The sequence below is a fragment of the Atractosteus spatula genome, chromosome 4, assembly GCF_055471065.1.
Source record: "Atractosteus spatula isolate fAtrSpa1 chromosome 4, fAtrSpa1.hap1, whole genome shotgun sequence".
NCBI classification, from domain to species: Eukaryota; Metazoa; Chordata; class Actinopteri; order Semionotiformes; family Lepisosteidae; genus Atractosteus; species Atractosteus spatula.
Genome location: NC_142709.1, coordinates 70,366,097 through 70,419,140, shown reverse-complemented (window position 1 = coordinate 70,419,140; position 53,044 = coordinate 70,366,097). Strand labels below are relative to the sequence as shown.

Below are 53,044 nucleotides of genomic sequence, written 5' to 3'. Positions count from 1 at the left end.
TCAATCGTTTTCTGCGGCTATAAAATTAATTTTCTAATAGAATTCAGAAGAACAATTTTTGTGTATACAGTATTAAATTAAGTTTATAATCTAAAATTTTGTTAAATGGTATTTATTGTATTTCAGTGCTGTATGACAAAGGAGGAGTTGGCTTTTCTTGTTTTAAAACTAAAATTAGATTTCTAAGGTTATTGTTGATTTTATATGCTGAATAATGAAAAGTATGAACATAAAAATTAATTACCAACATCCTTTCAGGGCGCACATGGATACAACCACCTCACACCAGGACCAATTTTCCTTTCACTTTTTTCCTCACACTTGAAGAAGGCTCCATAGAAGAAAAGTTGTGTTTCTTTTCTTTTCTGCATCTTTCAGCATGGAATGAACCTCACCCTGTTCCTGTGCAGGCTACACATGCTAATACAGCTCCCTGCTCGAACGTCTAAAATAGTCTTTACTTTTACCAGGGAATTTAAAGTGAAGCTCATTGCTTTCACCAAGGATGAACTTGATACACAGTGTGTTTAAAACATTTTCAAGAAAAGTCTGTGACCCAATAACATCAGTGGGCAGGTGCTGAGGTCATGTGTTGCGTAGCTTAGTACTATATTAATTATTTTTTCAAAATATTTCAGAATCAGCAGAAAGTACCCAAAATTTGGAAACTGGCAACAATTATTCAAGTTGCAAAACACAAATCCCCCAAGACATTAAAAGATTTCAGACCAGTGGCACTGACCACTTTAGTAATGAGGTCATTTGAGAAAATTGTTTAAAGGCATGAGCTCCACCAGGCTTAGTGCTACACCTAGTGGATCCCATGCCATGATTGTTTGCAAACTGACTGTAAGGTACTGAGTTGTACTAGTCAAGGTACCTCACCTGCCATTCCTCCACTCTGTAGAGTCGTCCTGACAATACAACAGTTCCCAGGCCAATACCCACAATGCAGCATGTATAAAAACATTCATTTTCAGCTCTGGAAAGTTAGGACCAACTTGATGTTAATCAAACCTTAACATTCATAGTTGGATTTGAGGCAAACATTGAATTCAGTTCTGCCTGCTGAAATCATAGTTGGCAGATTCTTGATTGAGCAACCAAACCGTGTTACTAACTACCAAATGGATTAGAAATCTCACTTGTAACCTCTCTTGTGTTCTTATTATTTTGTATGAATATACCTGCATATGGAGCTTCATACTGTTGCCATTTCAGTCTGTAATTGATACGCCGGGCCCGATAAAGTGTTGAAACGGGCTTGGCAAAAATTAGAGTCAATGAGCCAAGATATGCGGCTATCAAGATAATTTATTCGATGACAGCACTGAAGAGGACAAACAGAGCTGAAACTGAGGAAACAGCTGAGGCAGTAGCTGTGCAGCTGAAGCAGGCAGAGCAGAGGCTGAGGTCTGAGGTGATGAAGAGAAGATTAGTGGCAATGATGACTGAGGAACTGGAAACTGAGGATTAAGAAACACTTCTGAGAACCCGAAACCAAGACAAACTCAAAGCAGAGCTAGCAACTCAATGTCTGAGCCCTGAGGAATGGTTCCTCAGGGCTTAAATACTATGTGAGGTTCCCTAATTGGCCTGATAGGCCCGGCCTGGTTTCATTGAGGATGGCCCCAGTGAGTCTCTAGCATGTGTGGAATGCGCATTGGTAATTGGTGGAGCTAATGCGGTGGTGCTGAAGCTCGTCGGGGCGTAACTAATGTTCTGAGTTCTCCTTTTCATTTGATTTCTGGAATAACCTGAGTGTAGGAAAGGTTCTATAGTGGTTGTTAAGTAGTCATCTAGTGTTCTGATGCCATGATACTCCCTCAACTATACGTGATGGTCGCAATTGGTATCCTCTATTATACAGCAGTGTTTGGTTTAGAAGAATGTTCTTGGACAAATATGTTAAAAGTTGAATTCCAGCCATAATGAGGAAGTTTTGTGGCAAAAACCTGAAAAGGTTTTATAGTTAGGATTAGCCAAGTCAAAGTCTGGATCTTATCCCCATTGAAATTTTAAATCAGGACCTGAAGTGAAGTGAACTGATTTGAAATGTCACTGACTCAAGGCACTTCTATAGGAAAGATTGGGCCAACACACATAAATCTCAATGTGAGCAACTGCTAAACAGTTACAAGAAACATCTAGTTGAACTCAGTTCTGCACAAGGTGATACCACCAGTTACTGAATCTAACAGTTCACATACTTATTCACTTGAAGATTGTGAATCATTTACTGCAGGATCACTTTGTTAAATAATCCAAATTTAGCTTATGTTATTGTGTTATACACAATGACATATTATGGTGTCACCTTGATATCAGGTTATTGTAATCTTTTATTAAGGCTTGCATGAACACTGTGCTGGCCAACTTGCTCCAATCTCTACAGATATTGTAAATCAATCATTGTCCCAGTGCACAGTGCCAGACTGCTTCAAAGCTGTTATTGTTCCTGTTCCAAAAAAGGACAAAATAACCTACCTTAATGACTATAGACCCCTTGCACTAACGTCAGTGATAATGAAAACATTTGAACGTCTGATTCTCAACTACCTGACTGTTACTACAGTACTACTCGCCTTGATCCCCTGCAGTTTGCATATAAGGCCAATAGGTCAGTGGACAACGCTGTGAATATGGGCCTACACTTTGTCCTGCAACATCTGGACCTTAGAAGCACTTACACTAGAATCCTGTTTGTGGATTTTAGCTCAGCATTTAACACAATCATTCCTGATTTACTACTGAGCAAACTCTCAGATATGAATGTTAATCAGTCCATTTGCAAATGGATTCTCAATTTTTGACTTATCGGAAGCAGTATGTTTGAGTGGGCCCCTGTCTTTCACCCTGCTGAACTATTAGCACAGATGCACCCCAAGGTTGTGTGCTCTCTCCTCTACTTTATTCCTTGTACACCAATGACTGCACTTCCGGCAACTCCTTGGTTAAATAACTTTATTTAAGTTTGCAGATCAAACCACGGTTATAGGCCTCATCACAAACGGTGATGAGAGCCGGTACAGAAAGGAAGTGGATCAACTTACAACGTGGTGTACCACCAAAAACATGGATGATAATTGACTTCAGAAAGCACTCACGGCACCATCCCCCCCTGGTAATCAATGTGGTGGAATGTTGCAAATTCTTGGGGCCTCATCATCTCAATCACTCTCCACTGGGATGAAAACATCGCTTCCATTATAAAGAAAGCACAGCAGCGCATGTACTTTTTGAGACATCTCAAGAAGCTTGGCATTGCACAATCTATTCTCATACAGTTCTACAGAGCCATTATTGAAAGTGTGATTGCTTCCTCTATCATCATTTGGTTTGGATCCTCTACCGCACAGTCCAAAAACCAATTGCAGCGCATTATTAGGTGTGCTGAGAAAGTGATTGGCTGCAATCTTCCATCCCTGCCGTGCTTTACAAATCTAGAGCAGTGAATCAGGCCACCAAGATTGTTGCAGATCCTCCCACCCTGGTCATCATTATTTCAAAAGCTTCCCTCCGGAAAACATTTTTAAAGCAATCAAAACCAAAACCAAAACCAACAGACACCTTTCTTTCCCAATGCCATATCCTTGCTTAACCAGCATCCTCCCCCGACAACTCCCTGTTTTAGCTGAAAAAATATGCCTATGATGTCTATTGTTCATATATTTGCACTGTACTGTAAAATGTGAATGTGCCTGTGTCTTATATATACTGTAATGTCTACATGTTCCATACCATGAGCACATATTGTGACTGTGTTGTGACTCCCCCATCTTTTGTATATTGTCCAATGTAACTATGTCAGTAATGTTAATGCTCCTTTTGCACATGTGTGGGTTTTGTGTTGAGCAGGTTCCAAATGTACCAAGGCAAATTTCTGTACCTGACACGTACTGGCAAATAAAAGTGATTCTGATTCTGATGAAGAAATAATTACATTTTAGATCTAAAATATATTCGAATATAGATCAACCTAGATGTCACGGATGTCAAAAGGGACAAACCGTGGAGAGGCAGGAGAGCAGAAAAAGACCCATATGCGTAGCGGCGGAGCGGGGGATTAGCCCTGGTCTCAGCAGTCGTATAGAAACAAATGCCCTCAGGCAGCGGATGTGGGGCGACCTGGATGCTAGGCGGGTTTCAGGACATCCGAACGTCAATACTGAGCGAAGCAGAATAAGTGACCCGGAAATATATAGCACCAGAGAGAGAGGACACCGGAAGGAGAGCAAAGGATAGGAAACTAGGGACAGGACAGAGTAGGAGCGCCCTCTGGCTGCAGAGGGAGTGACACTAGGGCTTCTGGGTGAATCCCAAATTCATTGCTTTTTATAAGTTTAAGGTTAATGAAGGGGGAGAGTTTTTCTTGTCTAGCTTTTCTACATTTAGGATTAAAGCCCGATTGAGGCCTTCTGTACATTTACTAAAATACAGTAGATGTGGACAAGTGCTCTTGTTTTCAGCCAGGAACTTTATTGGCTGAGGAAAACTACATTCCCACAATCACTGTCTTTTTCCCTTAAAATTAATGCACTACTGTGCAAAGATTATGGGCATTTTGCATTGTTCTATTTATTTTCCTTTACTATTTTCCCTTATTTGCACAAAAACACAATTATGTGGCAAACTCACAAAGAAAGAGATGATAGGAGTAATAAGGAAAACTTGACAATGAGTCAATTAAGATTAGTAACTCTGATGGAATAGCAACGACAACACTTCATATTGACTGTTCATATGTAAATTACCTTGAATTGCTTTAATCACATTTTTGAAAGATTCTGATCAATGTGAATCAATGATCGCTAAATGTCAAGTTTAGTTTCTTCACACCCTACCTAAGCTTATTGTTAATACGTTATAGTTGTAATACTAGAAAACACTAGTGAAGGCCTTAGGTAAGTCATTAATGCTCTTAATATCCATAAATTCTAAGTACAGATTGTGTCTAGAATTTTGCGTGACAGTGTACTGTATGTATATGTTTTAAGAAAGTTAGTGACAGAATAATATTTGAGATACAAAGGTAAACCAAAGAAAATTACAATTACGGAAGTGATTCCATTGTCTTTTTTGGTGGCCTCATAGATAAACAAGAAATCAAGCTGTTTAGGATTTATGGACTGTTTCTTCCTAAGATCCTCAATGTCTACATTGCTCATCACTGTCAGTGTAGACATGTCATTCTTTTCAGATGTCAACTCAAGTCACTTACTGTATAAGAACATGAGAAAGGTTAAAATGGACAGGAGAACATTAGGTCCATCCATCTCATTTAGTAAAGTGATGCAGGAGTGCTGATAAAATATTATGAAGTACAAATAATAAAAAATGATTTCTGAATTGCCATAAAATAGAATCTGGTCACATCAAAAGAAGCCCCCCAGACAGAGTCACAGCCTGGCCCATTCTAGAAATATTTAGCTACTCTTTTCTAGTCCTTGCCAAGATGGAAGAATAAATGAATTGGTGAGAAGCCAACATTTTAACCTATTTTATCAGTTATTATCCACATTTATTTACAAAGAAATTATTTTCCATATATAAATAGATGTTTAATTTTATTCTGTGGTAAGATATCAGCAATGCTATTACCCATACCCCAATGAAACCCTCACACATTGCTCACCTGCCTAAAATAATGCCTCCGGGACAGGCATCCTCATCAATAGTGATCTTTAATTGTTTGTAAGGAGTTCAATATAAAGACACACAAGAGAAAAAGCATAAAGATTTTTTTAAAAGACTTTCCAAAATAACTGACACAAATAGAGCTTGTGTTTGATTCTTTCCTATATGTGGAGGTTAATTTTAATCTCATTGTACCTTGATTGTACTCTTGTCATGTTGTAACTTGCCTTGAGCCTGTCATCTGTCAGATTAGGACCTGTATTAGTGAGTAACTGCTATACATGGCCATTATTAAAGTATGAAAGGAAGACAAGTTTTTCTCATGGTGAATTTAATGCTACAATGGATTTGTCTTAAGTAAAAATGAAATATTTGTACAGAAAAGTAATTAAAGCAAGATGTCCATCCAAATACAAAACATCTGTTACTGTGGAATTACAGTATACATCCTCCTTCTGTTCATGAAAAGCATTCATGGTAAACAATTGGAAGCAAACCTACAGAAAATATTTAAGTATCCATACATGACATGTGAAACAAAAGAAGCAAATGTTTACGGTAAGGCAATACAATCCAAGACATGTTAAGTACAGATGTACCTGTTATTTTTTTAGAGGGATTTTGAGGATATTTTACCCATTACATTTCTTTTGGTATTTTTTTCAGGTTTCAGTAAAATAATATAACATTTTGGCATAAAAATACAAAACTGCAAACCAAAACTAGAAGCTAAAATAGCAAATATTTCCACAGCTACTGTGAACTTCCCAGGGGAGCTGATATAAGCTGGGATAAAGGTGATCCAGACAGCACAGAATATGAGCATGCTGAATGTAATGAATTTGGCTTCATTGAAGTTATCAGGCAGATTCCGAGCCAGGAATGCAAGCACAAAGCACGTGGCAGCGAGGAATCCTATATATCCTAACACAGCAAAATATGCTATTGTTGATCCTAAGTCACACTCCAAAATTATTTTTTCTCTATAGTAGCTCATGTTCTTGTTAGGAAAAGGAGGTGATTTTGTCAACCAAACAACACAAATAAAGATCTGTATGAGCGTGAAAAAAATAACACTTAAGCGCTGCTGTTTGGGCCCAAACCATTTCATAATGTTATTGCCTGGCAGTGTAGCCCTAAAGGCCATTAACACCACTATTGTTTTCCCCAGAACACAAGAGATGCACAGAACAAATGTGATCCCAAATGCTGTGTGGCGCAACATACAGGACCAGTCAGAGGGCTGGCCAATGAAAGTAAGTGAACAGAGGAAACACAGAGTCAATGAAAAGAGCAGAAGGAAACTCAGTTCAGAGTTATTGGCTCTTACAATTGGAGTAAATCTGTATCGGAAAAAAATTACAGCAATTGCTATGGTTAGGATACATCCTAAAACAGAAAACGTTACCAAAAGTATTCCCATTAATTCTCCAAAAAATAAAAACTCAATGTTTTTTAAGATGCATTGAGTTCTTTGCTCATTGGATCTGTATTCCAAATGACATTGTGAACACTCCACAGAATCTGGAAATATAAATCAAATTATAATTTAGTTATAAAATAGTTCGGCAACTGAAACAATCCAAAACAATTTGTATCTATTACGATTATCTGAAGATACAGTAAATACAAAAACTTATTGATATTTAAATTAGCTTAATATGTCTATAATGACAGTATTCCTGAAATATGTATATAGAAAAAAATTAAACATAGAAATAACATCCATAAGCAAACAAATATGTTTAAGGAACAAGTAATAGGTTTATTCCATGCTGAAAAAAAGAAGAGAGAAAAAACACAACGTTTCGGCCGTGGAGCCTTCTTCAGGAGTGACTTAAATATGTTTAAGTGTGTGCATTACAGAATAGAAGAAAATAAATAGAAATATGACCTTAATGAGCTTACCTGTAGTGTTGCTGAACTCTCCCTCTGCACAGGGGATGCAGACAAAGCAGCAGACTGGCTTCCCTTTCTCAATGGCCTTACGGGTCCCTGGTAGGCAGCTCTCACTGCAGACTGACTTTGGAGCCTAAAATCCAGATTAAATGCTCAAAATTATTTTGGAAATCAGTTACTATGAATACTTACATATACATTTGTAGAATAGTAGAAAAAAAATACCCTGTTCTTATTTCTGATGCTCAGACCCCAAAAAAGCTCAATGTCAGAACTGAACTAAGATTTGATGTTTTAGATCCCATTATTTTATAGCATCATATGGTTGCAGAAATAGAGGACACATACTGTAACTCTTCTCTGATTGAGTTGGATCACCAGGAAAAAAGAGGTATGCAAGATTTCTATCTTTGATGCATCTTTTCTGACTGTGGTCTTTGAATTAGCATGGAAAAGTCTTGTTTCACCCAAATGAAAAAGAGAGTGAATACATTACCTTATCTTGATCACCTGCCCACACAGGCCTGATGTCATTCATTATAAACTGCTGTCCTTCTGGTAAAGAGCCATCATATAGACCAATAGTCTGAAATATTGTAATTCCTTCCTCATTATTTTGCCAGTTTATTAGTGTGTACCGAGCTGCTGGATCCCCATTTTTATCAAAGTATATTTTCTCTCCATCCCTGGTGGTGAAGTTAACGTTTGTCAGGTAATGCAACACCTAGAAGAAAACAAGCAGTTATCAGTATGTTGCGTTTGGATCTCAATAATGTAGAGTATAATATACATTATGCTATTTACAGTATGGAGCATTCTGAATGGCTAGATCTGAAATCTCTTACCTGCCAAGGTTCTATATTGTGTTTGTTTGCGCATGTATTTCCATGGAATGGTCCCTGGCCATTTCCACACATGAAAAGGCTGTGTAATGCATGAGCTATAGCATACACTGCTTTATACACATTATATGTCCTTCTTCTTTCTGATACATCTGTATATTGGTTATTAATTCCCTCTAGGGTCTCTTTTCCTGTGCATGGCTTAATACTGGAGTCCTTGTGAGGAGTTAGACTACAGCTGAAAAAACTCTCCCAAAACTTATTCAAGCCAGTGTTTCCAGATGTGTTTGATGGACGAGTATTCAGAATAAATTGTTTCAGTCCTGGTATTTCTGCATTTGGAACCGCAAAGCCAATGGCTCCACTCAGGACTTTAGTGCCCTCCTCTGACGCAATGAGTCTCTCAGCAATCCAGGATTCACTGCCCACCCATTGGAACTCTGTGACATTCTGAATAAACAGTTCTTTTACCAGTATTTCCATATCTAAATAAGAAGTAAAAGCAACAATGACTCTTGAAGTTGACTTTTTCACAATGTTCACAACCTTGAGTAATTTCTCTCTCGGGTCACTTCTGAAAATGGCCTCTGAATATTCAATACAGATGCCCTCCTGCTGGGCAGCTTGTACAAAGGTAGCCATCCCACTGTTGCCATAATCACTGTCACTTCTAATGGCCCCAACCCAGGTCCATCCAAAGTGCTTCACAAGCTTTGCCATTGCTTTGCTTTGGTAATAATCACTAGGAATTGTTCTGAAGAAGGTGGGGAAATCTTTTCTATTACTGAGACAGGCACAGGAAGCAAAGTGACTTACCTGAAGCAAAACAAAAAATGTAGTAAAAGGAAAGGCAATTCATTTCAAATTAATTTGCCATTTACCAGTTTTTAAGAATATGAATTAAGAAAAAAAACTAAATTGCTTTCAAAGAATGAAATGAAACATTGCAGACAATTATGGTGATTAAGAGTTTTTGTCTCATTATCAGTATTTGTTGCTTCAAATTTACAAGAACATTTTATGTTCATTCCCTGTACAATAAGTATAGACATTTTTGTCAATTACTTTATGTAACAAGGAGAAATTCTGTATGAAAAGTTTTAGAAAGAAGAAATAAGGAGTCCAATATAAGAAATACAAGAATATTAAATATTGTTAAGCCTTTAAGTTTTGTTTACAACATTTAAATGAATTTTTTTAAGCTCTATTTATATTTATATGGGTGCATGTGCTGAAATAGGATAGATACAGTAGGTAGGATTTAATTCTAGTCATTTTCCAAATTCAATAAAGTTTTCTCACCACAGGTATGAGAAAAGGTCCAACAGTTGCTGCAATTCCTATTGCAAGAGTGGAGCTGGACTGTCCTATGATGGCGTGGACTGAAGATGATTTGGTGCAGGACTGGTCTGTGATAAATCCTTTTTCCTGCCTGTTCATTAAATCTAATGATGCTTTTATAGACAATGGCATTGAACGACAAGCCTCATATATCTTATAGCCCAGGGAAACAGCAGGAAGCATTTCTGAACTGTTGTTGATTTCTTCAATAGCAAAGATCATGGTTTGTGCATGCTGTAATTCTCCAGGATGTAATCTGCAGGGAAAATGCTTTCAGTAACACATGTTTGTGTTATTGCATTAACAATTACACTTCTAGTGAAACAGGCCACAACAAAAACAAAAGTAGTAAAGTAAACATCAGTAAATAATAATAACAGCAATTAAATACCAGCATTTTTGTGAACATTACTTATTATTTGTATTCCTTTTAAAAAAAAAGTTTTATTATGTCACTTCAAAACCACTTACCCTTCACACTGGATGTGTCCTGGGTCGACTTTAAATGTTGGATTAACAAGAATTGGATTTTTATAAAATGAAAAAATTCCTCCTATAATAATGTCCCCTTCTTTGGAGAACTGAAGCAGTTCTTGTGTTCCATATTGCTGACAAACAGGCTTTTCAGCTCTTGAGAAAACAGCAATTAGCACTACTTCTGCAAGCAGCAACATTGCAAATGCTTTGCTTCCTGTCTATGGGACAAAGTGCTGTTGTTCAAGGCACTTATATACTGCACTCCAATTCTCAGTTGCCTGACTCAATGCTCACATTTGCTTCAAAGCATCAATTCTCAAAGGTGTGTTTGTCATCTTCATCTGCCTTAGGAAGAAGAACAGACAAATAATTTTCATGTATAGGGTATACACAGACGATATTTCAGTGAAGCATTCTTTTTATATATCCCTGTTACAATAATCCAGAACACAGTCAATTGTTATCTGTGGCTATAAAATTAATTTCCTAATGGAATTCACAAGGACAATTTTTGTGTATACAGTATTAAATGAAGTGTTTATAATAAAAGATGTTGTTCAATGATAAATGGTATGTATTGCATTTCAGTGCTGTATGACAGAGGAGGAGATGGCGTTTCTTGTTTTAAAACTAAAATTAGATTTCTAGGGTTATTGCTGATTTTATATGCTGAACAATGAAAAGTATGAACATTAAATTTCATTACCATCATCCAGAGTGCACATACGGTAGATACAATCACACTTACTCACACCAGGGCCAATTTTCCCAGAGCCCAAATAACCTACCAGTATGTCTTTGGATTCTGGGAGGAAGCGAGAGCACTGGTTTTCCTGGAGGAAACCCATGCAAACACAGGAAGAGCATACAGACTCCACAAATACACAGGTCTGGTATTGAATGCCGGTCTCCAGCAGTGCTAAGCAGCAAAGCTAACCACTGCACTACCATTTCCTCATTATCATTAATAATGTTGAATTCAGTTGCTGTAGTGAATGAATATGTATTTTGTATGTTCATTTATTTAATTTGTACCCTGGATTTCTGGAGGAGAATTTTGTCCCGTTACACAAGAAAGTGCTTTTTACACAGCATCAGGCCAGAGCCTTTACATGATTGGAAGTGTCCATAGCTCAATCTTCCTTTCCACATACTGTATACAGTAGCTGTTCTGAAATTGATAGCTGTTGTATTTTCGCTCTTTTCTTCACACTTGAAGAAGGATCCACACAGGAAAAGTTGTGTTTCTTTTCTTTTCTCCATCTTTCAGCATGGAATGAACCTCTTCCTGTTCTTGTGCAGCTCCCTGCCCGAACGTTTGAAACAGTCTTTACTTTTACCAAGGAACCTAAAGTGAAGCTCATTGCTTCCACCAAGGTTGAACATGATACACAGTGTGTTTAAAACATTTTCAAATGAAGTCTGTGACCCAATTACTTCAGTGGGCAGGTACTGAGGTCATGTGATGCGCAGCTCAGTACTACTGTATATTAATAATTTTTTCACAAGATTTCTTAATCAGCAGAAAGTACCCAAAATTTGAAAACTGACAAAGATTATTCCAAAACACAAATCCCCCAAGACATTAAAAGATTTCAGACCAGTGGCACTGACCACTTTAGTAATGAAATCATTTGAGAAAATTGTCTAAAGGCATGAGCTCCACCAGGCCTAGTGCTACACCTAGTGGATCCCATGCCATGATTGTTGGCAACCTAACTGTATGGCATTGCGTTGTACTAGTGATCGTACCTCACCTGCCATTCCTCCACTCTGTAGAGTCGTCCTGACCAGACGACAATGCCCGCTGTAATGCAGCGTGTACAAGAACCTACAAAAGACCATAGCTAATCAAACCTTAACATTTATAGATGGGTTTGAGACAAACATTGCATTCAGTTCTGTCTGCTGAAATCATAGTTGGCAGATTCTTCATTTACCAACCAAAACATGATCGGTGAGATTTTGGAATTAATTAGCTACTAACTCCCAAATGGACTAGAAATGCAAAATGGCCACTTCTCACTTGTAATCTTTCTTGTGTTCTTATTGTTTTGAATGAATGTATCTGCATATGGAGCTTCATACTGTTGCCATTGCAGTCTGTATGGTTCTGAGCTTCTTTTCATTCGATTTCTGGAGTAACCTGAGTGTAGAAAAGGTTCTATAGTGGTTGTTATGTAGTCATCTAGTGTTCTGATGCCATGATACTCCCTCAACCATGTCTGACGGGTACAATTGGTTTCCTCTATTATACAGGAGTGTTTGGTTTAGAAGAATGTTCTTGAACAGATATATTAAAAGTTGAATTCCAGCCATAATGCGAAACTTGTGTGGCAAAGTGGCAAAAACCTGAAAAAGTTTTACATCTAGCCAAGTCAAAGTCTGGATCTTAACCCCATTAAAATATTAAAACAGGACCTGACGTGAACTGTTCATGGAAGGAAGCCCTTAAATGTCACTGACTCAAGGCACTTCTATAGGAAAGATTGGGCCAACACGCATAAATCTCAATGTGAGCAACTGATAAACAGTTACAAGAAACATCTAGTCAAACTCTGTTCTGCACACGGCCACAGGTTACTGAATTTAACAGTTCACATACTTATTCACAACTTAGTCATATGATGATTGTGAATCATTTATTGTAGGATATTTTGTTAAATAATCCAAAATTAGCTTATGTTATTGTGTCACCTTATGTTATTATGTACAGTACATATCATTGTGTCACCTCGATATCAGGTTATTGTAATCTTTTATTAAGACTTGCATGAAGAAATAATTACATTTTAGATCTAAAATATATTAGAATATACATCAACCAAGGAGGTTCACGGACATTTTGTCAGCAGTGTTCATATGCAATCAAATTATTCCGACTATGAAGTAGTTCTCATTGCTGTATACACCTAGGATTATGTCTTACGTTTAGGCATATTCCTTTCAGTCTGTTTTCCTTAATACTTAAAACTGTGTGAATTTAAAAAAATTTAAATACTCCCTAACACGCTCAAACCAAAGTTTTCAGGGTGTATAATGGACCAATTAACACTGTACACAGCTATTCCAGCACCTTAAGTAAATATCTGTGGCAGAAGCTTTAATATATAAATTGAAGAGAATTATATGAGGGCAAAAATGTTATCGTTAAATGACATGCATAATTTTTTTTAGAATCTTCTAAAATGAATTTCATACATACAGCCTTTGTTTGAGTCTTTCCTATGGTAGATTTTAACATCATTGTACCTTGAGTGCTTGTTGTGTTAATAATCTGTGTTTGGACAACAGGGGACTGGGGTCTTGTCCATGTTGTGACTTGCCTTGAGCCTGTTATCTGTCAGATTAGGACTTGTATTGGCGAGTAATTACTATACAGTACATGGTCAATATAAATGCATAAAAAAGACCAGTTTTTCTCATGGTGTTTTTAATGCTACAATGAAATTATGTTAAGTAAAAATGAAATATTTTATAAAGTTCTGAAAAGTAATTACAGCAAGATATCTTTCCAAATTCAAAACATCTGTTTCTGTTGAATTATACATCCTCCCTCTGTTCATATTATGAAAAGCATTCATGGTAAACAATTGGAAGTAAACTTACAGAAAATATTTAAGTATCCATACATTTTAATGCTTTTTTAAAATGTGAAACAAAAGAAGCAAATGTTTACGGAAATGCAATACAATCCAAAACATGTTAAGTACAGATGTACCTGTTATTTTTTTAGAGGGATTTTGAGGATATTTTACCCATTACATTTCTTTTGGTATTTTCTTCAGGTTTCAGTAAAATAATATAACATTTTGGCATAAAAATACAAAACAGCAAACCAAAACTAGAAGCTAAAATAGCAAATATTTCCACAGCTACTGTGAACTTCCCAGGAGAGCTGATATAAGCTGGGATAAAGGTGATCCAGACAGCACAGAATATGAGCATGCTGAATGTAATGAATTTGGCTTCATTGAAGTTATCAGGCAGATTCCGAGCCAGGAAAGCAAGCACAAAGCACGTGGCAGCGAGGAATCCTATATATCCTAACACAGCACAATATGCTATTGTTGATCCTAAGTCACACTCCAAAATTATTTTTTCTCTATAGTAGCTCATGTTCTTGTTAGGAAAAGGAGGTGATTTTGCCAACCAAACAACACAGATAAAGATCTGTATGAGTGTTAAAAAAAGAACACTTAAGCGCTGCTGTTTGGGCCCAAACCATTTCATTATGTTGTTGCCTGGCAGTGTAGCCCTAAAGGCCATTAACACCACTATTGTTTTCCCCAGAACACAAGAGATGCACAGGACAAATGTGATCCCAAATGCTGTGTGACGCAACATACAGGACCAGTCAGAGGGCTGGCCGATGAAAGTAAGTGAACAGAGGAAACACAGAGTCAATGAAAAGAGCAGAAGGAAACTCAGTTCAGAGTTATTGGCTCTTACTATTGGAGTAGATCCGTATCGGAAAAAAATTACAGCAATTGCTATGGTTAGGATACTTCCTAAAACAGAAAATGTTACCAAAAGTATTCCCATTAATTCTCCAAAACATAAAAACTCAATGTTTTTTAAGATGCATTGAGTTCTTTGCTCATTAGATCTGTATTCCAAATGACATTGTGAACACTCCACAGAATCTGGAAATAGAAATCAAATTATAATTTAGTTCCCAAAGGAGATGTTTAATTTTTACTTCAGTAATTGGAACAATCCAAAACATTTTGTCTCTATTATGATTATCTGAAGATAAATACAAAATATTGTAATATTTAAAATAGCTTTTTATGTCAGCATTCCTGAAATATTTGAAGGAAAAAATGAACAGAAATAACATTCACAAATATGTTTAAGCGTGTGCATTACAGAATAGAAGAAAATAAATAGAAATATGGCCTTAATGAGCTTACCTGTAGTGTTGCTGAACTCCCCCTCTGCACAGGGGATGCAAATGAAGCAGCAGACTGGCTTCCCTTTCTCAATGGCCTTACGAGTCCCTGGAAGGCAGCTCTCACTGCAGACTGACTTTGGAACCTAAAACCCGGATTAAATGCTCAAAATGATTTTGGAAATCACTTAGTATGAATACTTACATATTAATTTGTAATGCTCAGACCCCAAAAAAGACTAAGCTCAATGTAATTACTAAACTAGGATTTGATGAAAATTTGAGATCCCATTATTTTATAGCATTAATGGTTGCAGAAATAGCGGACACATACTGTAACTCTTCTCTGAGTTGCATCACCAGGAAAAGAGAGGTATGCAAGATTTGTCTTCGATGCATCTTTTATGTCTGTGGGCTTTGAATTAACATGGAAAAGTCTTGTTTCACCCAAATGAAAAAGAGAGTGAATACATTACCTTATTTTGATCACCTGCCCACACAGGCCTGATGTCATTCATTATAAACTGCTGTCCTTCTGGTAAAGAGCCATCATATAGACCAATAGTCTGAAATATTATAATTCCTTTCTTATTAGGCTGCCAGTTTATTAGTGTGTATCGAGCTGCTGGATCCCCATTTTTATCAAAATAGATCTTCTCTCCATTCTTGGTGGTGAAGTTAACGTTTGCCAGGTAATGCAACACCTAGAAGAAAGCAAGCATTTATCAGTAGCAGATGCAATTGTGTTTGGTTCTTAATAATGCAGAGTATAACATAACTGATTACCTGCCAAGGTTTTATATTGTGTTTGTTTGCACATGTATTTCCATGGAATGGTCCCTGGCCATTTCCACACATGAAAAGGCTGTGTAATGCATGAGCTATAGCATATACTGCTTTATACACATTATATGTCCTTCTTAGCTCTGATACATCTGTATATTGGTTATTAATTCCCTCTAGGGTCTCTTTTCCTTTGCATGGCTTCATACTGGAGTCCTTGTGAGGAGTTAGACTACAGCTGAAAAAACTCTCCCAAAACGTATTCAAGCCAGTGTTTCCAGATGTGTTTGACGGACGAGTATTCAGAATAAACTGTTTCAGTCCTGGTATTTCTGCATTTGGAACCGCAAAGCCAATTGCTCCACTCAGGACTTTAGTGCCCTCCTCTGACGCAACGAGACTCTCAGTAATCCATGCTTCACTGCCCACCCACTGGAAACCTGTGACATTTTGAATAAACAGTTCTTTTACCAGTATTTCCATATCTAAAGAAGATGTAAAAGAAACAATGACTCTTGAAGTTGACTTTTTCACAATGTTCACAACCTTGAGTAATTTCTCTTTCGGGTTACTTCTGAAAATGGCCTCTGAATATTCAATACAGATGCCCTCCTGCTGGGCAGCTTGTACAAAGGTAGCCATCCCACTGTTGCCATAATCACTGTCACTTCTAATGGCCCCAACCCAGGTCCATCCAAAGTGCTTCACAAGCTTTGCCATTGCTCTGCTTTGGTAATAATCACTAGGAATTGTTCTGAAGAAGGTGGGAAAATCTTTTCTATTGCTGAGACAGGCACATGAAGCAAAGTGACTTACCTGAAGCAAAACAAAAAATGTAGTAAAAGGAAAGGCAATTCATTTCAAATTAATTTGCCATTTACCAGTTTTTAAGAATATGAATTAAGAAAAAAAACTAAATTGCTTTCAAAGAATGAAATGAAACATTGCAGACAATTATGGTGATTAAGAGTTTTTGTTTCATAATCAGTATTTGTTGCTTCAAATTTACAAGAAAATTTTATGTTTATTCCCTGTACAATAAGTGTAGAAATTTTTGTCAATTATTTTATGTAACATAGGCTATCACTACACTAATATCTATAACCCTACATTCTAAACATACAGTATTATAGATGGTGCTGTATTATACTGTACGCTGTCTTTCTCAACAACAAAAGAAGTGTCTTAAATGAAATGACTGAATGAAATGTCTTAAAAGAAATACAAGAAACTTAAAAATTGTTAAGCCTTTAAGCTTTGTGTACAACATTTAAATTACCTTTTCTTTTTAAGCTTTGAGTGCATGTGCTAAAATAGGATAGATAGGATAGGATACATTATTTAATTCTAGTCATTTTCTAAGTTCAATAAACTTGTTTATTTCAATAAATAAGCATGTGTTGAAATAGGATGGATAGATAGGTTTTAATTCTAGTCATTTTCTAAGTTACTGTAGGTTTTAATTCTAGTCATTTTCTAAGTTCAATAAAGTTTTCTCACCACAGGTATGTGAAAAGGTCCAACAGTTGCTGCAATTCCTATTGCAAGAGTGGAGCTGGACTGTCCTATGATGGCGTGGACTGAAGATGATTTGTTGCAGGGCTGGTCTGTGATAAATCCTTTTTCCTGCCCATTCATTAAGTCTAATGATGCTTTTATAGACAATGGCATTGAACGACAAGCCTCATATATCTTATAGCCCAGGGAAACAGCAGGAAGCATTTCTGAACTGTTGTTGATTTCTTCAATAGCAAAGATCATGGCTTGTGCATGCTGTAATTCTCCGGGATGTAATCTGCAGGGAAAATGCTTTCAGTAACACATTTTTGTGTTATTGTATTTACAATTACACTTCTAGTGATACAGGCCACAACAAAAACAAAAGTAGTAAAGTAAACATCAGTAAATAATAATAACAGCAATTCAATACGAGCATTTTTGTAAACATTTCTTATTATTCGTATTCCTTTTTTTTAAAAAAGTATTATGTCACTTCAAAACCACTTACCCTTCACACTGGATGTGTCCTGGGTTGACTTTAAATGTTGGATTAACAATAATGGGATTTTTATGGAATGAAAAAATTCCTCCTATAATAATGTCCCCTTCTTTGGAGAACTGAAGCAGTTCTTGTGTTCCGTATTGCTGACAAACAGGCTTTTCAGCTCTTGAGAAAACAGCAATTAGCACTACTTCTGCAAGCAGCAACATTGCAAATGCTTTGCTTCCTGTCTATGGGACAAAGTGCTGTTGTTCAAGGCACTTATATACTGCACTCCAATTCTCAGTTGCCTGACTCAGTGCTCACATTTGCTTCAAAGCATCAATTCTCAGAGGTGTGTTCGTCATCTTCATCTGCCTTAGGATGAAGAACAGAAAAATAATTTTCATCTATAGGGTATACACAGATGATATTTCAGTGAAGCATTCTTTTAATATATCCCTGTTACAATAATCCAGAACACAGTCAATTGTTATCTGTGGCTATAAAATTAATTTCCTAATGGAATTCACAAGGACAATTTTTGTGTATACAGTATTAAATGAAGTGTTTATAATAAAAGATGTTGTTCAATGATAAATGGTATGTATTGCATTTCAGTGCTGTATGACAGAGGAGGAGATGGTGTTTCTTGTTTTAAAACTAAAATTAGATTTCCAGGGTTATTGCTGATTTTATATGCTGAACAATGAAAAGTATGAACATTAAATTTCATTACCATCATCCATCCAGAGTGCACATACGGTAGATACAATCACACTTACTCACACCAGGGCCAATTTTCCCAGAGCCCAAATAACCTACCAGTATGTCTTTGGATTCTGGGAGGAAGCGAGAGCACTGGTTTTCCTGGAGGAAACCCATGCAAACACAGGAAGAGCATACAGACTCCACAAATACCCAAGTCTGGTATTGAATGCCGGTCTCCAGCAGTGCTAAGCAGCAATGCTAACCACTGCACTAACATTTCCTCATTACCATTAATAATGTTGAATTCAGTTGCTGTAATGAATAAATATGCATTTTGTATGTTCATTTATTTAATTTGTACCCTGGATTTCTGGAGGAGAATTTTGTCCCGTTACACAAGAAAGTGCTTTTTACACAGCATCAGGCCAGAGCCTTTACATGATTGGAAGTGTCCATAGCTCAATCTGCCTTTCCACATACTGTATAGCTGTTCTGAAATTGATAGCTCTTGTATTTTCGCTCTTCTCTTCACACTTGAAGAAGACTCTACACAGGAAAAGTTGTGTTTCTTTTCTTTTCTGCATCTTTCAGCATGGAATGAACCTCTTCCTGCCCGAATGTCTAAAACAGTCTTTACTTTTGCCAGGGAACTTAAAGTGAAGCTCATTACTTCCACCAAGGTTGAACTTGATACACAGTGTGTCTTAAGGCATGAGCTCCACCAGGCTTAGTGCTACACCTAGTGGATCCCATGCCATGATTTGTGGCAGTCTAACTGTATGGCATTGCGTTGTACTGGTCATGGTACCTCACCTGCCATTCCTCCGCTCTGTAGAGTCTTCCTGACCAGACAACAGTCACAGGGGAATGCCCGCTGTAATGCAGCATGTATAGTACTGTATTATGATGGCTTTTTTGTGGCATGAGAACGTGGCGCTTGCGTTGTGGATCCCATGCTCCCCAGCTGTGAATCTGCATGGGACGGGCTGGGAGGACTTGAATTCTGATTGTTGAACAGGCACGTCTGTGACCAGGATCTGTGAGAACATCTGCAAAACATGAGTCGTAGATGTACTGTACAGCTGGTATTGTTTCCAACAGTGAGCACACACACTACTAGCCTGTGACACTAGCCAAAGAATAGTGGACTTACCTGCACTATTTTTTTTCATAAAATGTCTTTATGCCTGCTACAAAAATATATTAATTTTCCTGATTTTAATATATTTAGGTTTTTGCAATTATATAATGTTTTTTTATGTAATATATATGTACTAATTTATACACATACTGTATATATTTATATGTTTTTCTTTATTTCAGTTAAGGTTTTTTTATTTTCTAAGTATATCTTCAATATTAATGTTGTATCCTACAAAATAAAGAGATTGAGGCACAGTCTGTCAGCTGTCTTATTTTCTTTCTGTAAAGGTTCCCCTTGGATGACTACTATCACTTTCCTTTCTTTTTCTCTTCCAGTTTTTCATAATGCCCTGAGATGTCTGATTGCCCCTTTATTGTGTTCCCTAATATTAAAAAAACTGCAACTTTGCATCAATATTTCTCTCATCTCTGAGACAGATAACTCATTAAGTGGCAAATTTTATTCATTAACCTTTAACTGTCAGGTCAGTTAGTGTGAATTCCGAGACAGGACATTGCTGACCAAAGCTCAGGACAGAAAGCCATGTATGGTAGACCGTCAGACACCAAAATATCATAACACAGGTGTTGTCTCCTTTTCCCAGAGAGTAACCTCAAACATTCCATTCCTGAAAGCACAAAGGAGAGACTCTTTCTTTGAAACAGTGTCCTGTCTAGAGTGACTTTTAATTATACAAGTGTGAAACAACTAAGATAAATTAATGCATTTTCAACAGGAGCATACTTTTATTGATGATTGTAGTACAAGTATTTATTTAAATGACATTTTAAATACATTAATCATTCAAACCTCTATACAAAGGGCATTTAAATAATAGAAAACATTACAGAAACTTGTGATGTCTTTTGTTTTTTTTTCTGAAGTAATCAATTGTACCACATACAGTATTGAAATCAGAACAGAAATATTTTGGCAATCACACTGTAAACCTCGCTCTACAAGCCTCCCAGTGGCAAGACCTTCGGTCAAATCTTTTAATGTATAAATGTTCTGTTGTACTGTATATCCTGATTCTATTTCAGTGATTCTCAACTACAGTCCTGGGGGTCTATTGTGTCTAGTGATTTTCGCCCACGATCTTAATAATAGACAAAAATATTTATCTGTTCAATTTTAGATGTATTATTTTTAAAACTTCATCAACTTTTGCAAATTTGTATAGCGTATGTAATTGGTCTAAACCATTTTTCAGTTCCTGTTTCCTGTTACTTATTCAGATGAGTTAGTTGTAATGTAATTAACTCTGGACTTAAGCTGATGGAAAAAGACAACACTAATAATGTACTGTTTGATACCTTATTTTTCACACTTTTGTTCATCATAAATTGATCACCTTATAAAGTGTTTTAGTCAGAAATATACAATCTAATTCTTAACAAGTTGAGGAGATGCTGCATTATTTTCAGTATGCGACAGAAAACATCAGAGAGCAGACCACGCACCCATTTACATCAGCGGGTCTGCAGTGGAGAGGGTCAGCAGTTTTAAATTCTTAGGTGTTAACATCACAGAAGACCTAACCTGGTCCCACCACACCAGCTGCGTAGCCAAGACAGCACGGCAGTGCCTGCTCTTTCCTCGTAGACTAAAGAAGTTCAGTATGCCGTCACACATCCAGGCCAACTTCTACAGGTACACTATTGAGAGTATCCCGACTGGCTGCATCACTGCCTGGTATGGGAGCTGCTCCACCCTGGAGCGCAAAGCATTGCAGAGGGTGGTGAAATCAGCACAGCACATCACCGGCTGCGTGCTACCGAACATCGAGGACATCTACTCTGTTAGAGGCCTCAAGAAGACCAGGTCTATTCTCAAGGACCCCAGTCACCCCAACCGTAATCTGTTTTCTCTACTACTGTCTGGAAAACGATACCGAAGCATACAGACAAAGACCAACAGATTTCAAAACAGGTTTTTCCCTCAGGCAATAAGACTGCTGAATAGCCAACCACAGCAGCCACCAGCAGTTACCCAAAAGACCACTGATAAATAGTCAGTCCACCTGAAACTGATAAGGTGCAAATGTGTTTTTTTTTCTTTCCCTGACACCTCCTATGTCTACCATATCTCATTATGTTATTCATTGCGTAAATCTTGTAAATCGTAAATTGTATAATTTATTGTATTCTACTCTGTAACCTTAATTCTATCAACTCCTGTCCTATCTCTCCTTGCGAGCTTGTGGAAAAACCATTTCATTGCTGACAAACACCGCTGTATGCTGTGTTGTTGTGCATTTGATAAATAAACCTTGATTGATTAAATGCTGAAGGACTGAGTGGAAAAAGGTTTAAACAATCAAACCAATAAATTACACTATGTGCATCAGTGGTTAAAGGCCCAGTTAGATTAAAAACCAAAAGCGACAGCTCTCTGACTGGACCAATAACAAGACTGCATACATCTAGATGGTATAGTTATAACTGCTAAAAATACTAGACTACAACATTAATTGATTACATACTGTATTAATGTTGGGGTAAAATTATGATAAAATATTTTGGGTGGAATTGTGGTGTGGCAAATATCACTACTGCCTTAAAGCTCTTCTAGAAGTTCAAAATCGAAACAAAAATATTTAGAAATTACTGTAACAGTATATTTGAAGACATTAATTATTTTACAGAGATTTTGAGGGCATTTTCCCCATCACATGCTTTTTTGTATTTTCTTCTGGTTTAAATAAAATAATGTAACATTTTGGCATAAAAATACAGAATAGCAAACCATAACTTGAAGCTAAAATAGCAAATATTTCGACAGCTACTGTGAACTTCCCCGGAGAACTAACATAAGCTGGGATAAAAGTGATCCAGACTTTACAGAATATTAGCATGCTGAATGTAATGAATTTGGCTTCATTGAAGTTATCAGGCAGCTTCCGAGCCAGGAAAGCGAGCACAAAGCACATGGCAGAGAGGAATCCTATATACCCTAACACAGCACAGAATGCACCTACAGATCCCAAGTCACACTCCAGAATGATTCTGTCTGCATAGTATTTCATGTTTTTGTATGGAAAAGGAGGTGCTGTTATCAACCAAAGAACACAAATCAAGACCTGTATAAGTGTGAATGCAAGAACACTTAACCGCTGCTGTGTGGGTCCAAACCATTTCATGATGTTATTGCCTGGCAGTGTAGCCCTAAAGGCCATTAACACCACTATTGTTTTCCCCAGAACACAAGAGATGCACAGAACAAATGTGATCCCAAATGCTGTGTGGCGCAACATACAGGACCAGTCAGAGGGCTGGCCAATGAAAGTAAGTGAACAGAGGAAACACAGAGTCAATGAAAAGAGCAGAAGAAAACTCAGTTCAGAGTTATTGGCTTTAACAATGGGAGTATCTTTGTATCTGAAGAAAACAACAGCTATTGCTATGGTTAGGGAAGTTCCAAATCCAGAGCATGTGACTAAAAGTATTCCCATTAATTCTCCAAATGACAGAAATTCAATACTTTTTAGGATACATTGACTTCTTTGTTCATTTGATCTGTATTCCAGGGGACATTTTGAGCAATCCACTGAATCTGAAAATGCAAATAAAAAATGAAATTTTAAAATGTTATGTCAAAGTCCACATATTTTGCAAAAGCAAAAGTGAATATTGCGTATTTAGTATTTAATATTTATTATAACAATTCTCTAAGTGTTATATACAAAAATGTCCACATATTAGAACAAATATATCTTACATCTGTAAAGTTTGTAAGATTTGAGAAAGACACAATACTAGCAGCAAATGAAGGGAGGTCATCTGGCTCATCTACCTCATTGTTTTTTTCTTATGCAACTTACTGTACCTGTTACATTACTGAACTCTCCCTCTGCACAGGGGATGCAGACAAAGCAGCAGACTGGCTTCCCTTTCTCAATGGCCTTACGAGTGCCTGGAAGGCAGCTCTCACTGCAGACCGATCTTGGCACCTGAAATCCAGATTCAGTGTCAAAGTTATTTTGAAAAACAGTTTTGGAACACTTTAAATATATAAAAAAATCCCAGCCTGCCTATACAGTATTTCTAATTTTAAGATCTGCACTACTTTGACACCCTAAAAAGCGGTCAGGCTTCCACCACTTTTTTATGCTTCTAAAGAAGGTCAAAGCTGCACATTCAAAGTCATTGTATCATTTTTTATGAGCATATCTTCTATGTCAGATCTACCCAATTCCAGGTTTCATGATAGTGTATAACCTCAGATTATGTGTTAAAATGTATGTCTTCCCCGTAAAATCACGGAGATGCAATATTTTTGGTTCCCACTGTTTCTGCTCTTTCTGAATCTATGTGGGCTTTACATTGACATGGGAAAGATCTTGTTTCAGCCTGTATGAAAATAAGATTGAATATATTACTGTACCTTATCCTGATCTCCTGCCCACACAGGCCTGATGTCATTCATTATAAACTGCTGCCCTTCTGGTAAGGAGCCATCATATAGACCAATAGTCTGAAATATTGTAATTCCTTCCTCACTATGTTGCCAGTTTATAAGTGTGTACCGAGCTGCTGGATCCCCATTTTTATCAAAATACACATTGTCTCCACTCCTGGTGGTGAAGTTAACTCTTCTCAAATAATGCAGCACCTAGAAATAAAAAAAAGCTTAAATCACTTTCTGTTTTATTTTTAAATAATGCTTAATATTGTAAAGTAGATTTTTTGTACCTGCCAAGGTTCAATTTTCTTTTTGTTTGCACATGCTTCATCATCAGATGAACCTTGACTGATTTTGCAAGTAAAACGGTTGTGTAATGAATGGGCTACAGCATACACTGCTTTATACACATTGTTGGATATCCTCAGTTCTGATACATCCGTGTATTGATTGCTTATTCCTTTCAAGGTCTCTGATCTTGTGCATGGCTTAGTACTTGAATCATTATGAGATGTTAGACTGCAATTGAAAATCGTCTCCCACAATTCGTTTAAGCCAGTGTTTCCAGGAGTGTCTGATGGACGAGCATTTAGAATAAATTCCTTCAGACCTGGTATTTCTGCATTCGGAATTGCAAAGCCAACGGCCCCACCCAGGACTTTATAACCTTCCTTTGATCCAACATATCTGTTTGTAACCCACGCTTCACTGCCCACCCACTGGAAACCTGTGACATTTTGAATAAACAGTTCTTTTGCCAGTATTTCCATATCTAAAGAAGATGTAAAAGCAACAACTACTCTTGAAGTTGATTTTTTCACAATGTCCACAACTTTAAGTAATTTCTCTTTCAGGTCACTTCTGAAAATGGACTCTGAATATTCAATACAGATGCCCTCTTGCTGAGCAGCTTGTAAAAAGGTAGCCATCCCATCATTGCCATAATCATTGTTGCTTCTAATGGCCCCAACCCAGGTCCATCCAAAGTGCTTCACAAGCTTTGCCAGGGCTCTGCTTTGGTAATAATCACTGGGAATTGTCCTGAAGAATGTGGGGAACTCCTTTCTGTTACTGAGGCAGGCACAGGAAGCAAAGTGACTTATCTAAAGCAAAGAAAATTGTGGGAAAAGGAGAGGCAGCTAATTTTAAATGATGTACCATTTCCAGCTTTTAAGACTGTGTTTTAAGACAAAAAAAATAATTGCTTTCATTTTAAAGTATGAAATGACATATAGTAGATAAGCTGATTTTAATAGTTTTTGCATCATTATTAGTGTCTGTTGCTTTAAATGAATTAACTTACAAGAGCATGCTTTTATGATTAGACCCTGTTCAAAAAGTGTATACATTTTTGTTGTCAATTAATTTACATAAAATAGGCCTTTCCGACACTAATATCTATAACCCTACATTCTGTATGTGTTATAGTTGGTGTTGTATTAAACAGTAGGTGTTGCCTTTCTAAACAACAAAAAAATATCTTTTGTGAAAAATGTCTTAAAAGAATTACAAGAAAATGAAATATTATTAAGCATTTAAACTTTACGTACAGCATTAATATTTTCTTTTCTTTTTGAGCTCTATATGTGAGCATGTGTTGAAATAGGATGGATACATAGGTTTTAATTCTAGTCATTTTCTAAGTTCAATAAAGTTTTCTCACCACAGGTATGTGAAAAGGTCCAACAGTTGCTGCAATTCCTATTGTAAGTGTGGAGCTGGACTGTCCTATGATGGTGTGGACTGAAGATGATTTGTTGCAGGACTGGTCTGTGATAAATTCTTTTTCCTGCCCATTCATTAAATCTAATGATGCTTTTATAGACAATGGTATTGAACGACAAGCCTCATATATCTTATAGCCCACGGAAACAGCAGGAAGGATGTCTGAACTGTTGTTGATTTCTTCAATAGCAAAGATCATGGTTTGTGCATATTGTAATTCTCCAGGATTTAATCTGCAGGGAAAATGCTTTCAAGTAATTTTCAGGCTCTTGTGTTATTGCTCTAACATTTAAAATATTAGTGATTAATACAACAACAAATACAAAAGTAGTAAACTAAATATGCAATAATATCAGCAATTCAATTCATACTAGGATTTTTGGAAACATGACTCATTATTCATATTCCTTTGTTAAAAAAAAGTATTATGTCACTTCAAGACCACTTACCCTTCACACTGGATGTGTCCTGGGTTGACTTTAAATGTTGGTTTAACAAGAATGGGATTTTTATGGAATGAAAAAATTCCTCCTAAAATGATGTCCCCTTCTTTGGAGAACTGAAGCAGTTCTTGTGTTCCATATTGCTTACAAACAGGCTTTTCAGCTCTTGAGAAAAGAGCAATTAGCACTACTTCTGCAAGCAGCAACATTGCAAATTCTCTGCTTCCTGTCTATGGGACATGTGTTTTTGTTCAAGGAACATATATACCGCATATACAATTCTCAGTTGCCTGAGTCAATGATCACACTCGCTTCACTGGATTAATTCTCAGAAGTGTTTTCAATATCTTGGACTGCCCTAGGAGAAAAAAAAAGAACAGAAAAATCATAACTGTGTAGGATGCAGATAGAGAATATATCAGTCAATAATTGCTTTTAGACATTCATACTCAATAAACTGCCCCACCACTAATTTCTCTTAAAATTATACAGAACACTGTCAATTATTATCTGTGGTTACTAAATTAATTTCCTAGTGGAATTCCTGAAAACATTTTTTGTGTATTTCTAAATTATTTGTTAAAATGATCTTAAATGAGAAATTCTATTTCAGTTCAGAATGGCAAAGGAGAAGCTGGCTTTAACTGTTTTTAAAAACATGTCTATATCGACTACGCTTTTAGATTTTTTAGGTTACTGCTGATTTTATTTCTTGAAGAAAGAAAAATATGAACATTAAAATTCAATACCTTCATCCATCCATTTTCTAACCACTTCATCCAATTCAGGATCGTAGTGGAGCCAGAGCCTATCCAGGCAAGCAACAGGAACAAGGCAGGATATACCCTTAATAGGGCACCCATCTCAGGGCACACACAGACACAAACAAACACACTCACACCAGGGCCAAGTTTCCCAGGGCCCAGTAAACCTATCAGTGTATCTTTGCAAGGAGCACCTATAGATAACCCACACAAACAGAGGGAGAACATACAAACTCCACACAGGTAGTCTCCCAGGTCTTGAATTGAACCCCACCACTTCAAATCAACAATCGTACCCACTGCGCCATCATGCAACCCTCTTGGGTACCAATTATGTTGAATTCAATTGCTTTAGTGAATGAATAGGTTTTTTGTATGTTTATTTACGTAATCTGTACCCTCTTATGTGGGAATATTGAAGAAGAATCTTGTCCTGTTACACAAAAAAGTGCTTTTTACACAGTATCAGGTCAGAACCTTTACATGGTTGAAAGTGTCCACAGGTTTATGCTTTTCTACAGTATACTGTATATAGCTGTCCTGAAATTGTTTAAAAATAATGAAAATGAGTTGAAAGAAAACTGATTTTGTACAGCTTCTTTATTGTTTATGTTGCAAACACCAAAATAAAATAGCATAGCATTATCATATCAGGTTCCTTTTTTGTTTGTGTTAGGAACTTTTAAATGTGAGAAATTCCTTGAATTTTGTTGATTGAAATAGTTATTTTGTAATATTAACAATTTTTAATAACACTTACAAATTAACTTCAATTTAATTTTAACTTCAGACTTCAGTTAAGCATATTTTACATTAAGATCTAATGTTGACAATTTTGTTTTATGTTTTAAGCCATTGTTATGAATAGTTATAGCCTGTAGCCACCAATGTAGGTATTTTTTCAATCTTTATTCTGATTTTGAATAAAATACTTATGTTATTAGAAATATACTGATCATCAGATAAATGTTCTATTCTATTTAGCTTTTTTATGATCTAAGAACTCAATGGAGCGTAACAAAAACTATGATGGAGTTGCAGGACAAAGTTAATCTTTAGAAAAACACTGTGAATATCGATAGTTTCAACACTAGCAAAAAGCTGGCTGAGGAACTGGACAGTTTTTAACTTATTTTTAACAAGCATGAACTTAGTAGAGAAAACAGGGAACTTAAGAGAAGCTCACTGCTTCCACCAAGATTGAATTTAATACGCAGAGTATTTAAAACATTTTCAAGACAATTAGTCTTGGACCTGATCACATCAGTGGGCAGGTACTGAAGTCATGTGTTGAGCAGCACAGAACTATATTTAGATAGATAGATATGACTTTATTGATCCTGAAGGGGAAATTGAGGTGTTACAGCAGCCCAGCCCAAGACAAGCAAAAACAGAATCAGAATAGACGAAAAATTAAAATACGTACAGTAATACAAAATAAATATAAAATAAATACATAGTTAGGTGTGTGCAAAATATGCTCATAGTCACTGTAAAACAAAAAAATATGTGCAAAATGTGCATAGGTACGTATATACAGATTGAGTGTCCAAAAAGTACAATAGTGCAACATGCTGCCCATAGACGAGCAGATGAAGGGCTAAGTCCTAGCTTAGGGCAGTGTTATACACCCTCACAGACGCCAGGAGGAAAGACCTGTGGAAACGTTCCCTTGAACACCGTAGCTGGAGCAGTCTGTTACTAAAAGTGCTCCGCTGCCTAATAACAGACCCATGTAGCAGAGAAGAGGCATTGTTCATGATGGCTGTGAGCTTGGTCAGCATTCTCCTCTCCACCACCACCTACAGGGGGTCAAGGCTCAGCCCCAGCACAGAGCCATCAAGCCTTCTTGATGAGTTTATTGAGTCTATTTACATCTCTTGTCATGATGCTGCTGCCCCAGCACACAACAGCGTAGAAGATGGCCGCTGCCGCCACTGATTCATAAAAAATGCGTAGCAGTGTTCCACACACACCAAATGACTTGAGCCTCCTAAGAAAATAGAGTCGGCTCTGACCTTTCTTGAACAGGGTGTCAGTGTTACCAGACCACTCCAGCTTATCATCCAGGTGTACCCCTAAGTACTTGTAGGACTGCACCACCTCTATGTCCTCACCCTGGATGGAAACAGGGTTCAGCGGAGATTTATTCCTTCAAAAGTCCACGACCATTTCTTTAGTCTTGCTGGTGTTTAGCTGGATGTTAGCTGGTTAATATGACACCACTCCACAAAGTTGGTAATCAAACTCCTATATTCCTCCCCCCTTCTTTCACTAATACACCCCACAATTACAGAGTCATCCGAAAACGTCTGCAGATGACATTAGAGTTGTACTTGAAGTCAGAGGTGTAAAAAGTGAACAGGAATGGTGCAAGGACAGTCCCCTGTGGAGCCCCAGTACTGCTAACAATCTGTTCGGACACACAGCTCTGTAGCCTTACATACTTTGGCCTGCAGGTCAGATAGTCTATAATTCAGGATACCAGGGGAGTGTCCACCTGTGCCGCCCTTAGCTTATCTCTCAGTAATGGGGGATGGATGGTGTTAAAGGCACTGGAGAAATCAAAGAACATAACTCTCACAATGGTCCCTGTCTTCTTCAGGTGAGAGTTAGCTCTGTGTAGCAGATAGATGACAGCGTACTCCACTTCCAAGTGTGACCGGTAGGCGAACTGCAGGTGGTCCAGTGCTGTACTCACCAGGATTCTGAGGTGGTCTAGTACAAGCCTTTCCAGAGTTTTCATCAGGTGTGATGTCAGTGCCACTAGTCTGTAGTCATTCAAGACTTTAGGGTGCCCCTTTTTGGGTACTGGCACCAGGCAAGATGTCTTCCAGAGCACCAGAACCCTTTCTAATTTCAGGCTCAGGTTGAAGATGCACTGCAGCACTCCACCCAGTTGGTCCACACAGATCTTTAGCACCCTAGAGCTGACACTGTCAAGACCTGCTGCTTTCCCTGCATGGAGTCTCCTCAGCTCCCTTCTGACCTGGTCAGCTGTGATGGATAGGCTGAGGAGGGCAGGGGAAGATGGAGTAGGAGGGATTTCATGATGGGGTGACTGAGGACATGAAGAGGGTGTCTGGGGTGAAGGTCTGTGAGGTGAATGGACAGTGGACCCTGTATCGAATCTGTTAAAGAAAAGATTCAGCTCATTGGCCCTCTCTAGGCCTCCCTCAGTCTTTTGGCCGCTGGACAGCTTGTATCCGGTGATCTTTCTCATGCCATTCCACACTTCTCTCACATTGTTCTCCATCAGACTGTTCTCCATTTTCCTCCCATAAGCCACCTTGCTCTCCCCAACTCTCACCTTTAGCTCTTTCTGTGCTCGCCTCAGCTCCTCCTAGTCACCTGCTCAAAAAGCCCTCTTTTTCCAATTTAGGACCGCCTTCAGATCACTGGTGACTCAGGGTTTATTATTGGAGAAGCAGCACACTTTCCTGATGGGCAATGCACTGTCAACACAGAAATTTATGTAGTAAGTGATGCAGTGGGTAAGACCATCAATGTCATCTCCATAAGGCTCACAGAGTATCTCCCAGTCCGTTGTTTCAAAACAGTTCATAAGTGCATCATTAGTTTCAGCTGATCTCCTCACTGTCCTGGTGGTCACTGGTTACTGTAGGACAAGAGGCTTGTACAGAGATAGGAGATGAACAAGGTTGTGGTCAGATCTGCCCAGGGGGGGGGAGTGATGAGGAGCTGTAGGCATCCTTGACATTAGCATACAGCAAGTCCAAAGCACAAAGGAGAGACTCTCTTTGGAACAGTGTGCTCTCTAGGGTGAGTTTTAGTTATCCAAATATGAAACAACTTATAGTACTGAAAAGATACATTAAAATGTTCTACAGGAAAATTATTTTATTGATGATTGTAATACAGGTATTTATTTAAATGACATTTTAAATACAGAAATCATTCAGATCTCTATAAAAAGTTAATTTAAATAATAGAACACATTACACTCTAACCCCCACACTGTAATAACACTGTAGGAGTTCTTAATCATGAAAAAAGATTTACATGTCCTTTTTTAGCTGTATTAGTTTTACAATTTCTGTCAGTTCTTGCACATTTGTATAGGGTGTGTAGTGGGAATGAACCCCTTTTTCAGTTCCTGTTTCAGACCTCCACTCATCCAGGTGAGTTAGCTGAAATGCAACCAGCTCTGGACTTAAGATGATGGAAAAAAACAGCACTACAGCTGTGCTGTTTGATACCTTATCTTTCACGCTTTTGTTAATCAAAAACAGATCCCCTTATAATAGTTTTAGTCAGAAATATACAATCTCTTTCTTAACAAGCTGAGGAGATTCTACTTTATTTTCAGTATGCTGGAGGTACTGGAAATAATACACTTTAACTAGGGTATTTTATAAACCAAGGACTGAGTGGAGAAAGGTTTAAACAAGAAAACTGATCAATAACACTACATGCATCAGTGGTTAAAGGCCCAGTTAGATTAACAACCAAAATAGACAGCTGTCTGTCTGGACTAGGGTTTAGAACCTCTGTTAAATACAATGTAGAAAAAATAACAAGACTGCATACTACTAGATAGTATGGTTATAACTACTAATAATGCTAGATACTACATGAATAGCCAGGATATTGATTACATATTAATGCTGGGGCAAAATCATGAATTAATATTTTGGGTGGAATGGTGGTGTGTCAATTAGCACTACTTTCTTGTAGAAGTTCAAAATTGAAACATAAAAATAGTTAGAAATTCCCAATTCCCAATTCCCAATTTGAAAACATTAATTATTTTACATTTTCCCCATCACATGCTTTTTTGTATTTTCTTCTGGTTTTAATAAAATAATATAACATTTTGGCACAAAAATACATAACAGCAAACCATAACTTGAAGCTAAGATAGCAAATATTTCCACAGCTACTGTGAACTTCCCAGGGGAGCTGATGTAGGCTGGGATAAAGGTGATCCAGACAGCAAAGAATATGAGCATGCTGAATGTAATGAATTTGGCTTCATTGAAGTTATCAGGCAGCTTCCGAGCCAGGAAAGCGAGTACAAAGCACATGGCAGAGAGGAGTCCTATATACCCTAACACAGCCCAGAATGCACCTGCAGATCCCAGGTCACACTCCAGAATGATTCTGTCTGCATAGTATTTCATGTTCTTGTATGGAAAAGGAGGTGATGTTGTCAGCCAAAGAATACAAATCAAGACTTGAACAAGCGTGAAAGCAAGAACACTTAACCGTTGCTGTCTGGGCCCAAACCATTTCATAATGTTATTGCCTGGCAGTGTAGCCCTAAAGGCCATTAACACCACTATTGTTTTCCCCAGAACACAAGAGATGCACAGGACAAATGTGATCCCAAATGCTGTGTGGCGCAACATACAGGACCAGTCAGAGGGCTGGCCAATGAAAGTAAGTGAACAGAGGAAACACAGAGTCAATGAAAAGAGCAGAAGGAAACTCAGTTCAGAGTTATTGGCTCTTACAATTGGAGTATATCTGTATCTGAAGAAAACAACAGCTATTGCTATGGTTAGGGAAGTTCCGAATCCAGAGCATGTGACTAAAAGTATTCCCATTAATTCTCCGGATGACAGAAACTCAATACTTTTTAGGATACATTGACTTCTTTGTTCATTTGATCTGTATTCCAGGGGACATTTTGAGCAATCCACTGAATCTGAAAATACAAGTCAAAAAATGAAATTTTGAAAGATTGTGCGCAAACAATTTGAAAAAGCACAGCATTTTGAAGTATAGGTAAAGTATATGGTAAAAGTGAAGAATGCACATTTAGTATTTAATATTTATTATAACAATTCTCTAAGTTTACATATACAAATTCATCCACATATTTCTGTAACTATATCTCATATCTACAGAGTTTGTTAGTTTTGCTGAAGATACAATACTGAGGTAGCAAATTACTGTAGGTCATCTAGCTCATCTAACACATTAAACTCCTTATGGAAATTAAAGTACCTGTTACATTACTGAACTCTCCCTCTGCACAGGGGATGCAGACAAAGCAGCAGACTGGCTTCCCTTTCTCAATGGCCTTACGAGTCCCAGGAAGGCAGCTCTCACTGCAGATGGACTTTGGAACCTAAAATCCAGATTAAGTGTTCAAAATTATTTTGAAAAGCAGTTTTGGAATACATATTTCCATATGTACAATAGTGGCAAAAGGCCAACCTGCTTATATTTCTCATTTTACAGTTATGAAGCTACAGTGAAATAATACTTTATCTACACTGTTTTGGCACTCTAAAAAGTTGTCAGTACTGTATGTACAGCTTATATAGAAAGATACAGCTGTGCATTCAAAATTATTTTGTCAGCTTTCATGAGCATATCTACCATGTCAAATCTACCCAAATCCAAATGTATAATGGGGTATTTGATGGGGTATCCTGCACTTTAGGATCTAAGCTGTGTAAAAATGTATTTCTCCCCCACAAAATCACAGAGATTCAATATTTTTCTGTCTCCCACTGTTTTTGCTCTTTTTGGATCTGTGTAGGCTTGAACAGATCCAACCTTGTTTCATTACAGTACCTTATCCTGATCTCCTGCCCACACAGGCCTGATGTCATTCATTATAAACTGCTGTCCTTCTGGTAGGGAGTCATCATACAGACCAATAGTCTGAAATATTGTAATTCCTTCCTTATTAGGCTGCCAGTTTATTAGTGTGTACCGAGCTGCTGGATCCCCATTTTGATCAAAATAGACACTGTCTCCACTCCTGGTGGTGAAGTTAACTCTTCTCAAATAATGCAGCACCTAGAAACAAAAAGAGCTGAAATCTGACCTTCTTCCTGATGTTACCCTGTTCTATTTGTTTTTTAATGCATAATATTGTAAAGTAGATTATTTGTACCTGCCAAGGTTCAATTTTCTTTTTGTTTGCACATGCTTCATCATCAGATGAACCTTGACTGATTTTGCAAGTAAAACGGTTGTGTAATGAATGGGCTACAGCATACACTGCTTTATACACATTGTTGGATATCCTCAGTTCTGATACATCCGTGTATTGATTGCTTATTCCTTTCAAGGTCTCTGTTCTTGTGCATGGCTTAGTACTTGAATCATTATGAGACGTTAGACTGCAATTGAAAATAGTCTCCCACAATTCGTTTAAGCCAGTGTTTCCAGGAGTGTCTGATGGACGAACATTTAGAATAAATTCCTTCAGACCTGGTATTTCTGCATTCGGAATTGCAAAGCCAACGGCCCCACCCAGGACTTTATAACCTTCCTTTGATCCAAGATATCTGTTTGTAATCCACGCTTCACTGCCCACCCACTGGAAACCTGTAACATTCTGAATGTTTAATTCTTTGACAAACAAATCCATGTCTACATCACTTGTAAAACCAACTATTACTTTTGAAGTTGATTTTTTAATAATATCTACAACATTAAGGAATTTCTCTCTTGGATCGGTTCTATAAATGGTTTCTGAGTATTCAATACAGATCCCCTCCTGCTGGGCAGCTTGAATGAAGGTAGCCATCCCATTGTTGCCATAATCATTGTCACTTCTAATGGCTCCAACCCAGGTCCATCCAAAGTGCTTCACAAGCTTTGCCAGGGCTCTGCTTTGGTAATAATCGCTAGGAATTGTCCTGAAGAAGGTAGGGAACCTCATTCTGTTACTGAGACAGGCACAGGTAGCAAAGTGACTAATCTACGGTAAGAAAGGATAGAAACATCTACATGTAAGTTATCAGATACACATAATTGATTATATTAACAGATAAATGTTAGTATAAATATATCTACATACAAGTCAAATTATATGTAAATCCTCCTGATTTATTTTTTTACGTAGAGAATAGCTGGTTTATTAAATAATTTCTTGGCTTTTAGTTAAACTATTTGATTAATTTATTTTCCATTACATTAGTTGCTTTTAAGATTACATATCCTACAGTATCTCAGCTGCAAAACTGGTGAATATACAAGAAAGTCTGCATTATGTTAAAAAGAAAAAAATAAGCTTTACCACAGGTATGTGAAAAGGTCCAACAGTTGCTGCAATTCCTATCGTTGGTGTGGAGCTGGACTGTCCTATAATCGCGTGGACTAAAGATGATTTGGAGCAGGACTGGTTTGAGAAAAATTCTTTCTTATTCATTAAATCCAGTGATGCTTTTATAGACAGTGGAACGGAGCGACAGGAATCATATATCTTATAACCCAGGGTAACATCAGGAAGAAGGTCAGAACTGTTATTTATTTCTTCTATTGTGAAGATCATACTTTGTGCATACTGTAATTCTGCAGCGTCTAATCTGTACAGAAATATACTTACATGAATAATAATAATATGCATAATTAAGATATTACAATGTTATTTGGTTAAATAGCACAGCTATAACTGTCAATTTTATTGTTTGCAAACTTTTTCTATAATTATTTCATTAATAACTTACCTTACTTACCCTTCACATTTGACATGTCCTGGACTGGTTTTATATGTTGGATTATCAGTGACAGGATTTTTATGGAATGAGAAAACAGCTCCAATTGTGATATCCCCTTCTTTGGAAAATTGTGGCAGTTCTTCTGTTCCATATGGCTCACAAACCGGTGTTTCAGTGGCTGAGAAAAAGGCAATAAATGCAACATCTATAAGAAACAACATTATTAACTGCTTCCAGTGTCCCACACTAATATTCTCTAGCAATAGATACTTACCCATTGCAGCGCACATCTTTTATGCTTAAAATGACGTGGAACAAAATTAATCCTCACATCAATGTACAAATTCTCAGGTGAGTTGTAGTTCACTTTCAGAGTAACATCATCACTAAGTTTGTGTATGATGATTATAAGATGATTTGTGCAGTATGTTAATTAATTTTCCCTTATCACAATACTTGCCTTTTTATTCTCAAATTGCAAAAGACTTTAATCATGTTTTTTCTTTTCTTTTAGGAAATATTTAAATATGATTTAAAAAACTGTATGGTGGAAATATTTTTCATAATTGAATATAAAAAGTGCAATGTTATCTATTGGCCAGAATATCAAATGGTTTAAAAACTAATAATATTATATATTGTATATACAATATTACAGTATATATACAATATAGTAAACTAGGTGCTAACTTAACAGATTTGATTAGATTTGCCTGACCTCACTGACCTGACCAATTCTTCTTGATATCTGGCTTCTTCTTCTGGTCCCGTAAAGGACCAAATTTTGTCCTTTCTCAGGTGATGATTATCCTTTTCCTTCTTATTTCCCTTCCCACTTAATGCCTTGAGTCTCCTGATTTCTCCCATATTGTGTCTTTTTATCACAAACACACTTAACTTTGGACTACTGTCTTTATACAGTAGGTGTCAAAAGTCCACTGCGATCTGTTGACATGGCAATCAAGAATAGAATAGAATCAAATTGAATTGAATTGAATTGCAATGTCCAGCGCTAATTTTTTCACTCCTGTCTCCATATTGATTTTGATCCCAAATGACACAGTAGCAATAATCCAACTACTGCCTTCATAGCGGCATGAAGCAGCCATCAGTGTATATTATCATCAATATATCTCTTATCTCTCAGGTAAGAAGCTCATTAAGTTACCGATTTCTTTCATTCCTATTGTACCATCCTGGCAGCTAAGGCACTTAGTGTGTATTATGAGTTTAAAGAATTTCAAAGAGATACGTGAGACAGCCTCACTCCTAATTGAAGCTCAGGACACCAAAGCGTGTGTGGTAGACATTGCCGCACCACAATGTCAGAGATGTCATCTCTTTTTCTCAGGGAAAGACTTCCAACATTACATTCCTCCTTGTGCAAAGGAGAGACTCCTTCCTTGGAAGTATGTGCTTTATAAGGTAATGAAACAATGTGCATCTGTCATTATATTTCAAATATTCAAATATAGATCCAAATATATGAAACTACGTATAAGATAAATTGATGCAATTACAATATGGTAAATACTTTTATTGATTATTGTAGTACAGATATTAACTGTAATAATCAATTAGTCCACTACAAAAAAGACATTGTATAATAGAAAAGGTTACAGAAAGTTGTGTATTTCTGAAGTCATTTAATGTTTCACATAATGAAATCGGAACAAATGAAATTGGATATTTTGGCAATCACACAGTAACCGTCCTTCCTCAAAAAAGGAACAAGTTGTCTAGACAAATCTTATAATGAATACCGTATGTGTTCTATTGTTTCCGTATCTATGACTCTCAACCATGGTGATCAGGAAATAATCTGTCTAGTGTTTTGGCTCTGAACAATATCTTAATCACTGACAAATAGATTAAAACCTTTTTAGCTGTATTTTTTTCAATCCTATAGCATAGCATATAATGTGTAAAGTTTGCTGTTCCTACTTCACATTTTAAGAGCTCCCTTATATTTGAATTAAAAACTATTTCTTAATCACCAAGTTGAGGTGAGACTCCACAATAGTCTATATGCTGAGAGGAGAAAAGTCTCAATGAGCAAACAGATCAATTACATGCATCAGTGGTTAAGGCCCTAATTAAACTGAAAACCAATAGAGACTGGTGTCCCTCTGGACCAGGGCAGAGAACCTTTGTTCCATATGTTGTAGAAAAAATAAGAATAATAAGATAATACAAGATAATAGTCATGATAGAGATTAGAAATTCATTTTGGGTTCAAATAATGTTGGCAAAACATCAAAAGTGAAACCTAAAACTGTTTAAATGTAAATGATACAGTACATTTGAATATCTTCATTATTCTACAGTGATTTTGAGGGCATTTTCCCCATCACATGTTTTTTTGTATTTTTTTCTGGTTTAAATAAAATAATGTAACATTTTGGCATAAAAATACATAACAGCAAACCATAACTTGAAGCTAAAATAGCAAAGATTTCCACAGCTACAGTGAACTTCCCAGGTGAACTGATATAAGCTGGGATAAAGGTGATCCAGACAGCACAGAATATGAGCATGCTGAATGTAATGAATTTGGCTTCATTGAAGTTATCAGGCAGCTTCCGAGCCAGGAAAGCGAGCACAAAGCACATGGCAGAGAGGAATCCTATATACCCTAACACAGCACAGAATGCGCCTACAGATCCCAGCTCACACTCCAGAATAACTCTATCTTTATAGTATTTAAAGTTTTTGTTTGGAAAAGGTGGTGATATTTTTAACCAAAGAATACAGATCAAGACTTGTACAAGTGTGAAACCCAGAACACTTAACCTTTGCTGTGTGGGGCCAAACCATTTCATAATGTTATTGCCTGGCAGTGTAGCCCTAAAGGCCATTAACACCACTATGGTTTTCCCCAGAACACAAGAGATGCACAGGACAAATGTGATCCCAAATGCTGTGTGGCGCAACATACAAGACCAGTCAGAGGGCTGGCCAATGAAAGTAAATGTACAGAGGAAACAAAGTGTCAATGACAAGAGCAGAAGGAAACTTAATTCAGAGTTGTTAGCTCTTACAATTGGAGTAGATCTGTACCTGAAAAAAATAATAGATATTGCTATGGTAAGGGACATTCCAAGCACAGAACATGCCATTAAAAGTATCCCCATTAATTCTTCAAATGACAAAAACTCTGTGCTTTTTAAGACACACTGATTTCGCTGTTCATTTGATCTGTAATCCACTGGACACTTTGAACACTCTGTTGAATCTGAAAATAAAAAAAAATTTAAAATTAGTGGACAAACACAAATGAATCAAATAACTCATCTTAACCCTGTATGTTTCATCTTGCATTTTGAACATTCTTTATCAATAGTTTAGTTTGAATTTATTCTTGGGTGGAGCAGAATAATACAATTAAGCTAAATTTAAATGGGATATTTCTGAATATCACTTTAAAGACAGCAGAAATACTGACATGAATATCTCTTCTTTAACACATCCAGTACTTCTTAATAAAAATTATTATTTTTCTTTAGATATAGTTTTTGTTGTATAAAGAATTTAACTAGATCAATCAGTTGAGAAAAAAAATCCTGTTTACAATTACAGCCTGGAGAGTTTTCATTTATACATCACTGTTTTTACCGGGGCAATTTGAGTGAAACATCTTGCTTAAGGGTACAAACACAGCCTTTTATTAACATACTGGAAAAGTTAGTATTTTGTTAGTGTGCATTAATTGTTTTAATTGCTACCTGAGATATTGCTGAACTCTCCCTCTGCACAGGGAATGCAAATGAAGCAGCAGACGGGCTTCCCTTTCTCAATGGCCTTACGAGTCCCTGGAAGGCAGCTCTCGCTGCACACTGATCTAGGCACCTGCAAGATAGTGAGAGACAATTATGTTCTTTTGTTATGAAGCAAGACTGGAGATTTGTTCAATCAAAGTTAATATGCCAATTACAGCACTCAATAGCAATGTGGGCATTGTTATTAAGTCAGATTAGTACACAAGTACACAACTGTATTATGAGGACATACAGTATAGGTCAAGGGTTTTTGAAAAAATAAAATACTGTAACAAGACTTCTCACTTTTGCAAATGAGTCACCCCAGGTGTAACGGAACAGTTCTTTCCCGACCCTATGCGGACGACACAATTCGGAATAGTGAGGAAACACTAGGGAAAAGCCATGCAGGAAACAGGTATCAAAACAGGGGGGCATGTCCTTGGTGCGCTGGTGTTCAGGGGGGTGAGTCCGGGGCAAACAATCCAGTAGAAATCCAAAGGGGGAATCCAAAACGAAAACAAAAGTCCAAAACCGGGAGGTCCATCCAAAAACAGACAAGATAAAAACTAGAACCGGGTTAGAGTCGGCGGAATGTTGACGGGAACGGGACCAGGCGCTTCCAGGTCCCGGACTCGCACGATTCGGAGATCAGATGCAGAGGCGGGATTAACGTCAGCACCTGGCTTTTAAGGTGGACGGGGAACAGGGGACAGGTGCACGAAATCAAGTCCAAAGTGAAAGGGCCGGAGCGCCCTTAAGGGGGGAGGGACTACAGTCGTGACACCAGGGACATTGTAATATTCAGTGAAAAGCTTACCTTATCCTGATCTCCTGCCCAGACTACACTGATATCACTCATTATAAACTGTTGTCCTTCTGGTAAAGAAGCATCATATAGACCAATAATGTCAAATGTTGTGATTCCCTTCATGGTCCGCTGCCAATTAACTATTGCATATCGTGCTACTGGATCCCCATTGTCATCAAAATGCACCTTCTCTCCACTCCTGGTTGTGAAGTTGACTCTGGCCAAAGAGTGCAGCACCTAGAGGAAAACAAGCTAAAATCAGGTTCAGTTCTTTTCAGGTCAAATGCATGATATTATTTCGGATATAAATATATTTACCTGCCAAGGTTCTATTTTATTTATGTTTGCACATGTTTTATCAGTGTATCCTTGACTAATATTGCATGCGAAAAGATTGTGTAATGAATGGGCTACAGCATACACAGCTTTATACACATTGTTGGATATCCTCAGTTCGGATACATCCGTGTATTGGTTATTTATTCCATTCAGAGTCTCTGATCCTGTGCATGGCTTAGTATGTGCTTCCTTGTGAAGTGACAAGCTGCAATTGAAAATACTTTCCCAATACTCATTTAAACCAGAGTTTCCAGGGGTGCTTGATGGACGAGCATTTAAAATAAACTCTTTTAGTCCTGGTATTTCAGCATCTGGAATAGCAAAGCCGATTGTTCCTCCGATAACATTGTAACTTTCCTGTGATGCAAGGTACCTGTCTGTCACCCAAGCCTCACTCCCCACCCACTGGAAACCTGTGACATTCTGAATCAGAAGTTCTTTTATCAGTAGATCCAAATCTGGACCAGCAGCAAAAGCAACAATTACTTTGGAAGATGATTTTTTAACAATGTTTGCAACATTGAGGAATTTCTCTCTGTCATCAGTTCTGAAAATGGCCTCTGAATACTCAATACAGATCCCCTCCTGCTGGGCAGCTTGTACAAAGGTAGCCATCCCATTGTTACCATAATCATTGTTAGTTCGAATGGCTCCAACCCAGGTCCATCCAAAGTGCTTCACAAGCTTTGCCAGGGCTCTGCTTTGGTAATAATCACTGGGAATCATCCTGAAGAAGCTGGGGAACTCCTTTCTGTTGCTGAGACAGGCACAGGTAGAAAAGTGACTGATCTGCAGGAATGAAAAACAAGACATTAGATAACAAGATTATAGGAGAAGATAAATGGCTTAAATGTGATTTAAAACAACTAAGAAGGTAAAAATTGGTGAAGTGGTCAGTATATACAGGATGCTAAATTAGACATGAATAAGTTTAAATTATGCTTACTGTACATGCTTACAGTATGAGTAAGTATGAGCATAGCACATACTGAAACTGTGTATGTATGTGCTTCATACAAGATAATAGTATGACCTGCCCCTATTTATCTCCTTGCTATGTTTCTTTACAGTCCTAGTAATGTGCTACAAAGGACACATCAAAGCTTGGTCACTTAATTTGAAAATTATATTTATTGGACTTATGAATGGCTTGAAATAAAAAGGATTAGCTTTGAATTCTTAATAATGCTTTTGTGATATAAAGACATCATATGATCAAGTAATTACATTGAAAATGCAATAATTTCTAAATTTACACGGTAAATTGAAACTTAATTTTTTATTTTAAAATTCCACTAAAGTTTAATTTTGTATTATTTGACATGGTACTTTTGAAATAAAATGTTCTCACCACTGGCATGTGAAAGGGTCCAACAGTTGCAGCCATTCCTATTGTTGGTGTTGAGCTCGAGTGTCCGATGATGGCGTGGACATTTGATGGTTTGGTGCAGGACTGGTTTAACACAGGTCCTACTTGTTGGCTATTCATTAAATCCAGAGATGCCTTTATAGTCAAAGGGATAGAGCGACAGGAATCATATATCCTATAGCCCAGGGAAATATCAGGAAGAATCTCAGAACTGTTATTTATTTCTTCAATGGCAAAGATCATAGTTTGTGCATATTGTAATTCTCCAGGATTTAAACTGTGGAGCAAATACATGTACAAACAAAGATTTCACAAATTAAATCAAAACAGTATTCACATTTTTAATTAATATTTTTGCTGATTAAACCATACATTTTATAATGCTTGCTTTAAACATCAAGTACATTATCTGTTCATGTAAAGTAGCTACTGTACATTTAAGCTACTGTACATTTACAGTACATGTATTTTTATTTTTAAAAATAGTGATAATAGATCAGTTACCTTTCACATCTGATGTGTCCTGGGTTTACTTCAAATGTTGGATTTACAACAACGGGGTTTTTATGGATTGAAAAAACAGCTCCTATTGTAATGTCCCCTTCTTTTGAAAACTGTAGCAGTTCTTGTGTTCTGTATGGCTGGCAAATAGGCTTTTCAGCACTTGTCAAAACCGTAATTAATGCTACTGCTACAAGCAGCAACATTGTCAAATGTGTGTTGTCCTAAAGACAGAATACTTCAGCTCAGAGTGCTTATATACATCTGTGTATTTCTTAAATGTTAAAATTAGCAGTGAACCAGTGTTCCAACGCACATTGTAGCACCAATTCTCAGTGGTGATCTCAATGTTATGATAACCTCAGGAGAAAGAATTGTTAAATTTTGAACATCTGCTTCTACACACATTGTTTGTGCATACTGTATTTCTCCAGGATTTAAACTGTGGAACAAATACACTCACAGAAAGAAAGAATTAGCATTGAATGATTTTGGGACATCTAAGAAATCCAGTTTAAAGAGGCCATTTTTATTAAACATTATAAAACAGTGTACAGCCATAATTTAAATGAAAAGACCATACACAGTATATATCATATATATACATAAATCATGCTAATATATTTTTTACATTGGCATCATTTTGATTTTTATGTATTGAACAAGTCATTAAAATCTATATTGTGTATATACTGTACAATTTTATACAGTGTAACCATGATTGTTGTTACGTGTGATACAACTACAGAAGAACTGAGGTACAAGTAACCTGTTGTTTTTTGTAGTTCTATTAGATCGCTTTACCCAGAATTAATAGACGAGTCCCTACAGTATATCCTTGACATTATTTAACTATTTATCCTGGTAGAGTAAAATAGGATGGATGAAGAAAGTTTTTCTACTTGCTCTCTAGTTGTATAGAGTGTAACACAATGCAGGCAGCAGTTGGCATCAGTACTGAGGATGGACTAAAGAAGAAACTTGAAAAAATAATTAAATAAAAAAATACAAGCAAAAGAAGTGTGCTAAAATGCATCAAAAGACTAAAAACGTAGAGTTAAAGGTGTAATCATAAATATTGAGTACAGACTAATACAGTTGTATCTCTTATGGTCCTTCTTAACTCTGTTTTCTTTGCAAATGTTTCCTGACCTACTCAGACTTGATTTCTATGACCTTACAGGACTTTTTAAAGGTGTAGTATTTTCTTTCTATGGTGAAGAACATTTTTTTGCATGTTTTTTGCAGTTTTTTGGTTGATCTTTAACAGTCAGTGGATCTGCAAGCTGAAATGAATAACAAAACAGCTTCACAAGCACAGCCAATACATGAATACATGGCTACACTGCACTAATGAGCCCCAATTAGGGTGAAAGTAGTTTGTTTGCTAAATGTTTTGACTGCTTGTTCACTAATGCTGCCATCAGTAATGGACTTGCACATTATCAGACTGCACAGCAATTAATTAATATCTTGCCATTATCTAGAGTTGTACAGTATAGAGTGTAATATTGCATATTACTAATAATACATAATTCTACATAATATCATTAAAAAGTAGAAGAAATGGCTTCATCCTTACTTTCTCTTTCTTATATATAATTCAAAAATAATAATATTTGATTATTACATTTTCAGTGTAACAATAATACTGTATCTAAATATAATTACTTTCAAGAGGGCATATCTCAACTAAAAGCATTATATTTTATTAAAATGTATTCTTAAAACAATGGCACTAATAGTATAAAAGAAATCACACCTGTCACACCAATGACATTGTAATTGTATTTCTTTTTTGAGATGGAAACAGAAACTGGTGAATTTTCCTATTGTGGCCATATCTTTTGGGAATTAAAAGAAATCCACTCAGCTTTTGAGATTATTTTCTGGTAATCTTTGTGGATGAATGTGTGCTGTAAATAATTGTTGGGAGAATTACTAAAAACAATTAATCATTTGTAAAAAGGTTTAGAAAAATAATGTCTTGGTTAGGGATGCTCCGATCAGGCTCTTTAGGGCCAATACCGATCACCGATTCCACGTCATTCGAATCGGCCGATACCGATACCATTTTATTCTTTTCAAAATTACTACATTAAGCTCCTACTAAACCAACAATGTACAAGCCTCATGTCTCATGGTAAAGTGTTACCCTTGTTATTTTTTCCAATTAAAATAAACTGTACAACACAAGTGTAAGTTGTTTATTGTTTATTAACAAAATGAAATGTAATGGGCATATCATTCAATTACCATAATATAAACACTTCTTACTAATATAAATAAAATAATCACTTAAAATGAAGACATTTTACTAATAAAACATATACACAAAACATTTATACACATGACACATACATATGGCATATACTGTACAGTATATATAGCAATCAGAAAAAACAAGCTGAAACAAAATAAAAGACTTAATCACAACCCACAATTCTAATAAAATAAAATGTTCAATAAGGTAGTTAAGGTGGGTAGCTGCGTCAGCGTGTTTATGCTGCAAAGGAACAAGTAATAGGTTTATTCCATGCTGAAAAGAGAAGAAAGAAGGCTGTGGAGCCTTCTTCCTGTGTGGGTGTGTTCAATAAGATGTTTAACAAGATAGCAGCCTACTACAACCAAAAAGAAACAAGTCAGCCTAATTTAGCTCTTTAGCTACTAAGCCTATTGTTTACTAAACATCAAGGGCAGATTCTTGATTATGAATACAAACATCTGTTTTGAAGACAATCTGTTCCTCTTCTCATCCAAAATGTGTGCTGCTGTACTGAATAGACTCTCACTGTCTAGGAAATCATAAAGTGCTCTTCTCTGTTATTAACAAGCTCATTAAATCCTCTGACAACTCTGCTCTTTCTTTCACGTTTCACCTGTTTGTGTATGATGATTATTAGATGATTTGTGCAGTATATTGATTAATTAATCACAGCACTTGCCCTTTTATCTTCAAATTGCAATCTAATTTAATCATGTTTCTTCTTTTTGTTTGGAAATATTTACATATGATTTAAAAAAAAACTGTAGTAGTAATGTTTGTGCATAATTGAATATGTTATGGACTTTTTATGGCTCCCTGTAGTGGCAGAGTTTGGTTATGGGTTATCTCGAGTTCTGGAGAAAGAGCCCTTCCATCCAGCCAGCTCCTTGTTTAAACTTCTCCATTTGGGAAGGAGGTTTCAAAACATCAAATGTAGTCCTGCTCGGTTAACGAAATAGCACCTACTGTATGTAGAGGCCATTAGATTAGGCACCTCATAATGTTGTATTTGTAAGTGTAATATGACTTTTTGCTGCACTAGAACAATTTCCAATCAACTTTGTTGACATGGCAATCAAGAATAGAATAGAATCGAATTGAATTGAATTGAATTGCAATGTCCAGCGCTACTTTTTTCACTCCTGTCTCCATATTGATTTTGATCCCAAATTACACAGTAGCAATTATCCAACTACTGCCTTCATAGCGGCATGAAGCTGCCATCAGTGTATATTATCATCAATATATCTCTTATCTCTCAGATAAGTAGCTCATTAAGTTACCGATTTCTTTCATTCCTATTGTACCATCCTGGCAGCTGAGGCACTCAGTGTGTATTATGAGTTTAAGGCCAGCAGCTATATCACCCTGCAACTCACAACTGACAACCCACTGAAGCTAAGCAGGTGTGAGCCTGGTCAGTACCTGCATGGGAGACCTCCTGGGAAAAACTAAGGTTGCTGCTGGAAGAGGGGGCGGTCACCCTGTGGTCTCTGTGGGTCCTAATGCCCTAATACAGCGACGGGGACACTATACTGTAAACAGGCGCCATCCTTCGGATGAGACGTAAAAGCGAGGTCCTGACTCTCTGTGGTCATTAAAAATCCCAGGACGTTTCTCGAAAAGAGTAGGGGTGTAACCCCGGCGTCCTGGGGAAATTTCCCATTGGCCCTTACCAGTCATGGCCTCCTAATAATCCTCATGTATGAATTGGCTTCATTACTCTGCTCTCCTCCCCACTGATAGCTGTGTGGTGAGCGTTCTGGCGCACTATGGCTGCCGTCGCATCATCCAGGTGGATGCTGCACATTGGTGGTGGTGGAGGGGAGTCCCCATTACCTGTAAAGCGCTTTGAGTGGAGTGTCCAGAAAAGTGCTATATAAGTGAAAGCAATTATTATAATTATTATTATTATTATTAAGGAATTTCAAAGAGATACATGAGACAGCCTCACTCCTAATTGAAGCTCAGGACACCAAAGCGTGTGTGGTAGACATTGCCACACCACAATGTCAGAGATGTCATCTCTTTTTCTCAGGGAAAGACTTCCAACATTACATTCCTCCTTGTGCAAAGGAGAGACTCCTTTGGAAGTGTGTACTTTTTAAGGTAATGAAACAATGTGCATCTGTCATTATATTTGAACTATTCAAATATATATCCAAATGTGTGAAACTACATACAGTAAAATACATAAATAGAGAGATAATAGATAAATTGATGCAATTCCTACATGAAAGATACTTTTTTTGATCATTGTAGTACATATATTTATTTTAAGAACATTTAAATATGGAAATTAATCAATTAGTCCACTACAAAAAAAAGACAGTTTATAATAGAAAAAGATACAGAAAGTTATGCATTTCTGTATTCCTACCACCACCTTCTCCAAAAAGGAACAAGTTGTGTAGTCAAATCTTATAATGTATACAGTATTGTTCTATTATTTCTGTATCTATGACTCTCAACCAAGATGTTTAGGAAATATTGTGTCTAGTGGTTTGGCTCTAGACAAGAGCTTAATCACCGGCAAATACATAAGAGCTCCCTTACATCTGACTAAAAAGCTATTGCCTAATTAGCAAGTTGAGGTGAGACTGCATACTGTTCTGTATGCTGAAAGTACTGAGTGGAGAAAAGTCTCAACAAGCAAACAGATCAGTCACGTGCATCAGTGGTTAAGGCCCCAATTAAATTGAAAACCAAAAGAGACAGGTATCCCTCTGGACCAGGGCAGAGTGCCTTTGTTCCATATGTTGCAGAAAAAATAAGATCATACATGAATAGTTAACATAGGGATTATAAATTAGGTTGGTGAAAGTTCAAAATTGAAACATAACATAAAAGTATTTAAATTTTAACAATAAGTTTAAAATACATTAATTACTCTACAATGATTTTGAGGGCATTTTCCCCATCACATGTTTTTTTGTATTTTTTTCTGGTTTCAATAAAATAATATAACATTTTGGCATAAAAATACAGAAAAGCAACCCAAAACTTGAAGCTAAAATAGCAAAGATTTCCACAGCTACTGTGAACTTCCCAGGGGAGCTGATATAAGCTGGGATAAAGGTGATCCAGACAGCACAGAATATGAGCATGCTGAATGTAATGAATTTGGCTTCATTGAAGTTATCAGGCAGCTTCCGAGCCAGGAAAGCGAGCACAAAGCACAAGGCAGAGAGGAATCCTATATACCCTAACACAGCCCAGAATGCACCTGCAGATCCAAAGTCACACTCCAGAATGATTCTGTCTTTATAATATTTCATATTTTGCTTTGGAAAAGGTGGTGATATTGTCAACCAGAGACCACAAATCAATACCTGTAAAAGTGTGAAAGCAAGAACACTTAACCGCTGCTGTTTGGGCCCAAACCATTTCATAATGTTATTGCCTGGCAGTGTAGCCCTAAAGGCCATTAACACCACTATGGTTTTCCCCAGAACACAAGAGATGCACAGGACAAATGTGATCCCAAATGCTGTGTGGCGCAACATACAGGACCAGTCAGAGGGCTGGCCAATGAAAGCAAGTGAACAGAGGAAACACAGAGTCAATGAAAAGAGCAGAAGGAAACTTAGTTCAGAGTTATTGGCTCTTACAATAGGAGTAGATCTGTACCTGAAAAAAATAATAGATATTGCTATGGTAAAGGACATTCCAAGCACAGAACATGCCGTTAAAAGTATCCCCATTAATTCTGCAAATGACAAAAATTCTGTGCTTTTTAAGACACACTGATTTCGCTGTTCATTTGATCTGTAATCCACTGGACACTTTGAACACTCTGTTGAATCTGAAAATAAAATATTTTTTTAAAATTAGGGGACAAACACAAATTAATCAAAGAACTCATCTTAACCCTGTATGTTTCATCTTGCATTTTGAACATTCTTTATCAGTAGTTTAGTTTAAATTTATTCTTGGGTGGAGCAGAATAATACAATTTAGCTCAATTTAAATGGGATATTTCTGGACACCTCTTAAAAACAGCAGAATTACTGACATGAATATCACTTCTTTAACATATCCAGTACTTCTTAATACAAATTCTTATCTTTCATTAGATATTATTTTTGTTGTATAAAGAATTTAACTAGATCAATCAGTTGAGAAAAAAAATCCTGTTTACAATTACAGCCTGGAGAGTTTTCATTTATACATCACTGTTTTTACCGGGGCAATTTGAGTGAAACATCTTGCTTAAGGGTACAAACACAGCCTTTTATTAACATACTGAAAAAGTTAGTATTTTGTTAATGTGCATTAATTGTTTTAATTGCTACCTGAGATATTGCTGAACTCTCCCTCTGCACAGGGAATGCAAATGAAGCAGCAGATGGGCTTCCCTTTCTCAATGGCCTTACGAGTCCCTGGAAGGCAGCTCTCACTGCACACTGATCTTGGCACCTGCAAGACAGTGAGAGACAATTATGTTCTTTTGTTAAAAAGCAAGACTGGAGATTTGTTCAAAGTTAATATGCCAATTACAGCACTCAATAGCAATGTGGGCATTGTTGTTAAGTCAGATTAGTACACAAGTACACAACTGTATTTTAAAGAGGACATACAGGTCAAGGGTTTTTGAAAAAATAAAATACTGTAACAAGACCTCTCACTTTTGCAAATGAGTCATTTGGATAAGTAAAGTTACTGTACGTGGTCATGAAACCTTTGGAGCGCTAACTCATTCACAACACCAATCTTACAGAATTTCCTAATCAGTAGTTAACTGGAATCTTTAAAATAAGATTTATACTGCACTTTTGATTTATTTATATCCAACTAAATCAGAAACACACAAAGTAGAAGGGATTACCTGAGAATTGTGGCCACTGGATTTCAGTGGAGGCTATGTTTCAATACAAAAAAATAAAATACTGAGTGAGAAACTTACCTTATCCTGATCTCCTGCCCAGACTACACTGATATCACTCATTATAAACTGTTGTCCTTCTGGTAAAGAAGCATCATATAGACCAATAACGGCAAATGCTGTGATTCCCTTCTTGTTCTGCTGCCAGTTAACTATTGCATATCGTGCTACTGGATCCCCATTGTCATCAAAATGCACCTTCTCTCCACTCCTGGTTGTGAAGTTGACTCTGGCCAAAGAGTGCAGCACCTAGAGGAAAACAAGCTAAAATCAGGTTCAGTTCTTTTCAGGTCAAATGCATGATATTATTTCGGATATAAATATATTTACCTGCCAAGGTTCTATTTTATTTATGTTTGCACATGTTTTATCAGTGTATCCTTGACTAATATTGCATGCGAAAAGATTGTGTAATGAATGGGCTACAGCATACACAGCTTTATACACATTGTTGGATATCCTCAGTTCGGATACATCCGTGTATTGGTTATTTATTCCATTCAGAGTCTCTGCTCCTGTGCATGGCTTAGTATGTGCATCCTTGCGAAGTGACAAGCTGCAGTTGAAAATACTTTCCCAATACTCATTTAAACCAGAGTTTCCAGGGGTGCTTGATGGACGAGCATTTAAAATAAACTCTTTTAGTCCTGGTATTTCAGCATCTGGAATGGCAAAACCAATTGACCCTCCCAGAACATTATGACCTTCCTGTGATGCAAGGTACGTGTCTGTAACCCAAGCCTCACTCCCCACCCACTGGAAACCTGTGACATTCTGAATCAGAAGTTCTTTTATCAGTAGATCCAGATCTGGACCAGAAGCAAAAGCAACAATTACTTTGGAAGTTGACTTTTTGACAGTATCTACAACTTTAAGGAATTTCTCCCTACGATCAGTTCTGTAAATGGCCTCTGAATACTCAATACAGATCCCCTCTTGCTGGGCAGCTTGTACAAAGGTAGCCATCCCACTGTTGCCATAATCATTGTTAGTTCGAATGGCTCCAACCCAGGTCCATCCAAAGTGCTTCACAAGCTTTGCCAGGGCTCTGCTTTGGTAATAATCACTGGGAATCATCCTGAAGAAGCTGGGGAACTCCTTTCTGTTGCTGAGATAGGCAGAGGTAGCAAAGTGACTGATCTGCAGGAATGAAAAACAAGACATTGTCTTAGATTGTAGGAGGAGATAAATGGCTTAATTGAGATTAAAAAGATGAACTTGAAATAAACTTGAACTTGAAAATAACTAGGAAGGGAAACACAGGTGAAGTAGTCAGCATACACAAGATTATTATACATTCATAAGTTTTAATTATATTTGAATGTTTACAGTATGAGTAAGTATGAGCATAGCACATACTGAAACTGTGTATGTGTGTGCTTCATACAAGATAATAGTATGACCTGCCTCTATTTAGTTCTTCTTGCTATATTTCTTTACAGTCCTCGTAATGTGCTACAAAGAACACATCAAAGCTTGGTCTCTTAATTTGAAGATTACGTTTATTGGACTTATTAATGGCTTGAAAGAAAAAAGATTAGCTTTGATTTCTTAATTATGCTTTTGTGATATAAAGACATCATATGATCGAGTAATTACATTAAAAATGCAATAATTTCTAAATTTACACGGCTAAATTGAAACTGAATTTTTTATTTTAAAATTCCACTCAAGTTTAATTTTGTATTATTTGACACGGTACTTTTGAAATAAAATGTTCTCACCACTGGCATGTGAAAGGGTCCAACAGTTGCAGCCATTCCTATTGTTGGTGTTGAGCTCGAGTGTCCGATGATGGCGTGGACAGTTGATGGTTTGGTGCAGGACTGGTTTAACACAGATCCTACTTGTTGGCTATTCATTAAATCCAGAGATGCCTTTATAGTCAGAGGGATAGAGCGACAGGAATCATATATCCTATAGCCCAGGGAAATATCAGGAAGAATCTCCAAACCGTTATTTATTTCTTCAATGGCAAAGATCATAGTTTGAGCAAATTGTAATTCTACAGGATTTAAACTGTGGAGCAAATACATACACATATTTCACAAATTGCACAGTATTTTTATCATTACATCTAACAGTATTCACATTTAAATAATTAATATTTTGGCTGATTAAATCATACATTTTAAAATGCTTGCTTTAAACATGAAGCACGTTATCTGTTCACGTAGCTACTGTATTTTAGCTACTGTAAATTTACATGTATTTTTATTTTTAAAAATAGTGATAATAGATCAGTTACCTTTCACATCTGATGTGTCCTGGGTTTACTTCAAATGTTGGATTTACAACAACGGGGTTTTTATGGATTGAAAAAACAGCTCCTATTGTAATGTCCCCTTCTTTTGAAAACTGAAGCAGTTCTTGTGTTCTGTATGGCTGGCAAATAGGCTTTTCAGCACTTGTCAAAACCATAATTAATGCTACTGCTACAAGCAGCAACATTGTCAAATGTGTGTTGTCCTAAAGACAGAGTACTTCAGCTCAAGGTGCTTATATACGTCTGTGTATTTCTTAAATGTTAAAATTAGCAGTGAACCAGTGTTCCAACGCACATTGTAGCATCAATTCTCAGTGGTGATTTCAATGTTATGATCACCTCAGGAGAAAGAATTGTTAAGTTTTGAACATCTGCTTCTACAAACATTGTTTGTGCATACTGTATTTCTCCAGGATTTAAACTGTGGAACAAATACACTCACAGAAAGAAAGAATTAGCATTGAATGATTTTGGGACATCTAAGAAATCCAGTTTAAAGAGGCCATTTTTATTAAACATTATAAAACAGTGTACAGCCATAATTTAAATGAATAGACCATACACAGTATATATCATATATATACATAAATCATGCTAATATTTGTTTTTTTTTACATTAGCATCATTTTGATTTTTATGTATTGAACAAGTCATTAAAATCTATATTGTGTATATACTGTACAATTTTATACAGTGTAACCATGATTGTTTTTACGTGTGATACAATTATCAGGCAGAGGCGGGGGCATCATTGTTATTTACAACCTTTTTTATAGTTTAAGTCCTATAGCTATACCTCCTCCCTCTTCTTTTGAGTGTCTTGTTTTAAATGTTTCTGTCCCCCAATCTACTATTATTGCCACAGTTTACAGACCACCCAAACCCAGTGGAGTCTTCTTAATTGAGTTTGGTGATTTTCTCTCATTCTTATCCCTTAAATTTAAAAGGATCCTTATTCTAGGGGACTTTAATATACACATTGATTCAACCTCTTCCAGTCTGGCTAAAGACTTCCTTTCTCTTTTGGGATGCTTTGACCTTACTCAGTTTGTTTGTACCCCTACACATAACAAAGGACACACCTTAGATCTAATTATTGCAAATGACTCCTTTGTCTCCCACTGCTCTCCCCTTGATCTAGGCCTCTCTGACCACTTAGCCATTCTCTTCAATCTGGAATTACCTGTTTCTAACACTTCCCCCTCACGCTCTGTAAATTTCCGCAACTGGCGATCAATTGATCACCCAAGGTTTGCAAATGCTGTTCTGTCCTCCTTATCCTGTTTCTCTTCCTCTGACCCTCTAGAGGACAAAATACAGTTACTTGACAATGCTCTTTTATCTACCCTCGACACCTTTGCTCCTTTAAAAACTCGAA

The 53,044-nt window shown here is 36.9% G+C and overlaps 6 protein-coding genes across 7 annotated transcripts; all 6 read right to left on the bottom strand.

The window, feature by feature from the left end:
- Positions 1-6,247: 6,247 nt before the first annotated feature.
- Positions 6,248-10,393, bottom strand: LOC148837067 (extracellular calcium-sensing receptor-like). Its single transcript, XM_088914849.1, has 6 exons — positions 10,191-10,393; positions 9,681-9,975; positions 8,382-9,194; positions 8,033-8,260; positions 7,546-7,669; positions 6,248-7,161 (listed from the first exon to the last, which is right to left on the bottom strand). Exons 1-6 carry the CDS (start codon positions 10,391-10,393, stop codon positions 6,248-6,250), a joined length of 2,577 nt encoding a protein of 858 aa, XP_088770975.1.
- Positions 10,394-13,928: 3,535 nt separating this feature from the next.
- LOC148837066 (extracellular calcium-sensing receptor-like) lies at positions 13,929-18,084 on the bottom strand. Of its 2 annotated transcripts, none has more exons than XM_088914783.1 (6): positions 17,882-18,084; positions 17,374-17,668; positions 15,877-16,689; positions 15,567-15,794; positions 15,027-15,236; positions 13,929-14,855 (listed from the first exon to the last, which is right to left on the bottom strand). In XM_088914783.1, exons 1-6 carry the CDS (start codon positions 18,082-18,084, stop codon positions 13,929-13,931), a joined length of 2,676 nt encoding a protein of 891 aa, XP_088770909.1. The 2 variants fall into 2 exon arrangements, with proteins under 2 accessions (XP_088770909.1, XP_088770910.1); XM_088914784.1 differs by having other exon boundaries at positions 13,929-14,842; positions 15,113-15,236.
- A 4,266-nt stretch (positions 18,085-22,350) lies between these two features.
- On the bottom strand, positions 22,351-26,490 carry LOC148837065 (extracellular calcium-sensing receptor-like). The gene is made up of 6 exons (XM_088914848.1): positions 26,288-26,490; positions 25,777-26,071; positions 24,404-25,216; positions 24,096-24,323; positions 23,538-23,661; positions 22,351-23,264 (listed from the first exon to the last, which is right to left on the bottom strand). The coding sequence occupies exons 1-6, from the start codon at positions 26,488-26,490 to the stop codon at positions 22,351-22,353; spliced, it is 2,577 nt and encodes an 858-aa protein (XP_088770974.1).
- A 5,327-nt stretch (positions 26,491-31,817) lies between these two features.
- LOC148837064 (extracellular calcium-sensing receptor-like) lies at positions 31,818-35,659 on the bottom strand. Its single transcript, XM_088914257.1, has 6 exons — positions 35,490-35,659; positions 35,051-35,339; positions 33,920-34,732; positions 33,595-33,822; positions 33,019-33,142; positions 31,818-32,716 (listed from the first exon to the last, which is right to left on the bottom strand). The coding sequence occupies exons 2-6, from the start codon at positions 35,303-35,305 to the stop codon at positions 31,818-31,820; spliced, it is 2,319 nt and encodes a 772-aa protein (XP_088770383.1). The 5' UTR covers positions 35,306-35,339; positions 35,490-35,659.
- Positions 35,660-37,792: 2,133 nt separating this feature from the next.
- Positions 37,793-42,455, bottom strand: LOC148837063 (extracellular calcium-sensing receptor-like). The gene is made up of 6 exons (XM_088914927.1): positions 42,253-42,455; positions 41,731-42,025; positions 40,359-41,168; positions 40,050-40,277; positions 39,197-39,320; positions 37,793-38,706 (listed from the first exon to the last, which is right to left on the bottom strand). The coding sequence occupies exons 1-6, from the start codon at positions 42,453-42,455 to the stop codon at positions 37,793-37,795; spliced, it is 2,574 nt and encodes an 857-aa protein (XP_088771053.1).
- A 4,951-nt stretch (positions 42,456-47,406) lies between these two features.
- Positions 47,407-51,851, bottom strand: LOC148837062 (extracellular calcium-sensing receptor-like). Its single transcript, XM_088914798.1, has 6 exons — positions 51,649-51,851; positions 51,125-51,419; positions 49,731-50,540; positions 49,422-49,649; positions 48,811-48,934; positions 47,407-48,320 (listed from the first exon to the last, which is right to left on the bottom strand). Exons 1-6 carry the CDS (start codon positions 51,849-51,851, stop codon positions 47,407-47,409), a joined length of 2,574 nt encoding a protein of 857 aa, XP_088770924.1.
- Positions 51,852-53,044: the final 1,193 nt, after the last annotated feature.

Excerpts from the sequence above, each read along its gene's own strand:
- LOC148837065 (XM_088914848.1), bottom strand. The coding sequence starts at position 26,490 with ATGTTGCTGCTTGCAGAAGTAGTGCTAATTGCTCTTTTCTCAAGAGCT. Across the intron at positions 25,217-25,776 it reads GACCTTTTCACATACCTGTG|ATAAGTCACTTTGCTTCCTG; the intron begins GTGAGAAAACTT and ends TCTTTGCTTTAG. Across the intron at positions 23,662-24,095 it reads GGGCAGGAGATCAGGATAAG|GTGCCAAGATCGGTCTGCAG; the intron begins GTACAGTAATAT and ends TCTGGATTTCAG.
- LOC148837063 (XM_088914927.1), bottom strand. The coding sequence starts at position 42,455 with ATGTTGCTGCTTGTAGCAGTAGCATTAATTACGGTTTTGACAAGTGCT. Across the intron at positions 42,026-42,252 it reads GGACACATCAGATGTGAAAG|TTTAAATCCTGGAGAATTAC; the intron begins GTAACTGATCTA and ends TTTGCTCCACAG. Across the intron at positions 41,169-41,730 it reads GACCCTTTCACATGCCAGTG|ATCAGTCACTTTTCTACCTG; the intron begins GTGAGAACATTT and ends TCATTCCTGCAG.
- LOC148837062 (XM_088914798.1), bottom strand. The coding sequence starts at position 51,851 with ATGTTGCTGCTTGTAGCAGTAGCATTAATTATGGTTTTGACAAGTGCT. Across the intron at positions 51,420-51,648 it reads GGACACATCAGATGTGAAAG|TTTAAATCCTGTAGAATTAC; the intron begins GTAACTGATCTA and ends TTTGCTCCACAG. Across the intron at positions 50,541-51,124 it reads GACCCTTTCACATGCCAGTG|ATCAGTCACTTTGCTACCTC; the intron begins GTGAGAACATTT and ends TCATTCCTGCAG.
- LOC148837066 (XM_088914783.1), bottom strand. The coding sequence starts at position 18,084 with ATGTTGCTGCTTGCAGAAGTAGTGCTAATTGCTGTTTTCTCAAGAGCT. Across the intron at positions 16,690-17,373 it reads GACCTTTTCACATACCTGTG|GTAAGTCACTTTGCTTCATG; the intron begins GTGAGAAAACTT and ends GTTTTGCTTCAG. Across the intron at positions 15,237-15,566 it reads GGGCAGGTGATCAAAATAAG|GTTCCAAAGTCAGTCTGCAG; the intron begins GTAATGTATTCA and ends TCCGGGTTTTAG.
- LOC148837067 (XM_088914849.1), bottom strand. The coding sequence starts at position 10,393 with ATGTTGCTGCTTGCAGAAGTAGTGCTAATTGCTGTTTTCTCAAGAGCT. Across the intron at positions 9,195-9,680 it reads GACCTTTTCTCATACCTGTG|GTAAGTCACTTTGCTTCCTG; the intron begins GTGAGAAAACTT and ends GTTTTGCTTCAG. Across the intron at positions 7,162-7,545 it reads AGAGTTCAGCAACACTACAG|ATTCTGTGGAGTGTTCACAA; the intron begins GTAAGCTCATTA and ends TTATATTTCCAG.
- LOC148837064 (XM_088914257.1), bottom strand. The coding sequence starts at position 35,305 with ATGATCTTCACAATAGAAGAAATAAATAACAGTTCTGACCTTCTTCCT. Across the intron at positions 33,143-33,594 it reads GGGCAGGAGATCAGGATAAG|GTTCCAAAGTCCATCTGCAG; the intron begins GTACTGTAATGA and ends TCTGGATTTTAG. Across the intron at positions 32,717-33,018 it reads AGAGTTCAGTAATGTAACAG|ATTCAGTGGATTGCTCAAAA; the intron begins GTACTTTAATTT and ends TTGTATTTTCAG.